Raw genomic sequence first — 68,058 nt, 5'->3', positions numbered from 1 at the left:
ATGATTTTTAATCTTTTGCTGTGATTATAGACTCATAAAAATATAAATCAACCTTACTACACTATCCAGAATTAACTATTAATATTTTGTTTTATTTTCCTCCAGTCCATATTGTTTTCTGGAAAGGTTTCCTAACTCAGACTTTCACTGGCAATAGTATAAGATAGTGCCTGGCTCACACTTATAAAAGAATTCTGAGGGGCGCCTGGGTGGCTCAGTGGGTTAAAGCCTCTTCCTTTGGCTCAGGTCATAATCTCAGGGTCCTGGAATCCAGTCCCCCATCAGGCTCTCTCCTCAGTAGGGAGCCTCTGCTTCCTTCTGCTTCCCCCCTCTCTCTCTGCCTGCCTTTCTGACAACTTGCGATCTCAGTCTGCCAAATAAATAAAATCTTAAAAAAAAAAAAAAAGAATGCTGTTAGCTTTTAGGCCTTTTAGCTAATGTCAAGTGTTATATCTATTCTTATCAGTTTAATATCTGACACGTCCTCTATCCTAGAACAATATATTAAATGGATTCTTGGAACTAGGAGCTAGAATAAGACCTTGCTCCATCCACTTCACTTCTATTTCTTTGATTAGCGAAGTTAAATATGATTTCCTCGAATGTCTATTTCTACTTTAGCGGACTGCCTGCTCCTATCCTTTGCTCGTTTTTCTGCAGGAGTATTAAGTGTTTTATCCATAGAATCTGCTTTTTGCAATACAAAAAAAAAAACCTTAAAAAAAAAATCTTGCTGGTTGTCCATGGCTTCTGAACTCTGGCGGAGGCCCACAAAGCCGCCGTAGCCCAGTAGTTAACTTTCACTGCCAGCGGGAGGCCTTTATTCTCCAAGGCGGAAGGAAGGCTTCCACGAATCACGAGGGCGCGAATTGCTGCAAAGGCGTTGGCTCTCCGGGCTTCGGGAGGAACTTCTCGCGGGATCTCAGCCGTCCTTGGGCCTCCGACCTGACTACAAATCCCGACACACAACGTGCCTGAAGGTCCAAGCGCCCGAATGAAGGCGTAGGTCCAAGGTCATGTGTCTGTGTGCGTAAGGCGTCTCGTCATCTCTCCCACGCCTTTTTCTGCAGCGTCCACCTTGGCAGCCATTTTGTGCGGCAGGTTCTGGAACCTCTGAGCCCCGCGGACTCTATGGTTGAGCATTTCAGGGACTGACCAATCGGAAGCCTAATCTCCGATGAAAACCCCGCCTTCACCCGCATGAAGGCGGGAACTGCCACGAAGCTCCTGTGGAGAGAGAGGAAGAAGCTGCGGAAAGCCAATAAGAAAGGAGGACTTGAGGATGTTAGCCAATGAGGATGCGGGAGGATTGCGACCAATGAGATTGGGGGGACACCGGGACACGTGGGTGGGGGAGCTGAGCGCTGAGACCTAGAGCTAAAGCCGGGAGGTGAGTCAGTCACCTTGAGCGGGGCAAACGCTGTGGTCGGTGTAGGGGCAGCGGGGCAGTGGGAGTGCAGGTGACTGGGGGCCGGAAGGCAGCAATGGGCAGGGGCGTGGGCTGGGCTGTGTGAAGGGGCATTTGTCCCCCGGGCCGGGAGAAGCGATGGTTGCCTATATCCTTAACAATTAATGTTAATTACCAACGGTAACGAGCGATTAACTATCCCCACCGAGGCGGGCCGAGAACAGCTGTAACATGGGCAGCACTCTGCCGGGCACCGACCCAGTATCTGCCGCCAAAAGTCTTCCCTGGAGACCACCCTCTTGAGCAACATTTTCTTACTGCGGTTTGGGCCCTCCTTCCTCTACTGAAGATCCCCGTGACCTTCCTTTGCAGACCCTTTCGCGCTGTCCCTCTGACCTCTAATGCCCTCCTCAGCTGGGGCACGGTGCAAGGAAGAACGTGGTGGTCCAGGGAGGGAGGACGGACGGGGTGAAGGGGACGACCGAAGGTCGCCGCTGTAAGCAGACGACTGGGCTGTGAATGAATCTTTATTTTTTCCTCTGCAGACTGAGAAAATGCAGACCACCGGGGCACTACTCATTTCTCCGGCTCTGGTAAGCTGCGGCTCCGGGGTGATCTGTAGTGCCAGATGTGGGACCTGTCGACATTTAATGAATGAACTGAGAGAAGCTTGGCATCCAGATGTTGTTGGCCTTTTGGGGGGGGTGTAGTGATGCAGTTAACCCCTGTTTATTTAGACCTGTAAACCAAGCTTTTTTGGCTTGGGAGCTTGGTCAGAGTCTGGAGATAATCTTTACACCGAGGCTGGCTTGGCGGTAGCCAGACAGCCCGCTGAAGCAGTCAGTCAAGCTTGGCCAGAACTCTGCAGGTGATTCCAGTGTTCAGCCATGTTTGAGAACCATTGCATTTTGTCGGCATGTTTCAAGAAAGCTCGGTTGCAGGGAGGCTTTGCTTAGCTGGTGGTTCGAGGAGCCTCACCAGGCTTCTTGACCCAGTCCATAACGGGGTGTGTAACAGTGAGTACACTCTAACAAAATAAGATTTCCCCCTTCTGATTCTTTGGGTGATCCGGGTGCAAACCCTCCCTGTCCCTAGTTTGATGTTAGTGTGGGTTCTTCCCTTCTGGGATAGTGATCAGGGCTGTGCCTGTAGAAATGAACTTTGGTACCTGGGTTTAAATGGGAAAGTTGCCACTGCTAACTGCACCTGGGTCTGGGACAGCTGTCTCTGGTGTAGGCCTGTCTGGTAGAAACAGGAATGCATTAATTGACCTTGAAACACATTGGGCGTTTTTTCTGTTTATAATCTTGCCATTTTTGACACAATTTCAGCATCTAGGTTTTCCTGTTTCCCTTGCTTGATTTGGAGGAATGTGTCTTTCTGATTTGACAGATTCGCTGTTGTACCAGGGATCTAATCAGGCCTGTGTCTGCCTCCCTCTTGAGTAGGCCAGAGATCCCAGCTAAACAGGTAAAGGACCGTGGGCCCTCCTGTAAATTTCCCCAGGGGCACCTGCCTGGCTTAGTCGGTAGAACGTGCAACTCTTGATCACGGAGTTGTAAGCTCGAGCCCTACATCGGGTGTAGAGATTACTTAAAAATAAAAATTTTAAAAATTAATTTCCCCAGCGAGGGGTTCTTCAAGATAGGGACCTGTAGTCCAGAGTGGGTGGACAATTAGAGAATCTGTGGTGCTTTAATAGCTCTAAGTACCCTAAGGTGAACGTTGTAGGTGAGAAGTTTGCAAAAATGAAGTTTCCCTAACCTACAAAATTTCCCTGGCCCTATCAGGAAATGGGCCTGAGGACTGATTCCCAGCATGCTCTGCAGTCTTGAGCATTCTCTTCCTACCAGGCAATTTGCCAACAGTTTCAGTGCCCAGGTGGGTCAAGTGAGGGTATGGGAGTCAGCAACCTGCCCTGTGCCTCACTACCTCTCCTTCCCTGCTTGCCTCCCAGCCATCCTATAGCAGCAACTCCCCGCTCCAGGTGGCCCGACGGGAGTTCCAGACCAGTGTTGTCTCCCGGGACATTGACACAGCAGCCAAGTTTATTGGCGCTGGGGCTGCCACAGTTGGTGTGGCTGGTTCAGGGGCTGGCATTGGAACAGTGTTTGGCAGCTTGATCATTGGCTATGCCAGGTAAGTTTGGGGGTGGCCTAGAGCATCTCCTACCATAAATTCCACCCCATTTGGGAGAAGCCTCAGCAGGAGCTCCCGCTAGCTCGGAGTTGATTCCATCAACCTCCGGTTTTCTCCAGTGATCTCTGAATCAGTATTTAGATATGTCTCCAACCTGGCTGTCTTAAACTTACCATGTTGGTACTCTGCTTACCTGTCTGAATCCCCGGGATATATATAGGTTAGGCCCTCTCCCAGTTTCAGCAGCCCACCTCACCCCACCCCACCCCCCTGGCCATTGGCCCTCTCTACCTGTGTCCTTCACCACCCATGCCCTCACCCCTTCCTCTCCCCTGGCTGGCATCGATCTCTGTCCCTGGCAGGAACCCGTCTCTCAAGCAGCAGCTCTTCTCCTATGCCATTCTGGGCTTTGCCCTGTCTGAGGCCATGGGGCTCTTCTGTTTGATGGTCGCCTTCCTCATCCTCTTCGCCATGTGAGGTTCCATGAGGGTCACCTACCCGCCCCTGCTGCTTCGACTTCAGGCCATGCCGGTGCTGGAGTGTGCTAAGCTTTACCATTAAACACAACGTTTCTCTAAACCCATATGCCTGTGCCTCTGTCCTTTGCCCCTGCGGAGGGTCTTGGTGGAGAGCTGGGACAAGGGAAGTGGGAATGGGTCATCCGTTTGTGGTTTGCAAATCTTCAGGGCTGAGAAGTGGCACTGCCATGACCTGAGAACATGGAGGGTTCCCTTTATTTCTCAGAGGGAGCATGGATTTGTCCAAGTAATGATAATTGGTGGTTTTTTTTCCGATTGAATTTAATAAAATAATAATGTGTCATTCTTGAGGGGCCTAATTTGTACCAAGCTCTGTTTTAATTAGTTATTTCAACAAACGGTTTATACCTGTTTTACAAATGAGGAGACCAAGCCTTGGGGCAGCAAAATAACTTGTCCAACATCACAGAGTTGGGCAGTGGAAGAACTGGGGATTCCACCTCAGGCCAGCCTAACCCGTTAACTGCTGTGCTGTCCCATCTGTTTTTGTGACGGCCCCACAAGCAGGGTGGCACCGATAGGGAAAGAGTCCCAAAGAAGTGATATAGCCAATTGGAAATGGAGGCGGGCCTCCATCTGCCTGCCTTTAGTCCCACCTGTAGGTTTCACTTTCATTCTTAGATGGAAGAATGAAAGACACTTTTTCTTAGAGTGTCTAAACCTTCTAGAATAAGCAGATGAGGTACAGTTCCTGTTCTTGGAGAATTTATAGTCTTAGCCTTGCTAGGGAAAAAAAGGGGTGAGGGGTTTTTTTTGGTTGAACCAACCAGTAAATTGTTTAGAGAGCCTTGCACAGCATCTTCCTTGTGGTTTCAGTCTTGGCCCAGCAGGCTTCCCCAGCTCGGCTAAAGCGCGACTGATAACCCAGGGAAGAGAGCGCTCAGCTGGTCTACGCACAACCACTGCTTCTCTAAGCCCCAGCATGAGCTAACTGAGACAAAATAAACACAGAGGTGCTGGTTAACAACGATCTGTCTCAAATTGGGTGGTCTCAAAAGGGGTAGAAGTGGGGACCCATTTTGTGAAAGCCTTATACCTCCCTTTCAAAACTTCTGCGAAGTGGCGAAACCAAGAATATTCCTATCCAGCTGAAGGTTAGCTAGCAAAGAGGGTTGAAACACCAAAAAATGTGAATTAAGAATGGATTCAATTTCCATGCAACTAAGGAAAGTCTGGTATTTAAGTGCTAAACATCCTCCTAATAGTCTTGGGGAAGGCAGGGAAATCTAAGATCCTGTCCTTAAGGAGTTGGGGGCATTAAGAGTGGAAACAGTGTCCCACACTGAATATGTGGATACAAAACTATGTGCTGTAGGTGAGGGAGAGCAAGGAAGCCAGTGGGGTAATAACCTCAGCTAACACAAGAGCTCTTGGGGGTTAGGTGCAGTGCAAAGCATTTTCTGTGAATGGCTTCCAACATCCCTATGAGGTCATTTTTATAGTCAAGGAAAAAAGCTCAGAGAGGTGAGGTGACCTATGAAGGTCACACAGCTGATTAGTAAAGCTGGAATTCAAGCTCCAGAACCTGTGTTCTTATCACTGTGCTGACTCACCTAAGCTTTACCCAAGTTCACTGACATGCCTAATAGCACACAGCACATCAGCATTTCCAGTCCCAAGTCCATCTGACATTCATTCAACAATCATGGTCTCATACCACAGGATTTTTCAGCCTTGGCACATCTGGGACCAGATAATCCATGGTCGTGGTAGGGTACCCTGTGCATTGTGTGGTGGTAGGCAGCATCCCTGGCCTCCACACCCCCAAGTTGTGACAACAGTTTAACACCCAAATGTCTCCTGATTGGGGGCAAAATCACTCCCAGTTTAGAACTACTCATCTCCCATAATCTGCTGCTTGTCCTCTTTAAGTAATTCTTAAGGTTGTCCCCAAAAAGCTAGTATTAGAAGCTGAAGCAGAGCCCAGGAATCATAAGGCCAAAGAGAAAGACTGGAACTCAGGTTGAACCGGCAGCTGAGGTATCCCCAAGGAAGCTAATGGATTAAACTGGTAATGTTACAAAAATGGAAGTAGTAACCCTTCGGGATGTCAGACCGGCATCCTTGCCAGGTCACTCTAATGGTAAATCAAGGAGCAGCCTCCAGGGAAGGTGATTCTCTTGACTTCCTGTGAAGCTCCAGGAACCTAGTTTTTGGCCAAGGGCCTGGCAAGGATTTCCCTTGATCGTGAGCTCCAAACAGCCTTGGAGTTGCTGGACTTACAAATCCAAATCAGCAAGGTTGGGAATGTAGTTGGGCCTAGAGAACCCTAGAGAGTCAGGGGAGAATGCTGCCCCACCCCAACAAGGCTAGTTAGTCAATTACCATTGCGATTCTTTAGGGTCTTTAGGGGGGAACCATCTTGCTTAATGCAAAATACTTACAGAGATGTATGATTCTTCAGTGAGGATCCGCTGTTTTCATTATACTTCAGAGGCAGTGACCAAAAACAGTACCTACTCCAGAAGAGCTCAGCGTGGTAGCAAAGAACATAGAGGGGAATGCAAACACCATCCCTGCCACTTCTCAACTGAGTAATTCCCCAGAGATTCAATTTCTCACCTCTAAAATGGGGATAAGAACAATTCACGGTGGTTGGGATAACAAAAAAAGATAATACAGGTAAATGTATGCAAATAATGGTAATGCATGTAACGTATGCATTGCAGTGTTAATGAGATACATGTAACATTCCATGTATTCAGAGAGATGTAATAACACCTGTATTCCTAAATTTTTTAAGAGGGTACCTGGTTGGGAGAGCATGCAACTTGATCTTGGGGTTGTGAGTTTTTTTTTTTTTTTTTTTTTTTAAGATTTTATTCATTCATTCTACAGACAGAGATCACAGGTAGGCAGAGAGGCAGGCAGTGTGTGTGGGGGAGTGGGAGGCAGGCTCCCCGCTGAGCAGAGAGCCTGATGCGAGGCTCGATCCCCGGACCCTGGGACCATGACCCAAGCCAAAGGCAGAGGCTTTAACCCACTGGTCCACCCAGGCACCCCTCGGGGTTGTGAGTTTGAGCCCCACGTTGGGTATGGAGATTACTTTAGAAAAATTGAATCTTTTTTAAAAAGTTCTTTAATATAAAAAAAAAGTTCTTTAATATAGCTATTAACACTTGTAATCAGAAGCTACAAACTCCCAGTCCAAGCTCTGATTTTTTTTTTTTTTTTAAAGATTTTATTTATTTATTTGACAGAGAGAAATCACAAGTAGGCAGAGAGGCAGGCAGAGAGAGAGAGGGGGAAGCAGGCTCCCTGCTGAGCAGATAGCCCGATGCGGGACTCGATCCCAGGACCCTGAGATCATGACCTGAGCCGAAGGCAGCGGCCTAACCCACTGAGCCACCCAGGCGCCCCAAGCTCTGATTTTTAATATTAGTTCAGGTTTTATGGGAATTCATCTATCCCTGGCATTGAGCCCAGGACAAAAGACTGGGCCTTATGTGGGGGAAGGACTCCTCCTGAGGGACATAGAACTTTGGGGAAGGGGAGAAAGATCTTCACGATTTCTCCTCTTAGAGTTGAGGCACATCAGTGGCCTGGACTCTGTGACACTTGCTGGCCTCTGTCCTTGGGGGAGGACATTTGTCTAGTTGCTATGAGCAAGGTGTTAACCAAACTTTATCGCAGTAAGAGACAGCTTGGCGCAGGGAAGTCCGACGCTGTGGAGGAGAGAGGCTTGGATCCAAATTCCCGTAGGAAGACAGCTTAGTTGTGTCATCCATCCCCAGAGGACATGGGAGAGGCTCCAGAAGGCACACTCTTGCCCTCTAGCCAAGCTGCCAGAAAAGCCGCCAGGTGTTGCTTTGAAAAAGTCAGTAAACACTGGACTGAGCAATACCAGCTTCTAACACTCTGCTGCTAGCCTCTCCTTGGCCTTTCCTCTTCCCTGGCTTAGAGGCTTCCTAGAGTTCCCTTGGAAGGTGGCGAGCTGGTCCTTTAAGCAGCTGCCATGCTCTAAGGCCCTTCGGGCCTTGACTTGCAGATTCCTCTTGCAAGCCAGGTTCAGCCTTTTGAAAAGAAAAACAGGCATATCTGAGCAGGAGGAGGGGCTGAAATTCTAGAGACCCATGGCCAGGGGAAGGGCAACTCGCTGCCCTGTTCTCATTTCCGCTCTGTTTGCCATGTCTGCAGCATTCACTGGATGTCAGTTCGTGGAGATACAAGATGGTGCTCCATGTTTTCTGCCCTAGAGTATGTCACATGTAGTAGCTAGACAGGGTAACCAAACCAGAAAAGTAAAAAGTAGTATGTGCTGCAATAAAGGTATGAATCACTGGAGGACAGAGTAATTCTAAATGACTAATAAATAGTAACAATAAGAATACACCCGGAGGTGCAAATCATGGGAGAGAAAGTGGTATTTCAGCCTGCATTAAAGATGAGTCAGAATAGTAAGAGTTAATAATTATTGAACATTTACTCTGAGCAGGTATTGTGCACATTAGTTATCACATTATCTCTCTCTTTTTTTTAAAGAGTCATTTATTTACTTTAGAGAGAGAGGGTGTGAGTTGCAGGGAAGGACAGAGAAGAGGGAGAGAGAATGCTGAAGCAGACTTCCCGCTGAGCATGGAACCTGACATGGGACTCGATCCCAGGACCCCAAGATTATTACCTGAGCTGAAATCAAGAGCTGGCCGCTTAACCAACTGAGCCACCCAGGCGCCCCATGTTCGCTCTTCTTTATAGCTACTATCATTTTACCAATATTACTGATGAGAAATAGAGGCTCAGTGTTTCAATAACTAGGATTTCCCCTGGCAGAGTAGAGGGAAAGAGTATTCCAGCGAGAAAAAGTTTGAGCAAAGGCCTGGAGGAGAGACCGTACATGGGCAAGTGGGATGCCCATGTTTAGACAGTGCTTGAAACTCTACAAAACGCTTGTAGAACTGTCGCACTTAATCCTCAGAAAAACACTAAGAGGTAAGAATTAGCACCATTTTGTGGATGCAGAAATAGTCTCAAACAGGCTATTTGTAAGCGGTGTAGAATAAAAGCTGGAAACTCTTCTGGATCCAAGATGTTTTCTGTCCACTGAAAACAATAGTCCTGTAGTAAGGAAAGAACCCCATGCAGGAATCCTCTTGCCCTCCGGGCCATTTCTGGGCCTCTTCAGACTAGAATCATGGAGGAGGGATGGAGTAGTATTTTTCTTTGTGAGTTTATCAGTGAGTTGACTTTGACCACCTTACTAAATGAATAATAACCAAACAAAATTCCAGAATCCTTTAAAAATGAATAAAAACCTAGTCTGAATTAAAAAGGTACCCATCCATACACATACCTTGGCCCACCTGTCAGTGATCAAACCATTTGGAGGCAACCACTGTTACCAGTTTTTTGTGTATCCTTTCATAGATATTCTGGTATCCTTATGACTATGGAGTGGTAAAATGCTAAACCAACAAAACATGAAATCTGTATAAAACATTGTGTTGGGGCGCCTGGGTGGCTCAGTGGGTTAAGCCGCTGCCTTCAGCTCGGGTCATGATCCCAGGGTCCTGGGATCGAGCCCCGCGTCGGGCTCTCTGCTCAGCCGGGAGCCTGCTTCCCTCTCTCTCTCTCTGCCTGCCTCTCTGCTGCTTGTGAGCTCTCTCTGTCAAATAAATAAATAAAATCTTGAAAAAAAAAAACAACCATTGTGTTGATTCATTTCATTTCATGTTAAGTACCTAAGCTGTACCAGGCCTCCTGCTGGGTTCACAGACAGTACATGCTTGTGAGCCCCAAGAGAGCAAGTGTGTGTGTGTGTGTGTGTGTGTGTGTGTGTTGTGGGATAGGGATTGGGAGCAACAGGTAACAAAGGACCACATGAAGTAAAATTCAGTCAATGTGGGAGAGGTCCAGGCTGTGACAGTATCACACAGCAGTTAAAACGTTTTCTCTGGAGTCAGACAGATTGGGTTTACAGCCCCAAATCTGTTGCTTGCTCTCAGTGTGACCCTGGTTAAGTGACCGAATCTCTGTAAGCCTCTGTTTTTCCATCTGTCAGAACGGACTAATAATAGTACTTACTTCATAGGGCTGTTGAAAGGAACAAATAAGACAAAGTATACAAAATGCTTGGCACATATTAAGCACTCAGTAAATGTCAGCTAGAGAAACAAAATTTTTATTTTTTATTTCTTTAAAGATTTTATTTATTTATTGGACAGACAGCAAGAGAGGGAACAGAAGTAGGGGAAGTGGGAAGGGAGAAGCAGGCTTCCCACTGAGCAGAGAGCCCGATGCTGGGCTCGATCCCAGGACCCCGGGATCACGACCTGAGCCAAAGGCAGATGCTCAATGAGTCACCCAGGCACCCCAGAAACAAATTTTTAGTCTCAATAAGTGCTGGCTATTATCCACTCAAGTCCACGGTCCCTTATTGGAAAATTCAGGAAACAGTGAAAAGTGTACTTTTTCCTAAAAACCAGTTTGGGCAGCCAAATAAAACACAGAGGGAGGTTATTTGTTTGATGTACTATGGATATTCACACGTGTACCCTAAATTAGTAAGAACATCCATACATTTTGCTGTCGAAATATCAATTTGGTTACTGGGAGGTGCCCCAGACCTTACTGGGAGTGTTACTTTCAATTCTGAAATGCATCTGGGCAAGAGTTTCCGGACAAGATTATGAGCCTGTGTTCTTGCTAAAAAGAAAAGAGAAAGTCTATTTTAGAAGGCTTCTGTGTTTCTTAGTCCATAGTACGCTATTTCACCTTACAAATCCCAGGAAAGCCCTGAGAAATCCTCCCAGGATTTAAACTCACAGCCCCTTGATTCCTGTATATTCCAGGACTTGTGGGAAGAAAAAAGACTGAGCTTGGAGTCAGGAGGCCTGATTTTCTTCCTTTTACCGAGCTTCTCTAGGTCTGTTTCATTATCCCTATGGCAACGCCTAGCAACAGTGCTTGGCATTTACTAGCCCCTTCATAAATGTATACTGAATAAACTCTAAAACGAGGTAATTTTTCGCTCGCCGGTTCTGATTCCTTCCTTTTGGTTCTGTTGCAGGAAGGGGGCAATGGCAGCCTGCCCTCCGTGGGTGACGGTGCGGGAAGCAAGGATAAATTACAGAGGTTTTCAGACAGGAAAGAGCGCTGAGCAAGTCGACTCATCTATTCAGAACCTTCCCCAAGGAAGCTCTATCCCCACTCCTGGCCCATGGACAGGACCGAGGAGGGTCTCTTTCGTTAAGGGTGGGGATACGATCCTTCCTTCCTCTCCCTGCCACACTTGAAAATTAAATATTGCACGTCACCGGGCTCTCAGCCGCACCTCGGCGACCCCGCACGCTTCAGAGCCTCCTCACGCAAAGCGAGGGCCAACGCGGGCCCTGGGCCCCGGCTCCAGTTCCCACCCCCTCTCGCCCTGGAGGACCGTGGGTGGACGCTCTTGCAGAACGCCTCTCGCTGGTCGGGCGGGGGTGGGCGGAGCCAGCGCCGCCCGGGCTGTGTAAGCGGAGGGTGGGGACACTCTGGCCCGGCTCTCGGTGGTGCGGGAGCGGGAGGGAGCAGCGGCCGCTCTGGTCGGCGGACGTGCTGCCGAGCAGTCCCGGAAGCGAAGCAGCGATGGCGGAGAGTCCAACTGAGGAGGCGGCGACGGCGACGGCGACGGCGGGCGCCGGGGCGGCGGGCCCCGGGGCGAGCGGCGTCGCCGGTGTTGTTGGCGTTAGCGGCAGCGGGTTCGGGCCGCCTTTCCTGCCGGATGTGTGGGCGGCGGCGGCGGCTGCGGGCGGGGCCGGGGGGCCGGGGAGCGGCCTGGCTCCGCTGCCCGGGCTCCCGCCCTCGGCCGCTGCCCACGGGGCCGCGCTGCTTAGCCACTGGGACCCCACACTCAGCTCCGACTGGGACGGCGAACGAACCGCGCCGCAGTGTCTACTTCGGATCAAGCGGTGAGCCGGGGTTTTTCCTCCCCCAGCCCCGAGCTCCGGGGCTCGACCTTCCCCGCCCCCCCTTTCCCACTACACCCCCCCTCCGCCCGCTGCCTCCGCGCTTCCCTCGCGGCGGCCCAGCTCCAAGGCCCACGTCTTGCCAACCCGAAGCGTCGCGATCCAAGTCCCCTCTCCCCCCACCCGCAGCTCCACACGCACCAAAGCCCTCCTCGCGTGCCCAGGTCCGACCCCGCCCCTCGGCTACCTCCCTTGAGCCCTCCGTCTCGGTGCCGGACACCCTCCCCCATACCTCCCGCCCGAAACCCGACCCTTTCGCGCTTCAGCAACACCCCCTCCCGCCTTCCGCGCCGCCTCTCTCCCCCCTTCCCCACCCCAGCCCTGCTAGATGCTGCCCGGAGGCCCCACCCATCGCCCCCCCTCCAGCCCCGCGTCGTAGCCTCCCGAGCCCCGTTTGTAACACACGTAGAGCTTGGTTTTCGTGGCTTCACAGTCGAGACCAACCTTTCTTTTTATTCCCCATGTCCTCAAACCGACTCCCCAAGTCTATATCGTTTCCCTCACATACCCGCAGTCTCCCCTTGAACCACTTCTCCAGAACCCCAACGCTCGCCACTCTCACACCTGTTCCGGGAATGCAGGCTTGTATTATCCCACTCAGGACTTGCTTGTATTTTTTCTTCTCCGTCGTCTGGTTTACTTTTCTGAAGCAAATATACCTAATTCAGATATAGGAACAAAGGCCCAAGTCCTTTCTGTGCTTATTTCTTGGGTGACTGATCTTAGATCCTATGATTTAATAGATAATGTTTCTGTAAAAATGCTTAGCGTAGTACCTATTGCATAGGGAAAAAGTAATGCTTTTTGACCGCTATTAATTCTGAAACCTGTTTCTGATGACCGGTCTCTACCTCTCCCTGTGCCCCTCCACTGCAGCCATACTCATCTAGGTAATCTCACCGCCGCCCCCCCACCACCACGCTCCAAGTCCCTTCAGATGTCTCTGCTTATCTTTCAAGGTTGTAATAACCATTAAACAGCACATTGTGTGTAAAGTACCTGGCCCAGTGCCTGACACAGACACCAGCTCTATTAGGGTCCAACAGGGTCGCCACCTCTAACTTCAGAATCTCAGCACTCCCTTCTACTCCAGTCCTCCATCCCCTTCAGTCCGTCCGTCCTGACTTTTACCTTTGAGTTCTGCCAGTACTTCTTTCCTCTGCTCTCTCACTTGTTTGCACTTTACATCCCTATGTACCCTACCAAGCATCTTCCCACCTAGAATGTCCCTTAGACCCCCGCTCACAACGGATGCATTCTAGATTGTGCACGACAACCTACAGATCCTCTCTCTGTAGTAGCCAGTGCATGTCATCTTTCAGATGTGAATCCCAGCGATTTGAGAGGGTACCCTCTGCAGTCTGAAGAGATCTCTACCCTGTTGGTACCCTGGGCAGGAAGACCATGATTGCTCCTTGCTAGCTCACTTGTTTAATAGAAGCCCTGTGCCAACAACGGTCCACTGTCTACGGGATTCGCTTTTTTGATGGAGTTGATTATGTTTTCCCGGTTACTGAACAGTCTTCGTTTAGCATTCATTCGTAGTACCTGGGAGTCTCGGAGGTGGGGAGTGAATGAATTGCCTGTGGGAGGAAGAGAGAGTAAATGGGATGTGGCTTTTCCAGGGTGACATCTGATGCCATTGGGATCTCTGATTTTTCCCCCTCCCCCTGAGGAAACAATGCCCTTTTGATAATAATTTGCTCTCTGCTTGCCTGACAAGTACTCAGCTGAGATTTTTCAGCCAACAAGACAGTGCGCACATTTGTGGTACCAAGCACCACTTTCTCAAACCCTGGCCTCATTGAGGTGCCACCAGCTGTCCTGCTCAAGGGATTCCCCTTTTTCCTCCTCTCCCTCACTCCCTTCCCCACCTCCTCTTGGTGTTATACAGGGATATCATGTCCATTTATAAGGAGCCTCCTCCAGGAATGTTCGTCGTACCTGATACTGTTGACATGACTAAGGTATGTAACTTGGAGGGGGTTGGGGGCTGTTGGGAAGTTGGGCCCAGAAAGTTGGAAGAGCCTAAAAGATTATCCAGCTCACATCTCTGACTACATAAATGAATAAATCAAGATCCCAAGAGAATAAGTGGTTTTCCCAAGGTCACACAGTGAGGTGGAGCAGAGCCTTGATCAGGTGTCTTTTACTCAGGTGTCAGTAGTTCCGGTTGACTTGGAAAATCCCAGTTTACGCCACTTGTCCCAGCTTAACTATTATTAGGGTACTCTTTCACTCTCAGAAATGCACCAGTTGGGCTGATAGATGGCATAGTCATTCGTTTCATCCCAATTTTTCCTCCATCCTGTCACTCTTGACTCTTAAGTATGATGCTGTAAATCACATGCAGAGAAGATTGGGGATGGGGCAGACCTGAATGAACAGAGTTTATACTCAAATGGGCTTGTCTAGGCTCCTATCCTCACTGGTTGCTTTTGAATATCCTTTCCACCCCAGAGACCATTCCTGTCTTGTCCTCACCACACAAACACAGAGAGGCTGAAATTCCCCTGACTTAGATACTTAGGCCTCTCTGTCATTGAGCGCTCTACCCTCATTTAAACGCTCTACCTTCGCTTAAACTGATGTTGGGAAGAAACCAGATTTCCTAAATCTAGTATTGTTTAAATGAAACCTCTCCATAGTTTCAAATTTCTTACAGTAAAAGTTCAGACATTGTGTTGTTGGTATTTCTGTTTTGTTTCAAATAGGTTTCCCTGTAAATTGATTTTTTTTCTTTTTATGTGGTTGGAAATGTTTTTCCTGGGACATCTTGTCCTCAGTCAAGTATCAGTGTTAATAATGCTAGTTCCCTGGGGTCCCAGAATTGATGTCCTATTGATGCCATTTGAGCTTGCTATTCCAAATGACTGAGGGCTAGAAGATAATCCGCGGTGTCACCAGGGCAAAGTAGGGCCTGAGGCATTGCATTGCAGGTCCTTTTTCGTCTTGCTGTTTAAATTCTGAGCAGACCTTAAGTGCCTAGCAGCCTTTGTAGGAGAAGAAATATAACAGAGTTTGTTCAGGTTTTCCTCCTTTGAGGAAGGGAAAGTTTGTTCAGTAATCGTGGCTGGAGAAAAGAGTTTAGCATTCTGTTCTAAATGCTACTGATCTGTTTTCTTCTTAAATTAACCAACAGTATTGGGGAAATTTCTGAGGTTGGTTGAAGGGCTCCAAATGGACCCTGAGTTTTCCCCGTTTTTCTTTCCATCTTTGGCACAAGTTGGATACAGCCTGAGCCGTATCATCCACAGTAGGTTTGATCCTCTTTGGAGGCAGCAGACCCCCTAGGCCTCCATCACAACCTCAGCTCTGCGCCCTTACTGGCCCCGGTGCTGTGGCCGCCAGTCCCTGGGCTCTTTTCCATTCAACTTAACCTCCCCTTTCAGCCACATTAAGTGAAGGGTGGGGTCGCATCACATGCGTGTTTTACCCATTTCCTCGGTAAAAATAGATACTCGTTTCTGAAATTTAAACGTGCTAGGATAATATTTTACAGGTGAATATTTTAATGTGTGCAGTGGTGTGCCGTCTAGACTTGTCACATACAGCACTGATGAGGGAAGTCTAAACCAAAACCCTGCTGCCGGGGAGTTTTAAGGGACACTCAAGGGTGATCTTGGACCGGATTCACTTTTCACCTTGGGCTCGAACTGTAGAATGTAGCCCCCGAGTCAGATGCCACTCCACCAGAATGGGGTTCTTAAAGTTCCAAACCTGTGTATCAGTGCGAGTGAGTCCCGGCTGCTCCTCCTGCACCGTGAGGGCGTGGAATACGGATGCCAGCCGAAGGGCCTGCTTCTGGTGTGGGGAGCACGTGGAAGCCAGGCGGGGTTGGGATGGGACATCACCTCACAATTTTGAGATGGGGTTTTATTTTGCAGATTCATGCATTGATCACAGGCCCATTTGACACCCCTTATGAAGGGGGTTTCTTCCTGTTCGTGTTTCGGTGTCCGCCCGACTATCCCATCCACCCGCCTCGGGTCAAACTGATGACAACGGGCAATAACACAGTGAGGTTTAACCCCAACTTCTACCGCAATGGGAAAGTCTGCTTGAGTATTCTAGGGTAAGAGGAGACTCTTCTAAGTGGCCAAGTTCGTTGTTAGCAAATAATTGCTCTAGGCCAGCCTTTATCAACTGGGGTTCCTCATCTGAACCACAGAACACAGAAAATGATTGGAGGGACTGTCACCTCAATTCTCCTCAGGATGGTACACGACAAGTATCATTCTAGGCGCCAAAGAGAGAAGTTCATTTATGACCTACGATGGCTGCCTTACCGAAGTGCTTCTCCCCAAGCTGCACCAGCACCCGGGCGCTTGCAGCCCTGCGGACTCTGGGGTTCCAATCCCGGCCTCCTGTGTCAGAAACTCCAGGGGTCGGGTTCCGCAGTCTGTGTCCTTCAGGCCCTCCGGGTGATTGGGGCACACGCTCCAGCTTGAGAACCACTTCCTTAGGGCATCGGGGCTTGATTCTCTCCCGAACGGGTTGAGAAAGGCTGCAGATCTGTGCCATGTACGATTGTGGGTGTCTTGTTTCTGAGTCTCTCAATGAGTGGCTTTGGAGGCGGTGGTGGTGATGAGGATGATATGATATTCTAACAACTGAATGAAAAATGTCTAAGGTTGGAAATCACATCAGATGAGAAACACGAGTTTCAAGTGCATTTTGTTTTCTGGGCACTGCTGAGATTTTTGCTTAATGTGGTTCTCATTGGTTCCCTTTTAATTGCCTAGGGGGGTTACAAATTCAGAATGGAACCGTCTGCTGATGTTTTCTGGGTCTGTCTTGTTTGTGTGATCTGAATTTCCCCTGGGGCAGAGAATAAGTGCAGGGTGAAGTTGGGAAAGTCGCCCGAACTGGGGGTGCGTTTTCTTTCTTGTCTAGTGTGTTTCCCAAGTGTGGGGTCGTGGGGGAGGGGGAAGGCAGCTGACCCAACCTGAGGCGCAGCTTCTTTTATTGATTCTTTTAATCTCTCTGATCCAGGGGTATGTTCTGTGATGGTGGCAGTGAGGAAGTCCTTCACAGGAGGTTGTCCTTCAAGAGGTCCTTTATGTTGTTAGGGTATCTGACTCTGCGGGTAGGACAGGGGTATACATAGCCCAAGGTGGTGAGGATACTCAGTGGTTGTTTCTGTATGACATCTGTTCGATACAGGGTTTTTGTTCAGGTTCCCCATTAGGCCAGTAGGAAACAACTCTGAACGAACCTCAGCTCACAGTGGAACCAGGGGAAGTAAGATGGTGGGGTACAAATGGCCGAAGCCTGTTGGGTAGAAAAGGAGAAGCTACCCCGAACTTGAATCTTGACCACGAGGAATCACAGGGTAGAAAATTCCCATGTGTTCTTAGTCGACTGTTCCCTCTGTCAGCCTCAGTGCTTTCCTCCCTACGTAGAAGAAAAGATTGGGACTGCCTTACGGACGAAAGAAACGTAACGAAAATTTACCCTATTGGCTTGCCTCTCAAATAGGTGAAGTCTTAGCGGAAGTCTTAGCGCAGGGTCTGGCTTTCCTGGAGGAGTAGAGCTGAGGGGAGCAGGCTGAGAGGCTCGGAAGAGCGAGCCTTGACGATGATGATGATGATGATGATGAGCTTGCTTAACTGGGCTTTCCTCGAGCGTAGCAGGGAAAGGGAATTGGCCAGTGAACTTCAGCAAGCCAGTCCTGGCTTAGGTTGTGTTCAGCTTCCAGATCAGGTGCCACCTCTTCAGTGAATTGAGCTAAAAAGAAATGTCATTGTTGTCCAAGTTGCGCTCCTCCTCCCAGGATCTGGTCAGGTTGATGGAAGAGAGGAGCAATTCTGGTGCTTCTGTTTTATTCAGGATGGCTTCCATATATTATTTCAGACCCTCCTTGCGCCTGACCCTACTCCCTTCCTGTCCTTTGGCAGAGTCCTGTAGTCTTCAGAGAGTCTGACACTCTGCGTGCTGATACAGGGCAGGATCCCTGGTCATCAGCCCTGCTACATGGCCTTGAACCAGATGGCTGTATTCAGGCCCCCTGCCCCTCTGTGCTCAGCTTCTGTCTCCTCACTAACTCCTTCACCACCTTCCGGATTTAGGATTTACAGAGGTTAACACTTAGGCTGCGTTTGGTACTGTTTTCATACCTTTTCTCTTCCATTTTGATGATTGGAACCTTCCCTGGCTACTGTTTATTTCCTAGTCGGATGAAAATCACTTCAAAGTTACAGGGCTTGCTTTACCCTCTTTTCTTTTGTCCCACTTGATAAGAGGATTAGGCAGTTGATTGATTTCTGGTGAATGAGGGTGAGACAGGCTGGGGAATTCCAGAGCATTAATAGTGAAAGAGAAACGTTTGGTTTAACTCACTGACGCGGGTGCTGCCAGGCTCCAGGGTGCTGGGGCACTAGTGTTTCTGTGGTGGCCCTCACCATCGCTCTCGGCCTCACCCTCTTCCCTCTGTCTGCTGTGTTTTCCAGTACGTGGACTGGCCCCGCCTGGAGCCCAGCCCAGAGCATCTCCTCCGTGCTGATCTCCATCCAGTCCCTAATGACTGAGAACCCCTATCACAATGAGCCTGGCTTTGAGCAGGTAAGGCGGTGGGGGGAGAGGGGCAGCTGGGAAAGGGAGTACTGAGTTTGAAGAGCTCTGAGAGGTGTGCTTAAGGGTCTTGTTTGTTTGTTTAATGTCACCATAGGAGAAAAAAGGAGCTGGTATGTGTGCTCCTTAAAAATGTCTTTTTTTCCTTGTAACTTACAATACTGTTCGGTTATTTCCATTTGACTTGGATTAATCTACAAGGTGGGAATCCGTGGAGTCCTCTGGAAATTAATTCTAAGCCTGCTTTTGGGGGCTTTTGCAACTGGTGGGTTCTTCTCTATATGTCCATTCTCCCAAAGTCCCCTTAAGGTACTTCCTGGAGTGACTCCTGTTCAGCTGGGTGTTTTTCCGGAGTTACAGAATCCTGTTACCTGAAGAGCCAGAGGACCTGGTCATTTATTAGCTAGTGGGGCAAGAACATTGCAGTCAGCGCTGCCAGAGAGAAGGGAGAGGAAAATTGCGTTTTCCAGGGGTATGCTATGTGCCAGCCGCTGCCAAATTTTTGTGTATATATATTATCTCATTTAACTTTCACACTAATTTGAGGTAGGGGCGCCTGGCCAGTTTAGTCAGAAGAGCAGGCAGCTCTTGACCTTGGGGTCGTGAGTTTGAGCCCCACTTTGGTTGCAGAGAATACTCACTTGGGGTAAATGTTATCCCCATTTTCAAATGAGGTATTGGTGACACGGACAGGTTAATAACTTTCACAAAGATACAAAGATAATGGTAGAACCCAATATTTGCCCTGGAGCCAAGAGTTTTTCCACTGTTCCAGAATGCCTTCCAGGATTACTCTGAAGTACAGGGAAAGAGTTCCAATCATAATCTCCAAAGATAATAATTCTATTTAGGTGACTAAAACAGTTTAACTAATTTTTAAAATATTTGAGGTAATGCTAACATTGACGGTTCATTTATAGACCTGAACAATAGGAAATACTCTTCAAGAGGGAATAGAAGTTATTCCCAAAATCTCCTTTCCAAACAAATAGTGTATTTGATTTTAGGATTAGGTAGAAATGGAAAAGGGCCTCATTGGCCAACCAAGGAGCTGATTTGAAGGTCTCTCCTTTGTTTGGAAATTCAGGAGCTCTGACTTTTATTCTCTCAAACGTTACTGGTCCACAGCCGCAGGTCCTGGGGGCCCTTTTTCATAGCCCCCCAGGAGAAGGAAGTGGCCAGCTGTTTGTTTCTTAGCGGTTAACATCCAGACAACTCACTTCTTTCTTAAATAACTGAAATGGCTTAATGTCAGGAAGGGTACACTTGTTGGGCACCACACAACTTTGAAGGTCGTGGAGCCTGGTCGAATCACCACCCTCATTTCTCTTCCCCGCTGTTTTCATATAATGCTTGCTGTTTACCAAAGTAGTGATTGACAGTCCAGCTTCACAGACATCACGTGTCATCGAAAGGAAAATAATGCAGTTTCATGTCCAGCCTGATCCACTGAGCTCAACCTAGTAGTTGGCGTGCTGACTGACAGGTGGTGAATACTATGGTTTTCCTAAAAAAGTTGAACGTATCCCATGGCACCCCTGTGAGCCCGCTGTGGTGCATTTTGGAAACCATGGTAGGAGAGTAAGGGTATATATATATGTCTTTCCTGCTCATGATGTGTTTTAATCAGAGGCCAAGGTTCTGGTTGTCAGGTTGGTGGTAGGGGGACCATTGCGGAGTAGAAGAGGAGTTAAAAGGATGGGAGACTGTGCTCCCTTCCGTCTCTACCCACACATTTATATCGGCTTTCTCAGTCAGTATTGGAGTTTTCTTTTGGAAACTTCAGGTTCTACTTCCAATAGGTTCGTAGTAGTTGATTTCAGTGATGGTGGAATCCTGCAGACATAAAAAGGAGTTAGCCGGGAAGCATCCAGATATTTACAGGGTTTTTTACTGAAACTCTTGATGTCACGTTTACCCTTTGGTCCCATCACCATTCTTAACATTTGGTTCTTTCCCATTCAGTCTTTACCTCAGAGGCCTCTCATTTCATTCAGCCTTAGGAATCTGATGGGTCTAGTTTGCTGCCTACAGGCTGGGTGACCTGTAACAGAGGATGGGTGTTGGCACGCATGGGGGGAGGTGAATGATCTCAGAAAGAGAAACTCAGTTGCTTTTCATGGATCTGCTGTAGTTGGAAAGGTATCTTCTAGGTTTGTTTACTTGGTTCATGCGCCCCACCCCACGTTAATCCTGATGTCTCCTCCTGTTGACTTTTCATTTTGCCTAAATTTGTACTTGGGCACTCCGGTGTCTGTTACATTACAGGAGAGACATCCAGGAGACAGCAAAAATTACAATGAATGTATCCGGCATGAGACCATCAGAGTGGCAGTCTGTGACATGATGGAAGGAAAGTGTCCCTGTCCTGAGCCCTTACGGTAGGTGTGTGCCAAGAGCGCCCACTTGGCACTTTGGTATTGCTGTCGGGAGGCTTAGCTCTGAGAACCTTTGGGGCAAAATCCACTATTGGGCACCAGGGGAGATACAGAAAAACATAAAGCTTTGGTTCCCATTTTCAAAGAGTACTGGCTAAGGGTCACTCAAGAGAAAGTTCAGCAAGCTGCTCTGTTCTAGGAGAGTGCCAAGACCAATGGGAACAACATAGCCCGTAGCCTCCAGTTTGCTGAGGGCCAGGACCTAGTGAAGAGCCTTACTTGTTCTATAACCAAATGAGTGTAGAGCCCTTCATAATGAATCCACTTCTCAATGTTGGAGTTTACTCATAAATGTTCAACTAGATGAATAAGGTTGGAGTTACTGAAACAAACTTCTGGAAGAATTTTGAGTAAGAGTTGGGATAAGGGATGGCCTATGGAAAACACAAGATTGAGGCATGAGTTGAAGTTGGGAGTCAAATGATCAATATTAACAGTCACCCTCCTTTAATAATCCCTGAGGTATAAGAGCAGTCTTGGGTTGTCAGCTTTCTTTTTCCATTGAAAGATCTTTGTGAGGGGGCACCTGAGTGGCCCAGTCAGTAGAGCATCTGACTCTTGGTTTCAGCTCAGGTCGTAAGATCGAGCCTTGCGTCGGGCTCTGCACTCAGCACAGAGTCTGCTTGAGATCCTGTCTCCCTCTGGCCCTCATGTTCTCTCTCTCTCTCTCTCTCTGAAATCTTTTTTTTTTTTTTTTTTTTTTTTAAAGGAAGGTCTTTGTGATATGCCAAATCTGGGCTTGAGAACTAATTGGCAGTAAGGTTAGATGGTGAAGGGATGATCCCTTCCCCACCACGTTCCTAGCTCAGGCTTCTCTGCTTGTTTTCCAGAGGGGTGATGGAGAAGTCCTTCCTGGAGTATTACGACTTCTATGAGGTGGCTTGCAAAGATCGCCTGCACCTTCAAGGCCAGACAATGCAGGTAACGCAGCCCCTGCCACGGACTCCAGAGGCCGCACGGCAGACCCCATAAAATCCCTCCCCAAGGATAGCATCTGCAGCTCTCAGAGAAGTCAGAGCCGACAGGAACTTGTCATTTAAGTTGCTGTGGCCCAGGGAGCAGACCGCCTTGCCTGATTCCTGTGGAGTTGCCTGTCAGTCTTGCCATCAACTAGATGCTCATGGGTAGAGTCTGAACCATCCTGCTTTCTAGCCTGGAATGCTTTCCCTTCTTAACAGTCTTTTCAAACCATGAACGTTCAGCCCTCTCAGACTCCTAGTGATGATAAGGGTGAGTTCTCTACTGAGTCCAGTCCCTGGCTCAGAGGGGTGCTCAGAGATCGAGGCTAGGGAGATGTTGAGTATGTGCTCTTACATGTTGAAAGACTCCTGTTATGAAGACAGTAAGCATTTGTTTACTTTTGGCCTCCATTGGAGAATTGTGCTTCCACTTGAGTTGGAATGCAGGATTTAAGCTTCCTCTAAAGAGGAGATTCTTGGGGCATCTGGCTGGCTCAGTCAGTAGAGCGTGTGACTCTTGATCTCAAGGTCGTGAGTTCGAGCCCCATGTTGGGCATGGAGCCTACTTAAAACAAAACAAAAAAAGATTCTTATGAAGCCAAATTGTAAACATGCTCCAATATAAAAGACCTGGTTGGTAAGAGGGTGAGATAACCCCCCCCTCCGTCCTGAAGGACTGGTTCTTTTGTCTTTTGGATCATTACCTGTGGTCTTGCTTAGGTTTGTGCTGACTTGGATGAATGACTGAGGCCACTGAAAGTTCTCTCCAGCTCTTCCTGAGCTGTTTCCCCCACCCAGGCCGCACCAGCAGCAGTAGGAGTAAATGTCTTCCTTCCTCAGCTGCTGCTCAGAAATGGTAGTTGCCCTGTTTTTTCCTTCAAGGGTTTCCCACCCATCTGCCCAGTTAAAACTCAAAGGGCAGGGGTGCCTGGCTGGCTCCGTCGGGAAAGCCAGTGTAACTGTTGATCCCAGGGTTGGAAGTTTGAGTCCCATGTTGGGTGTAGAGATTACTTTTTAAAAATAAATAATTAAAATATAAAACAAAAAAGGGCAAGGCCAGATCAGCATTAACTTGTTCCCGACCCCTTTTTCAGAGTCCATTGTAGGTGATGCCTGCCATGCTTTGTGCCCCATCAGGAATTCTCACTGCTGGTATTCAAAAGCATTTCCAATATTCACTCTGTGGAGGAAAAATAACTCGTGATGAGAGAAGGAAAGGGAAGAGCAGCGTCTGGGGAGGAGGGAAGTGGGTGGAAATGGAGCCAAGGATGAAAAAAGGAAGATTTGAAAAATGACGGTTCCAGAGTAAGTGTGGAGTTCAGCCTGGGGGGAACGTAACCCTGAGAAGCAGAAAGTGTGGGCTACAGTCACAGTGACTGTGACTTCTGTTCACTGGTCCCCGATCGTGAGGGTGATGTGTGGGCAAAAGTGTGGAAGGAGTCTATGTGGGAGAAGCAGAATGTGGGAGGGAAAAATCACGTACCGTTTTGTGACTCAAGAGGTCTCCACTTGTCTAAACCCTGGCCGTGCACTACTTCGCTGCCATATTCTCTGTGTAGCATTTACGTTCCTTGTGTTTAGACTCTCTGCTCCCACCCTGGTTATTTTTGAGATTTTAAGGACACTTAACCCCTTTCTAGAAAACTTTCGGAGGTGTTCGGTGTAGAATGACAGGGACTGAGACCAGGGCTGGGCAGCCCTGGAGTGATGTGTACAAAGTGGACAGGGAGGTGTTGACAGGTCTCACCGGAAGAGTGGACGGGTGCTTATCTGGAAGTCCGAACTCCTGAGTTCCAGACTTGCCTGTGATGTTGAAAAAGCAGATTTCCCCTTTCGAATTATAGGAAAAGAAAGATGATACTTCCCTCTGTATGGTTTTTATGAAGTTAATTGCGAACACAGGCACACATAATGGTCACAGTTCTGGTCTTGAATTTCTGTTTCTTGCCTGTCTCCCCTTTACTGTAACCCTCTTCTGCATAGTGGCTTGCTTTCAGGGAACAAAAACGTTTGAATGTTGTCCCAAGCCAGACCTGTCTGGGTGGCGGTTAGTGTACCGTAGTATGTCTAAGCAGAGGGCGCACTGTCTGCTGTTGGGATTGAGCGCTCTACCCTCTGCCCCCGTGACTCAGAAGTTGACCATGCGTCCAACATGGGCCCGAAGCTGCTCTTTCTAGGGTGAGCCCTCCAGACTCGAATCTTCCATCCTGCTTGTCTCCTTTCCCCCACAGGACCCTTTTGGAGAGAAGCGTGGCCACTTTGACTACCAGTCCCTCTTGATGCGCCTGGGACTGATTCGTCAGAAAGTGCTGGAGAGGCTCCATAATGAGAACGCCGAAATGGACTCTGATAGCAGTTCGTCTGGGACAGAGACAGACCTGCACGGGAGCCTGAGGGTTTAGACCCTGCTCCCTTCTCCCCTCCCCCCACTCAAGGGTCCCAGCAACGTCCCTTCCCCCCCACCCCAGGGATGGAGAGGCACTGTGTATCTCCCTCCAAACGTGACGTCATCCTGCAAGATGGCAAGAACCAAGCCAGCTCGGATCCCAGGGTGTGGGAGTGGGGAGGCTGTTCCTGACCTGACCTCCCTGGCTCTCGAGCATCCGGGGCTGTGTTCATCCCATAGCAGGGGCCAAGGTACCGACGCAGGAGCACCCAGGGTGAGGGCCTCTGGCAAACACAAGCGGCCGACACACCTCTCCGCAGGGCCAGCTCCTCAGGGGGAGGCGGGAGACAGAAACTGTAATTCCAAGAGGGAGCGTGCCCACATGATTGAGGGGGATATCTGGAAGGGAGCTTTGGGTGGGGGCTGTCTGTGACACTTAAGCAGTCTGGGTGGTTGTCTGTCTGTCTGCAGTCTTGAAGCAGGGCTTCCCGATGCCCTTTTCCTCCCTGCCTCTCTTTCCCAATACTTCCCATGGGCCAGCATAATTTTGTTTTTCCTAATTTATAGTCACTGTTCTAGACAGACCAAAGAGAAGGAACAGTGGTGGAGTCTAGGCTGCTGATCAGTGAGCTTTACCTAGCACCTGAGCACCTTTCTCCTCTGCCCGCCCCCATTCCCTCGCCCATTTCCAGATTTAAGACAGAAGGTAAATGTGACTGGGATGGAACCGAGGTCCTGGTAGAGCCTGCACAGGCACCATGAGAAGCTGATTTTGTTCCCGCAATCACTGATTTGAAAAGTTCCCAACGCAGCCAGCTGCTGTGTGTGGGGTATGAGAGCCACTACATAGAATAGTCTTTTACAGATGTTCCTAAATGCTACCCACGATGAGGGTATTTCCCCTGGGGGTGGGGTGCAGTGGGGAGACTGATGCTAGTCCTCTTGTGTTCTGTTTGGCTGTCCTTGTGTATTTTCACCCTGGCCTCTAGTTACCCCCCCAACCTCCCTCCCACTTCAATGCCCAGGGACTTGTGGGGAGCAAGGGTCGCCAATGGCAGAGGGGCTGGGGCTGGGACTGTGGGCCCCGCTGCTTCTCTTGCCTCTCCGCCTCCCGTCCTTCCCAGCTGCTCTGTCACTGGCTCTGATGGCTGTTTGCCTGGCTGTGTTGCTTCTCTGTCTGTATCTAGCTGCAGTGATCCTTTAGCTGGTTGGCTCAGAAGAATGTGTGTTAGGCGCCCTGTGGTACTGGGCACTGAGAAACTCCAGCCTTCCCCTTTTTGGTGTGTTCTCCCCATACTTTCCAGAATCTTACTGTTAGGGCTCCCAGTGGGGTGTTGGTGATCCGTATGACGCAGGGCCTCAGTCAGTATCCAGCCGCGTATACGGGAGAGGATGACTTGGGCCTGCCCTGCCCGCTGCTGTGGAGGCTTCTGCCTGCAGGTCATGGGACTTCCGGGGAGTTCGGAAGGGGTTGGGCACAAAGGAGAATGTCCAACTTGGGAGGGCAGGAAGCAAAGAAACTGGACAGGAAGTGGGCTTGGGGAACGGAAGTTTATCTCGGATACCTAAGGCTGGGTCTCTTAACAAGGAGACTTAAAGGGGGACCCTGCTGCCAATTTCCCTCTTCCATTCCCAGAGCAAGTACAGGGCTTAGCAGAAGGCCCTTGGCCTGTTGGTCCAGTGGTTGTCTGTCATCCATTTAAGTGTTCCCACTTTCAAGTGACAATCCTCTCCTTGGCCCTGCCGTGGGCAGAGCATGTCTGGCATACCAGCCTGACTTTTATGCCCTAATCTTGAGTTGAGGAAATATATGCACAGGAGTCAAAAGAGATGTCTTTATATCTGACTGTACATAAATGAAGTTTTTTTTTTTTCTTTTTGGTGCAATAAAGTTTGTTTTGGCAGAAGGAGGAAGCGCCTGTGGGTGTGGGAGGGTGTGTGTCAAGGGAGACTGGGATCCTCCAACAACCACACCTCTCACCCAGGTCTGAAACTGCCAGGGAGAAAGTGCTCGATGTATTGTCTGGAGGCTGGAAACTCCGGTTACAGGGCGTGGGTGGAAGCAGGGCGGCCAGGGATGGGTCTCCGGCCTACCAGAAGTAGCAGGGCCTTTTCTGAGACCACATCTGGCCATCAAGGAGAGGAATGCCATCTTGGCCTCAATTGCTTCAAAGGAGCTCCTTCACAAACTGGGAAGGGAGTATGTCCTCCAAGGACAGGCAGATCTAGACTGTATCCCTGGGTAAGGAAAGGGCATCTTAAGTTCTGGATAATCCAGACCTCACTTGATTTTCGGGTATCTGGTACGAAACGAGCCCTTAGGAATTCTGCATGAAGACTGATTCATGCAGCCACCTTCCTTCTCTACTTGATATAGAAAGGCTCTAGCGTTCTGGCGCAAAGGCTTTCCCTCTTGGCTGACCCCGCGGCAAGGAAGACATTCCATGGGACACAGCCAGCTGTTGCTGGGCAAAGCCACGATGCGGGAAGGCGAAGGCACGCATGCCAGTGCACTTAGGCTCTGGCTCCTCACTTTGCCTTTTAAGCTGGTGGCCCGCGCCCAGTGAGTTAATTCAGAAGGAGACCTACTCACTGAGCTGATGAAAGTGGCCGTGAGGATTTAAATGTGTTTAGAAGGCGGCACAGGGTAGGTGTTCAGTAAATGATGCCCTTCCCACTGCTAAGGCGAGAGGGACCTAGTGATCACGGGAGGGAGAGCTGGTATGAAACTCAAGGACTAGACTATGTCCACTGTTGGTCCATTCCCCTAGGTTCTGTTGTTTCTTTCCTCTAACCACCATTTTACTTTGACCTCTACTTTTTTCACACTCAGCCAAGTCTGTCAGAACCTGGACGCTCCAGAGGAAACTGGAGGAGACTGAACGAGTGGCTATTACTGGTCCATTAGATCTGCTCCCTTGAGATAAACATTTTTATAAAGACAAGGTTTAAATTAACAGGCTGTAATTTATGTCCCAGGACTACCAATAGCCAAGAGACTGTCTAGCCAGGAGATGGACTGCCTTCATTCTAGACCCATCCCTACCGTGAACTTGGTGGTGACCCATGCAGGTCATTTCGTACGTGCTCGCTATTCTCTGTGCTACTCAGGTTAGCCTTACTGGATAAATGAGTTTTTCTCCAATAAAAGATGCAATGTGAAGGCACTTTAAATAAAATAAAATAAAATAATGGGTGAAGAATATTGAGGAAAGAAAAAACTTGAAACTCTTTTCTTTAAAAAAAAAGTTATTCAGGCTTTATTCACACCAGCAGCTCTGCCCTCCTCTTCCTGCCTGTTGCTGGGGCTCCTTCCACACTGCCGGAGTCAGGGGAGGGCTTCTCTGGCCTCCTCGGCTGTAATCTCCTGGGCGTAGAGGTCAGTGAAGAGAGCCGGCAGCCAGTAGCGGGCCTCCCCTGGGGCCTGTAGGTCCAGCCAGGCCAGCCCTTCCTTCAGCAGGTGTTCCTGGAGGGAAAAGGTAGGAAGAGTCGGAGTTCCTGTCAGGTGGACAAACGACCCACAGACCTGTTTTGGCATCAGTGGGGTTTTCAGACTAAATCTACACGAGTGCCTTCACACCTTTACATAAACAGACTGGAATTCCAGGTTCTGTTTGGCCCTGACCTTTGCCTGAGGTGCAAGAGATGCAACCAGATCACTTAACCCGTGCTGGGAAGGAGGGTAAAGACAAGTAGTGTGGGATGCTGGAGAAGGACTCTGGGGCTGCAGAGACGTCTGCCCTGTGGCCTGAAGCAAATCCCTGATCCCAGTTCCCTGAAGCAAAATGGACACCACTGTTGTAATTATGTTTCCGTTAACTTGTGGGTGAACCTTCATGGACAAGTTATTGGAGGGACTCTCTTAGTTTAGAATGGACTGGCAATTCTTATAGCCAGAAATAGGCTCAAGATGGGCCCGGTTGTCCCCAGCAGCAGTAAACAGATGTTTCTGTTACCCTGCTTCCCAGAAAAAATTAAGTCTACAGTTTAATTGCCTGGATAAGGAAGAAGGTATGAAAAGCCAAGATTACATTCTCCTGCTACTACTCCTCATCAGCCTCTCACTAGCATCACGAGATCTGTCTATAGAGAACACTAACTATATAATACACAGTGTAATAGTATGCCATTATGGGTATGTAATTAAGTAGGTAACAATTCCCTTCACTCTATATTGACAGTGTTACTTCCAGTACAAACCGTATGAATTGTCTGACCAGGCTCGACAGGCTGGGGGAGAGAGGAGGTACTGGTGACTGGCCTACGCAGTTAGAAGCCTGCCTCTAAGTCGGACCTCAGGGGCACCTTCAGAGGAATGCGGGGGTTGCCTTGCTTCTCTGTGGTAACAGCAGCCTTCAAGGCGAGAGGCCAGCAGAGCAAGGCTAAAGTTTCTGCCGGTGTGCTGTCTATCCACCCATCTGGGGCCCGTCTCTCTGGCCCATTCCAGAATTCACATACCAGCACTTGCCGCGCTCGCTCGGTCTCCCATTTAAGACTGGCTTTGATATCACTGACAGTCACGTAGCCGTTTTTCTGGAGGAAGGAGGAACGAGGGAGTCCGTTAACGGTGGACTTTCCCTAAGAACCCAGCGTCTGCCCGGCAACAACAGACCGACCCAGACAGGAGGAAGACCTGCCCTTGAAGTCTAAGAAAAGACTGTTTAGAAGCCCCAGCAAAGAGAGAGAAGCGACTTTCAGGGTGACAGGTTCAGTCTTAAAAAGTGGGGTCCCTGGTACTAAAATACTAATTTAGACTTTCTCCAAGAACTTCAGAGTATGATAAGATTCAGAATAATTCACTGAAAGCAAGAAATGGTGACAATTCCCAGCCTCACCTTACCCGTTCCCCAGTAAGAAAAGCTCTTCCTTATTTAGTTTTGTTTTCCATTATCGGATTAAGAAAACTGAACGTGTCTTCCCTCAATCTGGGGTAAGGAATGGGGAAGGAGGGGGTACGCTGAAGGCATGCCAAGGGACAGGGGACTGGCAAATGAGAGGAAACGTTTGTTTGGAAGAACCCATTCAGAGTGTAGTACTCTGAAGACCTCAGAGAATCGGTCTACCCAAGCAAATCCAGCCTGCTGTCTGCATGTCTGTCTGCTCCACTAGACTGTACGCTCCCTGAGAGCAGGACCTCTGGTGCCCGCCGTTCTGCCCCTGACAGCCTGGCCCGGTGCTTTGCGCTGTAGCTGCTCAATAAATGTCTTCTAAATAAGCACCGGTCTGAGTCGTGCGTCCACTGGACAGTCTCAGCGGAAGACCTGAGTCTGTGCTACTCCCAAAGTCTGTAACCCCCGCCCAGGCCGCGCCCCCGCCCCTGCGGGCCCCCAGAAGGCAGCAGGTACCTCAGCCAGCTGCAGCACCACGGTGTGGTCCATGTTGAGCTCAGCCGGGACGGACTGAATGAGGTAGGTGCCGCCCACGGGGATGATGCCGAAGCCAGTGCCCAGCGCCTTCAGTTTCTTGATGGCCCTGATCAGGTCATCTCTGAGGGAAGAAAAAGCCACTTAAAGACCCCTGGCACAGCAGACCCAGCTGCGACGCAGTTTCAGCTCTGGCCTAGCAGGGACCCCCTGACAAGACTCAAACGGCTGCATGATGGTCAGTGACCTCAGTAAGAAGGCAGGGCCAAGGGGCACCAGACGGCGCTGGGACACTACTGGGAGATGGTACAGGAATGGAGCAAAAACCCGCCCACAGGAGCCCACCAGGGAATGGGAACAAAGGAGCTCCATGGAACAGACGACAGGGAGCAGCACAGACTGCGGTAAAAAGGAAACCGGAAACCACACATGAATTTTATAGACAGCGATCCAGCTGACGATCGCCATTGGGAAATTCAGGCCCACTCCTGCCAGATTATCTGGTTTCCCGTTAACAACTGAACTCGAATTAGGGAAAAAGAAAACCCACAAGACCATGTGTAGAACCTATATGCAGCCCACATACCGACAGCCTTTTTTTTAACCTTTTCTCAAACTGAAGTTCTGCATGGAGGCTGCTAAACCAGATCAACATGTACCCCACCTTCTGACCCCCACTCCGTTCCCCAGCCTTCCCGGGTGTGTGCACTAGTCTCCTTCACCACAAATAGCTCAATATTAAGCCCTAAGTATGTTAAAAAAAAAAAAATAGTAACAATACATGCATACATGTGGGGAAGAAAATGCTTAGAAGAAACTACACGAAAATGTCAATAATTGTAATCTTAGTTGAGAAGTAACAGGTTGTTTTTGGTTCTTTAGGTCTATATTTCCCATTTTCTAAAACGCAGGTTTTCTAATCATAAAGAAGAACAAAATGATCCTGAAAGCAGCCTAGACATGTGAGCAGTAAAGAGAAATGATTTTCATATGATTTTTAAAGACCTTTCCATACTCCAAGGGGTTGGGAGGCAAGACCTACTGGCTGACGTCCTGCGCGAACTTGCCCCTTCCTTTCAACACCTGCTGGTGCAGCTCCTCGAGGGTTATCAGGCCTGTGCGAGCGGTGAGGAAAGCAGGGGGAGGGTGAGCTTTGTGGCTGAGCCAAACCAAACCAAACCCAAAATACAAATTATTAAGATGGGGGCGCCTGGGTGGCTCAGTGGGTTAAGCCGCTGCCTTCGGCTCGGGTCATGATCTCAGGGTCCTGGGATCGAGTCCCACATCGAGCTCTCTGTTCAGCGGGGAGCCTGCTTCCTCCTCTCTCTCTCTCTCTGCCTGCCTCTCTGCCTACTTGTGATTTCTCTCTGTCAAATAAATAAACAAAATCTTTAAAAAAAGGCGCCTGGGTGGCTCAGTGGGTTAAGCCGCTGCCTGCGGCTCAGGTCATGATCTCAGGGTCCTGGGATCGAGTCCCACATCGGGCTCTCTGCTCAGCAGGGAGCCTGCTTCCTTTCCTCTCTCTCTGCCTGCCTCTCTGTCTACTTGTGATCTCTCTGTGTCAAATAAATAAATAAAAATCTTTAAAAAAAAAAATCTTAAAAAAAAAAAAATTATTAAGATGACCCAACTGGATGACCATTTTTAGGTCACGTTTTGGGGAGCCAAGAAAGTGGGCATCACCCCACCCTGGAACACCAGGACACATAGTTACTAATCTTAAAATCATAACCTGGGTATGTTGTGTATCGAGGAAAAAGCCTATTTCCTACCTCCCTATAATTTTCTATAATCACCAAGGTCTAAGAACCTGCTAGGTGAAGCCCTCTAGGGAACAGAGACCATCATTCAGGCAGTTCCATTTTTCAACCACATGAAGCCGCTAAGATGCTTCTGAAGACCTAAGAGCTTCTCAAGATCTTACTGGCCTGCAGTCTGCAGGATGGAAAAGATCCCCTTTCAAGGTCTTCTCCCTCCGAGAAGTCCAAGGCCCAGCACTCCGGACTCAGCCAGCCTCACCTCCATTCCGGTGCTTCAAGGCCAGGCACACCTCGATAATTTGGACCCCCAGCTCATAATAGAAATCCCCCACGCCTAGCATCTCAGACCAAAATCCTTTTCCAGCTGAAAGAAAGAAAGAAAAACAAAAGCCAGGTTATGGGTTGGTTTCTATCCTTTCTTTTCTCTCCAAGCTAGATTAAAACATCTACCCCATGGGAAACGTTCCCTGCCTAGCCTAAGTCCTGGGGCTCCATTTACTAGTCAGGATCCTCAAGACAGTCGAACTCTTGGGAAGTCCTCCTAAAAACCAGCTCGGACAGTTGGCAAGGGTGGGCAATCTAAAAGGCATTTCTGGGGGCGCCTGGGTGGCTCAGTGGGTTAAACCACTGCCTTCGGCTCAGGTCATGATCTCAGGGTCCTGAGATCGAGCCCCGTATCGGGCTCTCTGCTCAGCGGGGAGCCTGCTTCCTCCTCTCTCTCTGCCTGCCTCTCTGCCTGCTTGTGATCTCCGTCTGTCAAATGAATAAATAAAATCTTTAAAAAAATAAAATAAAATAAAATAAAAGGCATTTCTGTTTCGCTAATTCTGGCTCAGAACACTATAAAAATGCAAATTATACAATGAAATACAATGGGACAGAGGGTCTAGACAAGGCTGAGAGAAACCATCCGCAGACCTGGCCTTCAAAAATCCACCAGAGACAACAATTCACTGGGGAAAAAATGCAGGTTACAGAGTAGTAATGACAGCATAATCTGATACGTTAGAAGAAATTTATAAATGGGATGCAGGCACCCAGAAAGCTACCTCAGACCGTTAATGTTTATCTCTGCAACTACGGAACAGGATCCGGAGACTCGTACTTTCTCTTTTTCTTTTTTCTCATCTATTGACTAACTCCAGGATGACATGCTACTTTCATGAAAACTCAATTATCTTTTTAATAAAGGGAAGAAAGTCCACTGTAGGTCACGACTCACGGGAAGGCCCGTACCCTGGCTACGAGCCCGAAGGCAACGTCTCCAGCTTCCCCCGCACGCTGCGCACTCAGTCATCCTGCTGGGCACTCCCTGGAGACAACAGCCTCTGGCTCTTCCTGCAGGCCCTTTTCGAAGGGCCTTCTGGAAGATGGCCTAGCCACAGGGCTGACAGCCAGCAGAACTGCTGGCCCTCTGGAGCCCCAGGAGAACACCGCAGCCCCGCACACAGCTCCTTACAGGCCAGTGGGTCCACCCCGATGGTGGCGCACATGTCCTGGAACTGCACCCGGAACTCGGGATTCTTGCGGATCTCCTGCTTGTGCTTGCTGGCGAATTCCTCCAGGTTGCTCTTGAACATGTCCAACTGCTTCGACATCTGTAAGGTGGGCCAGAGGGAGGTCAGGGGCAGCCTAATCAAGTGATAACCCGATGCCAAAAGTAAGTTCCCGGCCCGGTGTTAGGGCAAAGGCTGAAATAACCTACCTCCTCCAGGCCTGCCATGACGCTATTTCTTGTTCCCTTTCTTGCTCTGCGGGGAGCCTGCTTCTCCCTCTGCCACTGCTCCCTCAGCTTGTGCATTCTCTTTCTCTCTCTCAAATAATAAAATCTTTAAAAAGATTGATGTATCTTAACTTGAGAGAGTGAGAACATGCACAGGCACACACATGAGCAGGAGGAAGGGCAGAGGGAGAGATCGTCAAGCGAACTCTCCACTGAGCATGCAGCCGCACTGGGGGCTCAATGAGATCACGAGCAAAGCCAAAACCATGAGTCAGACGCCCAACCGACTGAGCCACCCAGGTGCCCCTATTGTTCCCTCTGTTTATCCCTAACTTTCCTTCGTGTTTCTGTTGTCAGCTGGATTGGGATGCCATAATGTTTCCTCAATTCTGTAACATACATTTTTGGGGGCACCTGGCTGGTTCAGTTGGTAGTAGAGCACGCAACTCTTGATCTTAGGGTTTTGAGTTTGAGCCCCAAGATGGGTAGAGAGATTACTTAAAAATCTTTGGGGGTGCCTGGGTGGCTCAGTAGGTTAAGTGGTCTACTCTTGGTTTCAGCTCAGGTCATCCCCTCAGGGTCATGAGACTGAGCCCTACCTGTCTCTGCACTCTCCTTGGAGTCCAGTTAAGACTCTCTCCCTCTGCCTCTTCCCACCTGCACGCTCTATCTCTAAAATTAATAAATAAATCTTTTTTTTTTTTTTTAAGATTTTTATTTATTTATTTATTTGACAGAGAGAAATCACAAGTAGACGGAGAGGCAGGCAGAGAGAGAGGGAGAAGCAGGCTCCCTGCTGAGCAGAGAGTCCGATGCGGGACTCGATCCCAGGACCGTGAGATCATGACCTGAGCCGAAGGCAGCAGCTTAACCCACTGAGCCACCCAGGCGCCCCAATAAATAAATCTTTAAAGTATAAATAAAATAAAACACTTTAAAGATAAAAAAAATAAAACACACATTTTCCCCCCACATGTTCCTGTTCTAAAGTTGGGATGCATCTAACAATTTTAACTAATGTGATACTTTTTTATTTTCCCAGAGAAACTGCTACTAGATTGAAGGTGCACCCCAGAATCCATTTTGTCTTAAAAATCAGAGAGGGCACCTGGGTGGCTCAGTGGGTTAAGCCTCTGCCTTCGGCTCAGGTCATGATCCCCAGGGTCTTGGGATGGAGCCCCACATCAAGCTCTCTGCTCAACAGGGAGCCTGCTTCCTCCTCTCTCTCTCTCTGCCTGCCTCTCTGCCTACTTGTGATCTCTCTCTGTCAAATAAACAAATAAAATCTTTAAAAAAAAAAAAAAATGAGAGAATGTGGAGGCGTCTGGGTGGGTCAGTTGTTAAGCATCTGCCTTCGGCTCAGGTCATGATACCCAGGGTCTTGGGATTGAGCCCCACATCAAGCTCCCTGCTCGGTGGGAGGCCTGCTTCTCCCTTTCCCACTCCCCCTGCTTCTGTCCCCTTTCTCTCTGTCTCTCTCTCTCTCTGTCAAATAAATAAATAAAATCTTTTTTAAAAATTGAGAGAATTCAGCATTCAGAAAGAAAGAAATCTTCAGCCACTGACAGGTTACACAGGAGAGAAAGGAAGCCTGGTATGAATTAGGTTTGCAGTGATTGTTGACTCTTTCAGTCATGGACCTTCTTGGGAATCAACTCTAAGTAAAGAATCCCAAAGGGAGGGGTGGGTCTACCAGATTATATTCCAAAGCTAAATACAAATGGTTTGGGGATTTTCTGACTTATTTGTAGTATTCCTTCTCTTTCCCTAATTAACAAAGCCTATGTTCCACCCACCAAGAGTAATCACTCCTGGCTCAACATCTCCGCGTTTGCTACATTTTATATCTCCCCTATGAGTAGGAGGTTTTGTTTCTTTTTTTTAATTTATTTATTTGACAGACAGAGATCACAAGCAGGCAGAGAGGCAGGCAGAGAGAGAGGGAAGCAGGCTCCTCGCTGAGCAAAGCCCGATGTGGGACTCGATCCCAGGACCCTGAGATCATGACCTGAGCCGAAGGCAGCGGCTTAACCCACTGAGCCACCCAGGCGCTCCAGTTTCTTTCTTTCTTTTTTTTAATAAATAAGTATGTATTTATTTTAGGGGTAGAGAGAGAGAGCACAAGTGAGAAGGGCACAGAGAGGAGAGAGAATCTCAAGCACACCTGCCATTGAGTGAGAAGCCCAACACCAGGCTTGATCCCACCACCATGAGATCATGACCTGAGCAGAAACCAAGACTTGGACACTTAACCAACTGAGCGACCCAGGGACCCCTGAGGTGGGAGATTTTGAAGAGCACAGCCCGTGTCTACTCTCTTTCCTCAGTACAAGGATCCATTTCCTTGCTTAACTGTTTTTGCCTCTTCTTTACCAGTCCCAGTAACTGCGTGAACTCAGGGCATGAAAAGGGAATCACAGGCACGGCACCCCATCACTGACACACACTTTTGGTACGCACCTAGATGTGACGGTGGTGGTGATAGGCCACACAGGTTTACGCCATATTTTCATGCTATTCTTAGGCACTTGAGGTGAAAGTCCCCAAAGACCTAATTCAAACAGCTCTACCACCTACTACCCATGTAATCTTGGATAAATCACCTGAATGTCCTCAATTCTAAACTGGGAAGAATAGAGTTCCCTCCTGGTAGGATCGTCAGGATGAACAAGATAGTGCATGTAAAAAAAAAAAAAAAAAAAAAAAGGACACGTGCCTGGGACGATATAAGCATGCAACGACTCAAAGATGTTAGCTATCACTCTTATTAGCAAGTCCCATAAAAGATCTGAGCAGCCCAGAAGCCGAGATTTGCCAAATACCCTATTTTTAGTTCAATCCAAACAATCTAGTTTACATCAGAGGTGCCCTTCCAGCCTCGTCCGGTCTCCCTTCCTGCCTGGAGCCCTCCAACCGACTCACCTGGGCCAGCTGGTCTTCCGCCAAGACAGTGCCTCGCTCCTTATACTTGGCCTGTCAGACAAAGAGACCAATGTGAGTTGAGAGTGGGCGCTGGGGGCTCCCACCTGAAATGCCTCCGATGAAGTATGAGAAGAGGAGGGTCTCTCTTAAATGGTTTTTCTTAGGGTGAGGGATGAGAAAGTAAAACAGACGGCTAGTCTGTAGTCATATTTGGGGACGCGGGGGAAAGGGCTGGTGGATCTGCGAATGCTGACATTCCAATCAACTGGAAACTGAAGAAAGTCAGTTTCCTGAGACGCGAAGAGCCCGTGTCAGATTCTGATCGGGGGCGATTTGAGGGTACAGAGCTCTCTCCGAGACTTCCAGTCTCTCTCCGGTCGGGGATGGCTGTAGGTCGGCCTTCTTCTCCTCACCTCGGCAAGCTTCTTCTTGGCGATGGCGCCCGCTCCCACCCCGCGGCGATGCATCCCCACCCTGGGCCCGGGGGCCGCCCCGCTGCCGGGACCCCGGGTCTCCGCGTCCCGGGATCCGCCGCCGGCTCCCAACGCGGAAGCGCGGGGCACGCGTCATCTCCGCGCGCCGGAAGCTACGCGCCGACTTCCTGCCGCGGGGCAGAGCGGCCCCGCCTTCCTCTGGTGGCCAGGACAGGAGTAGCCAGCCCGGCGAAGCCCCGCGGCGGGGAGGACAGGCGAGTGCAGACGCTGAGCCGCGGCGTCTTTGTCGGAGGCTTGCTCCCCACCCACGTGGGCGCCTCGGAGCCCCGAGTGGTAGCACGACTGACGCTCGCCGCCCCCCGGGCTCCGGCTCCCAGCCGCCTACTATGGGCCAGGCGTTGAGTCGGCCCCGAAGCTTCCAAATGGAGCATGAAGCACAACCCGTCAGCTCTAGTGGAGCCTACCTGTTGGAGTCACACGCAGAAACTCTAAGACCTTACAGTTAAGAACTTGGACTGTGGAATTAGATAGCCGGCTCCATAGCTCACTTCCACTGCAGTGGGTCCAGTCACTTTAGCCATAGTCCTGAATCTCTTGTGTTCTAGTGTCCACAGTATATAGAGTAATACCAACTCATGAAGTTGTGAGGATGAAGTGAGAAAATTATGACAAAGCGTTTAGGGCGATGCCTGACATATAAGTAAACATCAGTTATGATTGTTACTCAGCAGATTTGGAGTGGAATCAGCCATCTGTGTGTTTAGAAAGCTCCATAGCTGGTTTCTACAGCGTCGAGCCCAACAAAGCAGCTAACGAAGGATTCTTAAGCCAGGAAGCTGTTACTTGACTTGTTAGATCAAATTCTTGTTTTAGAAGAATTAGTCACAAATGGGGCGCCCCAGGTCATGATCCCAGCGTCCGTTCTGGGATAGAGCCCCACATCTGGATCTCTGCTCAGTAGGGAGCCTGCTTCCTCCTCTCTGCCTGCCTCTCTGCCTACTTGTGATCTCTGTCAAATAAATAAAATATCTTAAAAAAAAAAAAAAGATCTTGGGGTCCTTGAATTGAGCCCCGCATGGGGCTCTCTGCTCAGCAGGGAGGGTGCTTCTCCCTCTACCCCTTCCCCGACTTGTGCTCTCTTTCTCTCTCCCTCTCTGTCAAATAAATAAAATCTTAAAAAAAAAAAGTGACAACCTAGACTTAAGTCAGCCATAGCAATGCAACCTAGAAACGATGCAAGCTAGCACTAAGATATTGGCCATGAGGTAGAGAGAATGCAATGGTTTCAGGAGATATTTGGAGGGCAGAATGGTAAAACTGGTAAGATGGAGACAGAGTGGGTAGGGAAAAATGCTCTTTTCTGTCTTGGGCAGCAGGGTGGTGCCATTCAGAGAAGGGGGTGTGGGAACAGGGACTGAGACCACAGGATGAAGCTGGGGAAATAATTAAAAGTGGTTTTGAACAAGTTGAAATTGAGGTCTCTGTGACATCACAAGAGAGACAACCAGTGGTCATTTAGATGTATTAACATAAAGGTCTACAGAAAGCGCTGGACAGAGCTACAGATCCAGAATCATCAGCAAGGTGAAATCACAAATGTGAATAAGGTTACCAGAAGTTTCAAGTAAAAGGGTTAGAAGAGGACGTGAGCAGAGATTGATGACAGGATATGTAGCCACCACTTTGGACCCTGAGGGATTACGGAACCATGGCTCAGGTCCCTGACCTGAGGATTTCATGGAGCAGAGCAATCACACCAGCCTTGAGCTGCCTGCTTCTGGATGCTTACAAGAAAGAGAAACAATGTTCTGTCTTACCAAAGCCACTGTTGGTTACCCAAACCCAGGTGTTTTTCTGTTATTTTCCAGCAGAATCTAGTATTAGTGGGTGTAAGGACCAAATTTCAGGTTCATCCTCAGACATACACTTAGACACTGAGTCTATAGATAGTCCAAGTCCCCTTAGAAACAAACTTCCCTAGACACAGATTTGCTCTTCCAACACGTACTAGCCATCTCCTAAAACACTGACCTTCAATAAACCCACCCATGCCTTTCTGCAAAACAACATGTAGCCCCTTAGGTACACACATTTACCTCCTCGTGTTCTTACTACACTGCTCCCTAACACAAAAATTTGATCTTTTCCTGATTCACTGACACACACAGACACACCTGCCTCATTTCTCACTCTTTGACTCACACGGTATAACCCCTTAAGATAACATGCACTGATCCCTCACTCACACTCCTTTCTTAAAATTTATTCATACCCTCAAATGCACACACACTCACTCTTGTAGGTGCAAACGTTGGCCAGAGACACACCTGGTTACCACACTCAAGCAGACATACTCCTTCCCTTATTCAGACACATTTGTTCTCTTTCATGATTTTAGAGAAAGTATGTTGATCAGTAATGTGCTGGTAAATGTTTAACAACAACCTCTCCAAGCTGAGAAGGAGGAGCTCTGATTTACAGCATTTGTCAATTTTCACGGTGTACTCTGGCCATGGCCGATTTCAAGCTAACAATGATTTTACAACCTGCTCACAAAATGCCTGACAATTGCACAATGGCTCTCAGAAGCGCTCTGCTCCAGTATACTCTGAATGCCGACCATCGCACATGCTGCCACTTGCTTTAAGTGACTCACTGGCCTTAGCCACAGGGTGGCTGAGAGCAAGGGACTTTAATTCTCTACCTCATGGAGGCAGTGTAGTGCATGGTTAACAGCTAGTATGTTACTATCTTAAAAGCGCTGTGATGAGGCTTTAAATGAGGTTTATAGAGAGCTGAGCATAATGCCTGGCCCGTAATAAGGACATTGTACAAATTTATTCTAAACCTTTCTGATTCGCTCACCCCCAAAGACACCCAAGGCTCCAGAAATAGAGATCCAACTTCTCCCCCAGACAACTTGGGGTTATCATTATTATTTTTTTTAAAGACAGCTGATTCTACAATAGAGATTCCCTAAACTATATCTTCTGAGCAAAGGCCTAAATTGTGTGGTACACACTCTCCAAATTCAAGGAGTTTAGAGGAAAGAAAACCTAAAATGTCAGAGCTGGAGGAGACTGCACACCGGCAGCCCTTGGGCAAATTCAGTTCTCAAAAGTGTTTTGTTTGGTCAGCAGAAAGCGTGTCTCTTCCATTTTCACAGTCCCCATCCTTCTCATTGTCTTACCCCCTCCCCACTCTGCTCAATTATGCCACAGGCCCAGCCCTTCAGCCAATCCAGCTTGCTACTCCCTGATTGAAAACAAATATCCTTGTATTTTTAAATTGAGGTTTAGGTGGGTAAATGATAATCAAAGTTAACTTACTGACCATTTACTCTGTGTCAGGCACTATCTTAATTAATACTTCAACCCTAGGAGTCAGGTACTTCCAAATCTTTTTTTCACAGACAGGAAACAGGCTCAGAGAGAGGAACTAACTTGCCAAGTCACAGACCTAATAAGCAATTTGAGTCTTTGAATCAAGGTGTGTTTGACTCGTGTCTACTAAAATGTGACAAGATCAAGGGAGAGAGGACATTCTAGGTGAGATAGCCCAAATGAAGGGGGGAGGAGACAGGACTGCCTTCCGTGGATACCAGGCATTGGTTTGAACACTGGCAGATAAAGGTATTGATTTTTGGACAAACTGAGTTGGGCTCTTTCCCTTCACTCCCCCTCCCACCACCCCAGGATAAGCCTGGAATCCTGCAAAAGAGGGTTCTCTTAACTGGTCTTTGTTTCTCACTGCCATCCTAGTTCATCTCCGTATGTACTCCTCACTCATGACGGTTTGGGAACGAAAATAACTCTTCAAACCTGCCCCTGCTCAAAATCCTTCAGGACCTGCCCCTGCTCTGAGGATAAAATCTGAAAAGTTTTAACATGGCCTTTAAGACCCTTTCTCTGCCCTCCCGTCCAGCCTGATTATGCTAATCTCCGCATTGTCGAAGGGGGGCGGGGGGCGGGGGGTCCCTTTGTACAAATAACATTGAGGTAATGTTTATTAAGGCTCTCCTCATCCTTTGGCCATCTTGTCCTCACCATCGAACTCAGCTTGAATGTCACTCTCTCAAAGAGGCCCTGAGACTCCCTACTCCATTTAGGGGAGGCTGCTCTGTTCTCATAGCACCCTAGTCTTTCTTCACATAGCTTTGCATGTGGTGCAATTATTATTATTATTATTTTTTTTTTTAGAAAGGGAGGGAGGGAGGAGTCGAGGGAGGAGAGAGAGACTCTTAAGCAGGCTCCAAGCCCAATGCAGAGCTGGAGGCAGGGCTTGATCTCATGACCCTGAGATCTTGACCTGAGCCAAAATCAAGATTTGAAGGCTTGGGGCGCCTGGGTGGCTCAGTAGGTTAAAGCGTCTGCCTTTGGCTCAGGTCATGATCTCAGAGTCCTGGGATCGAGCCCCACATTGGGCTCTCTGCTTAGCAGGAAGCCTGCTTCCTCCTCTCTCTCTGCCTGCCTCTCTGCCTACTTGTAATCTCTGTCTGTCGGGTAAATAAATAAAATCTTAAAAAAAAAAAAATTAAAAAAAAAAAAGATTTGAAGGCTTAACCGACGGAGCCACCCAGGCGCCCCTGCATGTTACATGATTATTAATGTGTGTGTGTGTGTGTGTGTGTGTGTGTGTTTAAGGTCTGTATCCATCACAGGTCTATAAATTCCTCGGGGACAGGGACTGTGCCCATTTCCATGATTGCTGTGTTCCCAGCAGTTAGCACAGTCCCTACCTGTACTGGTATTTGGAGAGTAAACAGACGAATTACAGATGCAGGTGGGAACCATATCTCCTTTTCATTGGGTGACACATGCCCATAGACAGACAAACGTTGACAGTGCTCAAGCAGACATTTGAGTAAGTTTTGACAATGAGGACAAAGATTTATTTCAGCTTAAACTTTATTTGTTTGGCTTCTCTTGGGTACCCTGGAGTGGAGCTGAGTCCTGAGTGAGCGAAGGGCAGAGTCCGGGCCGGAGCTGGGTTTGGTCTGAGTCACTGAAATCTGGGGAGAGTGGAAGGAAGAGGGGAAGTGGTTGGAGAGGAGGGTCACTATCTACTCGGAGTCAGCAAATTAATTCATCCTAGTCCCCAGCCAAGGTTCAATGACCTTTTTAATTATAAGTAATCAAAATATTTCCAAAAAGCAACCACCTCCCTTTGGAGAATTTCTCATACTCTCCTCCATTGCTCCTTTCCTACCCTCTACCAGAAGCCATCAGATCTACTCCCTCCATGCCTCCCTAGCTCGCCAGCATCAAAGCCTGAAATGTATTCTGGTTTCCAAGCCTCAGCGTCTGCATCTTGAATGAGGGTCCCGTCTCATCCCTTAGGTAGATGGGCTCCTTCGTGGCATCTGGCCACCCCTCGCTTCTGGGACATAACAGATTAAAGGACCTCCTAGCTGGCAAGATGGGTTCCAGAGCCAATGAGCCCAACAATGGCTACAGACAGGGGCAGCATGACTCCAGCTCCAGGGGCCATGGGACAAGGGTACAGAAGGAGAGCTGAGAACAGTTGGGCAGCTTGGCTCAGGTGTGCAGGGGAGGGGAGCGCAGCCTCTCACCCAGCTAAGGTGGACACCCAGAAGTAACATCAGCTGCCAACATCACTGAACTCTTCCTCCCGCCATGTTGCTCTCCGCTCTTTCCTCCGAAGATCTTATTTAAACCTGACAACAATCCCACAGAAGTGGTCTGAATAAGCCTTGTTTTCTTGAGAACACTGAGGTTCAGGGAGCCTTGTTGGTGTGCTAGCATGTCCTGGGGGGCCGATCCGAACCCATGTCTGGCCCCAAAGTTCAAGTTGTAAGCGCGACACGAGATGCCCGAAGCCACCAGACAGCCCACCTGCGCCTGCAGACTTCCATCTGATCCACCATCCACGCCAGCAGCTCTCGAATCAGTAAATCCCTGAGCAAGTCTTCGTCACTGAGGTTCCTGGGGAGGGAGCTGCCAAGGAGAAAGCCTCAGCTGGGCTGGGCTGGTTGAGCCTGGGCCCCACCCAGAGTGAGTAAATACAGGGCTTGGGGCTCCCAGGGGCAGCTGGGGTCCGGGAAGGGAGTCAACACAGCTGCCTCTCCTTATCTCAGCTTGCAAAGCTCCACCCTGACCTGTGGGCCCGGGAATAGGGGTTCTTCAGTGTAGGAGGCACCCCACTCACCCACCTCTGAGAGCATCCCCAAATGCATCCCCAAAACCCAGGAGATTACTTTGGGGACAGTCACTCTTTAGAATGTCCACAGATTGCTCAGCTTCCTCAGAGAGGGGATCACTGATGTCAAGGGACTGGCCTTGAAAGGGTCCCTGTTCCTCAGACAGCCTTCCTGAGGTCTGTCGGGGAGAATTAGAGAAGCCAGTTCCTGACGTCGTCCCCCTGAGGTCTCTTTTGCTGCCCTCCTCCTTGACTCTGTGATTCTGCACACCAAGTCATCAATCTTAGGGACTCTGACCCCAAACCCGTCCTAGGACTCCAGCCCCTATTCCTCCTCTGCTTCTCCCTTAAGCTCAGGCTGGCCTCCAGGAGTTTTTCCAAGACCCCTTTCTGAACCAGAAGTGGAAGGGGATGCTTATCTGGGGCCCTGACCCACTCTGGGGTCTGGGAGAGGGAACAACGAGGCCCTGCCCCCCCTTCCCCTGTGGCAGACTCACCCCTGCTGCTCCCTCTCCTCCTCCTTCTTGTCAGATTGATGGGCCAACTCCAGGGCCCCGGCCTCCCTCTGGGTGATGTTGTGTTTCCAGCTGGTAGGGTAAAGATGCCAGAGTGGGTGGGGCTGGGAGGCTCCGATGTTCCCCAGTCCAAAGCCTCCAATGTTTTGGGACCTTAACCCAAGTTGCCAAGCAAACCTCCTTCTCGGCTCAGCTGTCTACCAGGCCAACCAAGCAGCCGGGACGAGGTAAGAGACTTGGCCAAGAGAAGGAAGAAGGACCAAGTCCCAGGTGGCCACCACTGCCAGCAGCTCTGCTCCCTCTGCTTTCGTCTGCAACCCCGTGGGGATCCTCCGGGAGCCCCTACCTCTTCCCTGATCCCTCTCCTTAGAAGGAAAGGAGTGGAAAATTGCCTGGGTCCCCCCCCCCAAACTGGGCAGGTCAGGGCCACCATGTCACCCAGCTCCCCGTTGGTGCCTCAGTGAAAGGCACCACATGGAGTCGTGAGTCACCGGCCCATGTGGCCCATGTGGCACCCTCAAAGGAAGGTGCGGACAGCCCCAGGCACAGGAAGGAGCGTGTGCTTCGACTCACTCGTTCTTTTTCCCCTTCTGCGCTAGCAGCCAGTTCACAAAGTCTTGCTGGCGGATCTTGTCCATGGCTATACTGTAGTCGCTGATGAAAGTCCCCTCGGCATACCTGGGGCCTCGAGGTCGGGAGCCACTGACCTTCGCGTGGACTCTGAGGGGCAGAGGGAGGAGAGAGCTAGAAGCCTGGACACCGCAGGAGGGGCAGGAGGTGGGGAAATCAGGAGGCAGGGCCAGGCGATCCTCACTCACAGGAGGCCTGTGTTTGAGAACAAACCCTCCGTTTCCTGGGAGTCCATTTTTATGGAGATCCCTGCTTTTTTTTTTTTTAAGATTTTTTTTTTTTTTTTTTTGGACAGAGATCACAAGTAGGCAGAGAGGCAGGCAGAGGGAGAGGAGGAAGCAGGCTTCCTGCTGAGCAGAGAGCCCCATGGGGGGCTCAATCCCAGGACCCTGGGACCATGACCTGAGCCAAAGGCAGAGGCTTTAACCCACTGAGCCACCCAGGCACCCCTGGAGATCCCCTCTTGTCTAGGCATCAGGCCCCTGGGACTTCATCCTCAAGCTCAAGAACCCACTTCCCACAGCCTCAGTGTGTGCGACTCGGGCTTGGGGCAAAGAGGCATCAGGGAAGAGGACTGACCTCAGTTCTTCCTTCACTCTTCTTGCCTGCTCCCCTCCCCACCCCACCCAACCCCACCCCCTCCCATTCAAGGCTTTGTTCCCAGTTGCTAGGAACAAGAGTGAGCTCTTCCTTTACAGCCCTCGCTGTGGGGCCGGTCCTCTGGAAGGCCTTTACTACACAGACTCATTTGATCCTCATCTCCTCTATGAAGTGGACACTATTTCTATGACCTTTTTGGGAATGAGGAAACCAAAGGGCAGAGAGATTTTCTGGCACATCTCTTAGGGGGCAGATCCAGGATTTAGCCTCAGGCGGGCTGGGTCCAGGTCTAAGTTCACAAGCTCGATGCCATGTTGTCCCTCCTTGCACCTGTCCGATGGCCGTGCCTCCCATCTACACGTCTGCCTGGACGGGCCCTGTGGCCAGCCCTTGCATCTGACAAGGCACAGCTCTCCACTCAGACACGTCTCTCTCCGTCCTCCAGAGCACACAGCCCCCTGCTCCATGGGCTTGTGACACTCTGCTCTCCTCCCCACCACCGGAAGTGCTCAGGACAGTTGACAACTCCCCTAGGTGGTTCCCAGGAGGCATTTGGGGACCCCTCAGCCCTAATATATATTCTTTTTTTTTTAAAGATTTTATTTATTTATTTGACAGGGAGAAATCACAAGTAGATGGAGAGGCTGGTAGAGAGAGAGAGAGAGAGAGAGAGAAGCAGGCTCCCTGCTGAGCAGAGAGCCCGATGCGGGACTCGATCCCAGGACCCTGAGATCATGACCTGAGCCGAAGGCAGCGACTTAACCCACTGAGCCACCCAGGCGCCCCTAATATATATTCTGTGGCTGATGTGCAGGGGGCCGCTGCACAATTTGATCAAATGCACATGTAAGTGAATGGTCAAGGCTTCCATTAGGAAGGGAGACGCTGTCATCTCCTTCACACCTTTAACCACCGAGAAGTCCTTCCAGAGATCTAACCACGGTCTTTTCTGTGGCAACAGTAGCTCATTATAAAAACTCCCGGGTTCTGTGCGCACTCTCCACCCGGACTGCTGGCAGGGTTTCCCCTCTGGCTTCTTTCCTCTTGGCTTGGGGATTCTTCCCTTTTCCACCTCCCCCCATCCCCGAAAACCAGAACTGGGTCATTCTCCCCAGCCTCCTCCTCTGCGCCGGACCCCTCCCCTGCAGTCCTACCTGGAGTGACCATCTGCCTTCTCTCCGAGCACCATTGCCAGGAGCAGGGACCCCAGCAGCAGACTGAAGACCTTTACAGCCACCATCTTCCAAGGGTGATTTCCTGAGCAAAGAGAGAAGGACCAGGATGAGGGCAGGACCTGCTCAGGATAGTCAGCAGGGCGGACTGTGTCCTGTTGATGCGTCAGGGCCTGTGTGGGTTCTGCAAGCGAGGGACACTGAGCTCTGGATGAGGGCATGGGGGGCAAGGCCCAGGCAGAAGCAAGCAGCCCAGACCCATGTGCCTGACAGCCCCCTGCCCAGCTCTGGCGGCTGGACCTCACATGTATGTGGTTTGGGGGGGTCTCCCCTTACAGCCTCCAGAGTCCATAGCAGCCCGTCTTCTAGCTGTCGGACTGGGCTGTCACCTAAACCATCACAGCCCTCTTGCCCCAAGTGAAAGCCACAAGTAGGACCATTCTATCCTCTCCTTCTCAGGCTTCACTCTCTCTACTCCGGGAAGCTCTTCCCGGGGTGCCCAAACATGTCTGGGTCTAGCTTTGGTTTTCAGGGCTTGGGAGGAAGGCTCTTTACTGCTCTTCACCCTTACTGAACACCCCTGGGAGGAAAAGGGGCCAGATCTCGCTCGTCGTCCTGCCTTCGTCACCTGGGTCTTACAGGAATCCTGAGAGCCGCCTTCTTATTTCTCAGGTAGAGGAAGAGAAAGTGAGAGGCAGGGATGGCGAGCATCTCTGGGTGCTAAGACCTGCTGCCTGTCCAGTATCCCGTCCACCCACCCTCCATCACGGCTGCTCGCTCACCTGGCTTTCTTCCTGACTCTTCCAGAAGGACAAGGCAAGGGTTTCTTCCTCCTACCTTCTGGTCCTTTGGAGCCTGTCTCAAGAAAGTCTCCCGCATCTCCTTTATATCCAGGCATCACAGACCTGCTGATTAGCCTAAAAGCGTCTTATCTCAAGAAATTAGGTCCACAGCTCCTGCCACATTAAGTCCATTTTACGCGTAATAAAGTTGCCCTTTCCACCTGAACTGGGCTAATCGATGATTAACATTTGGGTATCTCCAGTTGCCGGGAGTAAGGGGCAGGCCACCTTAACATCCCCTTCCTTCTCCCCCATCCTCGCTTCTCAGCACAGGACCCCCAAATTCTTCTAACCCCACCTCCTTTCCAGGTGTCCTCAGAAAGGGTGCCTTGGGTGAAGGGAGACTTCAGGTGGCACTAGCTGGGGTAGGACCGCTCCCACAGGCAATAGGCTACCCTGCCTGGGTCCGAGACAGGGGGGCACAGTCATTGGAACCCCAGTTTTGGATAGTGACCCACAGCTCTGGCAGTGAAGCAATGTCCCTGCTATGAAGTCTAAGGGAGTGTCCCCGCCGGCTACAGAAAGGACTGGAGAGTGAGAGGGTTGAGGGACCATGAAGGATGGGGACTTCCCGGGGTAGCTGGGAACTGGAAACTTGCAGTCAAGCTGCCTTTCGGCACAGGGGCAGGACAGAGTGGGGGAAAGAGGTATACTCACCCCTTGGGAACTTGAAGGAAGGTGGGCAGCTGCAATTCTATCTGTAAAGATTTATGACACCCAGTGTGGACCTGTCTCTGCCATCAGACTGGGGTACCGTGAGGTCATGCTGTGCCTTTCGGACTGGGGGCTCTCCAGTGCTGGGGCTTTGTCTCCCCCATCAGACTGGGGGCTCTCTGAGATCAGGAGTGTGAACCAGCCAGGGCTATCTGTTCCCCATCCTATGAAACTTCCTGAAGCTATGGCCCATGTCTGCCCCTTAGAAGGGAAACTCCTCCAGGGGCACCTGGGTGGCTCAGTGGGTTAAAGCCTCTGCCTTTGGCTCGGGTCATGATCCCAGGGTCCTGGGATTGAGCCCCGCATTGGGCTCTCTGCTCAGCAGAGAGCCTGCTTCCTTCTCTCTCTGCCTGCCTCTCTGCCTACTTGTGATTTCTATCTGTCAAATAAATAAATAAATCTTAAAAAAAAAAAAAAAAAAAAGGAAGGGAAACTCCTCCAAATACTGCCTCTGCCTTTCTCCAAGTGCTTAGTACATGCCTCTGTACTCAGAGCGGGGTTTAGAAGGAGCAGGGGAGACCTCCAAGACCTCGAAGGCCCTCAAGGCCTCCTTCCTGGGCCCTTTCTTCTCCACTCACTGTAGTACTTTGAACCATCAACAACCAAGCTCATGCTCTGCTTATGAGCTCCAGGATCTAATAAAGGCCACTTTCCTTTCCAGGTAAACTGTGGCCAGGAAGCAGCTCCAGCATGAAATTAAGTGCTTGTGTGGGATGAGAGGTTACTGGACCGGGGGGGCAATTCACTTCTGCTTCCTAGAAACCTTGCCCACCCACCACCCATTTTATACAATCTAGAAAAACTCTCTGGGCAAGCTCTCCAAATTCCATCTCCCGGCTATCCACAGGCAGTGATTACATGTCATTTCAGATTTGGTCTCCGAATGGGATGTGGGGGCGCTTGGGATCCTGCTTCCTGTTGAGCCACAGTTAATGGGCTCAAAAGGGTTTGTGTCAAAACCTGGGCACCCCAAGCAGGGTGGACACCATTCCCTGGAACCCCTAAGTCTAATGCCAAACCAGAGTCAAGGAAGGTTCTAGAATGGGTCCCTGCATCTCTGAGTGCCTGCCTTATGCCCTGGGGATTTGTCTTGGGGGCAGGCTGCTCTGAAGGCCAGTTGTGCCTCAAATTCTCACACACAGGTCCCCTTGGAGGGGACCTCTCCCCAGCCCTCAACCTGTGTCCCTTTGATCTTTGGCTCTCACACCCTGCAGTGGACACACTAGGGAGAATGTAGCCTGGGCCCTGGAGGAGGAAGGACTCTGGGGAGAATCTGGGGAGGGGATCAAAGAAATTGCCAGAAGCCCAGGGGAGCCCACAGCCTCCACCCCTAGAGCATATTGGGAAGCTGGGGAATGGAAAAGATGGCCTTCTGGAAGTTTCTAGGGAATGGAAGGGCCTGCTGCCCTTGATCAAAATAGTTCAATAGGGCGCCTGGGTGGCTCAGTGGGTTAAGCCTCTGCCTTCCGCTCAGGTCATGATCCCGGGGTCCTAGGATCGAGTTCCGCTTTAGGCTCTCTGCTCAGCAGAGGGCCTGGTTCCCTCTTTTTCCCTCTCTCTCTGTCTGCCTCTCTGCCTCCTTGTGATCTCTCTCTGTCAAATAAATAAATAAAATCTTTAAAAAAAAAATAGTTCAATACTCTACGGGCAATTCCACCAGCCTGTCCGAGCACCACGAGAACTGCCCTGGTGTGCAGGGGAGGGAACAGGAAGGGGGCTTGGGCAGACCCTCAGCCCACTGGGGAGAATTTCCAGGATGTGAGGGGTCAGGGAGGTCAAAGGGGATGGGAAAGCAAGAGGAAGCCTGGATACAAACAGGCCCAGACAGGTGGAGAGAGCTGGGGTGCGCGAGGGGTGTCTAGGATACATAGAAGCTAGGCCATCAGTGCAGGATAGGGCGATAGCCATATACTTGCCAGACACCCCAGGGTCCTGCTTTCCAGACCCTCCTGACTTCTGGGCCCAGGCCCCAGGATGAGAACTGGAACCGCAGAAAAGCCGTGGAGCTTGCTGGCTCTACCCTCTCCCCATGGTGACTCACCACCCCCTCCGCAGCCCCAGGGCCCCGCAGACATTCCAGACCAAGCTCCCCAGCCAGGCCAGGGTGACTCAGAGGGCTGACTGCAGCCTCCCTACTGGGGACTCTGCTTCAGACGTTCTCTTGGTCTTCAAGCTCCCCGGCTGACTCAGAAGGCAGACATCCCTCTCCCAGCTCTCCTACACCAGGTGGCAGATTTATACTTCTTCTCCTGCAGAGGAGACAAAGGGACAAACTTTGCTGAGTCATCGGGTCTGTCCTGATTCCTAGAAGGGTCACCTCCAGCTAACCCAGTCCTGGTCTCAAACATTTTTGCCCACATCCAGCCTCAGTACCCCTCAGGCCAAGATAAACACTCTTCAGGGGGATCTTCAAGAAAGAATATATTTAGTTAGGAGGATTGTGCTAACTTCTTAGGTGACGGGATGGTAACTACATGTATGGTGGTCTGCATTTTGTAATGTATACAGTTGTCAAATCACAATGCTACATCCCTCCAGCAAATATAATACATCAATTAAAATAAAGAATTAAGGGCGCCTGGGTGGCTCAGTGGGTTAGGCCACTGCCTTCGGCTCAGGTCATGATCTCAGGGTCCTGGGATCGAGTCCCGCATCGGGCTCTCTGCTCAGCAGGGAGCCTGCTTCCCCCTCTCTCTCTCTGCCTGCCTCTCCGTCTACTTGTGATTTCTCTCTGTCAAATAAATAAATAAAATCTTTAAATAAATAAATAAATAAATAAAATAAAGAATTAAAATAAAGAAATAGGGGCACTTGGGTTGCTCAGTGGGTTAAAGCCTCTGCCTTCGGCTCAGGTGATGATCCTGGGGTCTGGGAATCAAGCCCCGCATCCATCGGGCTTTCTGCTCAGTGCCGAACCTGTTTCCTCTCTCTCTCTGCCTGCCTCTCTGCCTATGTATGATCTCTGTCTGTCAAATAATAAATAAAATCTTAAAAAAATAAAATAAATAAAACTCCCCATTAAAAACACGGAAGATACTATTTACAACTTCTCTTGGCCATCTGCTATACGGAATCAGTTTGGAAGTCCCCTCTCAGCTCTAACCCCAATCCTTCTTGCTGTTTTCAAAGACCGTATTTTGTCTGCTTTGGTTCGTCAAGAAAAGAGCTCAGCCCTTAGGAATCGTGACCTAATCCATGGGAAGAGAACTGTGGAACCGTGTTAGAACGGGGAGCAGTGGCCGCAGGGGCTCTCACTTCCAGAGAGGCAAGAGCTCATGGAGCATTTAGGGTGAAAGGCCAAAGGGCAGGGCCTCCCAGGGAAAACGGCCTTCCTGACCCCTTCTCTGTCCCCTAGCAGTGTCTCCTAGGGGACAGAGGTGGGGAGTGCCAAGGGAGGGCTTCCCCTTCACTTTCCCTGCAGGGAGACAGCTTCCAGGGTCCCCAGTGAGGCCCCCCACCACATACTCAGGCCTGCGGTGGGTGGGGGAGGGTCTCCTGCAACCTCAGCAACCACACTTTTCTTTAAGGAGATTAGCCTCTGGGGCGGAAGAGGAGGATTCAAACCCCCAGCTCCGCCCACCAGCCTCTCCCGGGTGAGGTTTGGACTTGGGCAGAACCCTGATCCACTCTGAGCTTGTAGTTTGCCCATCTCAGAATTGGAGATAAGAAAACACAATCTGGGGGCGCCTGGGTGGCTCAGTGGATTGAGCCTCTGCCTTCGGCTCGGGTCATGATCTCGGGGTCCTGGGATCGAGCCCCGCAAGCCCCGCAAGCCCCCCGCATCGGGCTCTCTGCTCAGCGGGGAGCCTGCTTCCTCCTCTCTCTCTGCCTGCCTCTCTGCCTACTTGTGATCTCTGTCAAATAAATAAATAAAAATTTTAAAAAATATATTAAAAAAAAAAAAAAGAAAACACAATCTGGGGAAAGCCCTGCCATGCTTGATCTCAGGGTAGTAAGTTCAAGCCCCACATTGGTATGGAGCCCACTTAAAGAACAAAGAAAGAACTTCCTCTTCCCCCTCCCACCCCCCACAAAAGAAAACCAGAATCAGTCCTCCTTACCTCATAGGTAAGTGTGGTATTAATATCTTGTTAACATGAAGGCATCCTGCCAGTGTTGGCGGGTGGTTTTCTCTAGAATGATCTCCTCCATCTTACTCTATGGTGAGCAGGCAGACGAAAAAACAAAGCCAGGCCAGGAGACTCGGTGGCTTTTAGTTAAGCAGCTAAGTGTCTGCCCTAGGTTCAGGTCCTGATCTCTGGGTCCTGGCACAGAACCCCAAGGGCCAAGCTACCTGCTTACCAGGGAGTCTGCTTCTCCCTTGCCTCTGCCCCTCCCCCTACTCCCGCTTGGCTCAGGCCCATGCACTCTCTCAAATTAAAACCAACCAAACAAAACAACAACAACCCAGGCTGACTCTGCCCCTCACCTAGCAAGGGGAAGGCTTATGAAATTCCCTGTCGGGGTGAGGGCCCTGTAGACTGACCCGCTGATGCTACTAGCTGGGTGGGTGATTTAGAGCAACCCGCTCTTCCCCTGCTGTGGTTCCCATTGCTGTAAAACGGGAGTATAAAGTTCCTACCTCAAATAATTGACTTGGGGGGGGGGTGCCTGTGTGCTCAGTCGGTTAATCTGCTGCCTTTGGCTCAGGTCATGATCTCAGGGTCCTAGGATAGAGCCCTGAATCAGGGTCCCTGGTCAGCGTGGACTCTGCTTCCCCCTCTCCTTATCCTTCTGCCCCTCGCCATGTTTGTGGTCAGGCTTTCTCTCTCTCTCTCTCTCTCTCTCTGTCTCAGATAAAGACAGAATTGGTTTGGGAAACAAGTACATTGAGCAGATACATTGTGTTTCGTCATATCTTGATACATTACTGTCCTCTAGGTGGGTAAGAAATCACTCGGAACTTCAGCAGTGCAAAGCAACAGAACATTCCCTATCTCACACCGTTTTCTAAGTCTGGGAATCTGGCAGGGGCTTAGCGGGGTGCTTCTAGCTCAGGGTCTTCAGGAAGCTGAAGTCAGCTGTCAGTGGAGTTGCAATCTCAGAAGCCTGGGGCTGTAGATCACCATCTTCGAAGCTCTTTCCCACCGACTATAGGCTGAAGGCTTCAGTTCCTCACCATGTGGATCTCTCCACGCTTCTTCCCTTGGAGCAAAGTCATGCACCTAAGACGAGTCTAAGTGAGGGGTGCGTGGGTGACTCAGTGACTGGGCGTCTGCCTTCAGCAACGGTCATGATCTCAAAGTCCTAAGATGGAGCCCCTGCTCAGTGGGAAGCCTGGTTTTCCCTCTCCTGCTCCCTCCGCTTGTGTTCCCTCTGTCACTGTATCTCTCTCTGTCAAGAAAGAAGAAAGAAAGAAAGAAAGAAAGAAGAGAAAGAAAGAAGAGAGAAAGAAAAGAAAGTCTAAGTGAAATTCACAAATGACATACAATCCTTCAGCTTTATGCTACTGGTCACATAGACCAGCCCTGGTATGATGTGGGAGGGAGTGTGTAAGGCTGTGAATACCAGGAAGCAGTGATCATGGGGGGCACCCATAGAGGTTGGCTCGAATATACCTAATATACCCTAAAAAATATTAACTATTATTGTTATTATTACAGAAGGTCCTAGATTCATGAAACATTTCTGTTCATAGCCATGAACTCTAGCCATTTAATGCCTACTTATATTTATCTCAGTCCCCTTCTCTCTGCCAGAGTAAGAACTGAGATGATTTTGTACACAGAAGACAGATAAACAAGATATTTCTCCAATATTCCACAAAGACCAGCAGAATACAGATATCAAAATGAGTTGTATTCCAGGACAGACCTTGCTAGTCAGGCAGAAAATACTGCATGGTATATACTAAATGTTTTTAGGGGCATCTGGGTGGCTCAGTCAGTTAAGAATCTGACTCAAGTCATGATCTGGACCCAGTCCTCCACTCCTGTTGTCAGACTCCAAGCTCAGCAAAGTCTGCTTGTCCCCCTCCCTTACCCCTCCCCTGCCTTGCCCCTCCTTCTCTCATTCTCTCTTTCTCATAAATAAAACCTATTTATTTATTTATTTGTCAGAGAGATCCAGAGCACACAAGCAAGCAGAGTGGCAGGCAGAGGCAGAGAGAGAAGCAGGCTCCCCACTGAGCAGGGAGCCTGATGTGGGACTCTATCCCAGGAGACTGGGATCATGACCAGAGCCGAAGGCAGCAGCTTAACCAACTGAGCCATCCAGGAGTCCCCATAAATAAAATCTTTAATTTTTAACCTGTTGTTTATCTGAAATTCAAATTTAACTGCACATATTGTACTGTTATTCGCCAAATATGGCACCCTGGCCCTAAAAGTTTTGTAAAATCCCATGGCATGGGACGCCTGGGTGGCTCAGTGGGTTAAAGCCTCTGCCTTCGGCTCAGGTCATGACCCCAGGGTCCTCAGATTGAGCCGGGCATTGGGCTCTCTGCTCAGCGGGGAGCCTGCTTCCTCCTCTCTCTCTGCCTGCCTTTCTGCTGCTTGTGATCTCTGTCTGTCAAATAAATGAATAAAATCTTTTAAAAAATTAATTAATTTAAAAAATAAATAAATGAAATTCCATGGCTTGGGGCACCTGGTTGGCTCAGTCGGTAGGGCATGTGACTCTTGATCTCAGGGCTGTGGGTTTGAACCCCACATTGGGTGTGGTACAAATAAAATCCCAGTGCCTCAGTGATATTCCCAGAGACTCTGATGTCATTAGCCTGGAGATTTTTTAAAGCTTTCATTTAAAATAATTTAAACTTACAGAGAACTGGGGCACCTGGGTGGCTCAGTGGGTTAAGCCTTTGTCTTCAGCTCGGGTCGTGATCCTGCGGTCCTGGGATTGAGTCCCCGCATCGGGCTCTCTGCTCAGCAGGGAGCCCACTTCCTCCTCTCTTTCTGCCTGCCTCTCTGCCTACTTGTGATCTCTCTCTGTCAAATAAATAAATAAAAATCTTTAAAAAATAAATAAATAAATGAACTTACAGAGAACTTACAAAAATAATACAAAGAACTCCAATATACCCACAGAGACACCAACTTTTAGCATTTTGCCACTTTGTTCTATCATTCCATTATTTATCTTATAAACATATGAAAGTCAATTACATACATTATGTTCCTTTACCACTTCACATTTCCATGCATATTTCTCTCTCTGTGTGTGTGTGTGTGTGTGCAGAAAGGTGGTTTTTTTTTTTAAAGATTTTATTTATTTATTTGACAGAGAGAGATCACAAGTAGGCAGAGAGGAAGGCAGAGAGAGAGAGGAGGAAGCAGGCTCCCTGCTGAGCAGAGAGCCCGATGCGGGGCTCAATCCCAGGACCCTGAGATCATGACCTGAGCCGAAGGCAGCGGCTCAACCCACTGAGCCACCCAGGCGCCCTGAAAGATGGTTTTATTAAAGCACAGGGACAGGACCAATGGGCAGAAAGAGCTGCTGCCCCATGTATATTTCCTAAGAACAGGGATATTCACACACATAACCACTATTAGTACAATGATGAAATTCAAGAAGTTTAACATTAATATAAAGCATATAGTCCATATTACAAGTTTTTCAATTGTCCAATTGTCCCAATAATGTCTTTTGGGGTTTTTCCCTTACTTTATCAGATTCAGTCCAGGATCGTGTATTTTGTTTGTCATGTCTCCTATTTTCCTTTAACAGTTTCTCTCTTAGCCTTCCTTTGTCTTTCATAATACTGACATTTTTTTAAAAAAGAGATTTTGTGGGGTGTCTGGGTGGCTCAGTGGGTTAAAACCTCTGCTTTCGGCTCGGGTCGTGTGGGATAGAGCCCCATATCGGGTTCTCTGCTCAGCGGGGAGCCTGCTTCCTCCTCCTCTCTCTCTGCCTGCCTCTCTGCCTACTTGTGGTCTCTGTCTGTCAAATAAATAAATAAAATCTTTAAAAAAGAGAGAGAGAGAGATTTTGTTTATTTATCTGAGGGGGGGGGCATGGGGGAGGTGGGGGGAGAACAGAGGAAGAGAAAGATGCAGACTCCCTGCTTAACAAGGAGCCCACCTATGAGGCTCAATCCCAGGATCCTGATCATGACCTGAGCCCAAGGCAGATGTAAGCCGACCGAGTTACCCAAGTGCCCCTACACTGACATTTCTGAGGGTCCAGGCCAGTTATGTTACAAATGTTTCTTAATTTGGCTTTGTCTGCTTTTTCTTCCATCTTTTTTTTTTTTTAAGATTTTATTTATTTATTTGACAGAGAGAAATCACAAGTAGATGGAGAGGCAGGCAGAGAGAGAGAGAGAGAGGGAAGCAGGCTCCCTGCTGAGCAGAGAGCCTGATGTGGGGCTCGATCCCAGGACCCTGAGATCATGACCTGAGCCGAAGGCAGCGGCTTAACCCACTGAGCCACCCAGGCGCCCCTTTTTCTTCCATCTTAAATCAGGTTATACATGGTGGCCAGAAAACTATAAAAATTACTCTGTCCTCTTCAAGGTATTGCATTTAGAGGAACAAGATGTCTACCTGTCCATGACTGATGATAATTTTGACCACCCAAAATTTTGTTCAATTTTCCCACTGTATAGTTACTATTTTTCTCCTTATAATTAATAAGCAACTGACAGGGAGACACTTTAAGATAATGTAAATATGGGACGCCTGGGTGGCTCATTGGGTTAAAGCCTCTGCCTTCAGCTCAGATCATGATCCCAGGGTCCTGGGATTGAGCCCCGCATCCAGCTCCCTGCTGAGCAAGGAGCCTGCTTCCCCTCCTCCTCTCTCTGCCTGCCTCTCTGCCTACTTGTGATCTCTGTCTGTCAAATAAATAAATAAAATCTTTAAAAAAAAAAGATAATGTAAATATCCCTTTCCTCATCAGACTTCCCCCACCCTCAGATTTAACAACTATTCGTCCTTTTTTTTTTTTTTTTAAGATTTTATTTATTTATTTGAGAGAGAGAGGGTTTGGGGAGAGAGAGCATGAGCAGGAGAATAGGGGGAGAGGCAGAGGGAGAGGGAGAAGCAGACTCCTGGCAGATCAGGGACCCCAACATGGGGCTCAATCCCAGGACCCTGAGATCACGGCCTGAGCCACCCAGGCGCCTCACAACTATTGATTCTTGCTTGAACCCATCTTTACTACAATGATGGAAAATGGTTATTTTCCAATTCACCACTCCCTCCACAGTATTGGGGTTTCTAAAGCAGCATTATCAAGGTATAACTGACACATAATTAATGGCACATATTGAATGTAAAGTGTACAGTTTCATGTTTTAATATATGTCTTCTCCCATTAAACCATCAATACTGTCAAAGGAGTGAATATTGGGGCACTTGGCCAGCTCAGTTGATAGAATATGCAACTCTTGATCTTGGGGCAGAGTGTTTGAGCCCCATGTTGGGCATAGAGCTTACTTTAAAAATATTGGGGCACCTGGGTGGCTCAGTAGATTGAACAACTGACTTTTTTTTAAAAATAATGTTTTTATTTATTTACTTGACAGACAGAGATTACAAACAGGCAGAGAGAGGGGAGGGAAGCAGGCTCCCTGCTGAGCAGAGAGCCCGATGCCGGACTCCATCCCAGGACTCTGGGATCATGACCAGAGCCAAAGGAAGAGACTTTAACGCACTGAGCCACCCAGGCACCCCTGAATGACTGACTCTTGATCTCCACTCAGGTCTTGATCTCAGGGTCATCATTTTAAGCTCCATGCCTACTTAAAAATTTTTTTAAAAATAAAGTAGTGAACATATCCACCATCCCCTGGTATTTCCTGAGCCCTTTCTCTCCTAATCACCTCTTCCAACTGCTGACTTGCTTTCTATTACTATAGATTAGTTTGTATTTTCTAAACTTTTATGTAAATAGAATCATATAGTATGTATTCTTTTCTGTCTGGTTTCTTTCATTCAGCATTCTGATTTTGAGTTTCAGTTGTAAAGTGATCAATAGTGTACTCTTTTTCATTGCTGAGTAATATTCTTCATCTTATGGATATGTTACACTTGGTTTATCATCTACCTGTTGATGGACATTTAGGTCCTTTCAGGTTTGGGGCTATTACAAATAAAGCCGCTGTGAATGTTTGTGGAGAAGTTATTTTATGTACATATGCTTTCCTTTTTCTTGGGTAAATACCAGGGATTGGGATATGTTTAACTTTTTTTTTTTAAGATTTTATTTATTTTTTTGACAGAGAGATCACAAGTAGGCAGAGAGGCAGGCAGAAAGAGGGGGGTAGCAGGCTTCCTGCTGCACAGAGAGACAAATGTAGCGCCAGCCAGGCACCCCTAAACAGACATTTCACAGGTCAAATGTTAAAACCACTTCAGAAAACGGCTTGGCAGTGCTTGCGTCAGCTGCACATGTATTAAAATTGGAATGATACAGAAGAGATTAGCAAGGTTCCCAAATGAAGGTGAGACACAAATTCGTGAAACGTTCTGTATTTTTTATGTAATTGACATTTGATAAAGTGGACTCGTGAACATGAACAGTGGACGTTCACTCTTGCACTGAACAAAGTCTCTGACGTATAATTAAAAGTTTTTATTGAGCTCCAGGGGAAAAAAAAGAAAACAGTTTGGCAGCTTCTTAAAAAGTTAAACATAGGGGCGCCTGGGTGACTCAGTGGGTTAAAGCCTCTGCCTTCGGCTCAGGTCATGATCCCAGGGTCCTGGGATGGAGCCCCACATCAGGCTCTCTGCTCAGTGGGGAGCCTGTTTCCCTCTCTCTTTGCCTGCCTCTCTGCCTACTTGTGATCTCTGTCAAATAAATAAATAATATCTTTAAATGTCTGTTTACATTTTTTTACCCATTTTGGGGGGAGAGGGTTATTTGTGCTCTTGATACTGAGTTTTGAGAGTTCTTTACGTATTTTGGATACAAGTCCGTAATGAGATGCATGATATACAAAATGTTTTTCTCCCGGTCTGTGGCTCATCTTTTCATTCCTTTAACGGTTACCTCCTAGAGGCAGAGGAGTTTTTGTTTTTTTGTTTGTTTTTTTAAAAAATTCCAATTGATCAATTTGGCTTTTTGAATTTTGCTTTTGGTGGCGTATCTAAGAGAACTTTGCATAACTCAGGGTCACAAAGGTGACCCTCTCTCTCTCTCTGTGTTCTCCTAGGAGCCTTGTAGTTTTTGTCTTTACAGTTAGTTATATGACCTAAATGGTTAAATTACATGATTGAGTTCATTTTTATATACAGGATGGGATGTGGAAGGGAATGTATTTTTGCCTACGAATATCCAGTTGTTTCAGCACTATTTGTTGGAAAGATTATCCTTTCTCAGCTGAGTTGTCTTTACATCTCTGCATAAAATAAATTGTGATAGTGGTGCCTGGGTGGCTCAGTTCGTTGAGCATCTAACTCTTGATTTTGGCTCAGATTATGATTTCAGGGTCCCGGGATTGAGCCTTGTGCTGGGCTCTGCACTGAGCAAGGAGTCTGATTGAAGATTCTCTCTCTCCCTCCCCCTCTGCCCGTCCCCTGCTCTCACTCAAGTAAATAAGTAAATAAATGAATCTTAAAGAAAAAATTGTGGGGGGACGCCTGGGTGGCTCAGTTGGTTAAGCAGCTGCCTTCGGCTCGGGTCATGATCCCAGTGTCCTGGGATCGAGTCCCACATCGGGCTCCTTGCTCGGCAGGGAGCCTTCGTCTCCTTCTGCCTCTGCCTACCTCTCTGTCTGCCTGTGCTCGCTCTCTCTCCCTCTCTCTGACAAATAAATAAAATATTAAAAAAAAAAGAAAAAAAAAAAAAAGAAAAAATTGTGGGGTGGCTCAGTTGGTTAAGCATCTGCCTTCAGCTGGGGTCATGATCCCAAGGGTCCTGGGATTGAGCCCCACATCTGTCTACTTGCTTGGCCAGGGAGCCTGCTTCTTCCTCTCCCTCTGCTTGCCACTCCCCCTGCTTGTGCTCTCTCTCTGTCAAATCATAAATAAATAAAATATTTTTTAAAAAGTTTTAAAAAGTAAAAAAACAAATTGTGATATACATATGGGTACACTAGGATTTTTTTTTTTTAAGATGATTTTATTTATTTATTTGACAGAGAGAGAGAACACAGCAGGGGGAACAGCTGAGAGAGAAGAAGAGGCAGGCTCTCTCCACCAAGGATCCCAGGATCATGACTTAAGCCATAGGCAGATGCTTAAAAGACTGAGCCACCCTGGTGCCCCTAGGATTTGTATTTATTTTTTTAATTAAAAAATTTTTTAAAAAAGATTTTATTGTAGGGGTGCCTGGGTAGCTCAGTTGTTAGGCATCTGCTTTTGGCTGGGTTCATGATGCCAATGGATTTCTGGGTTGGGCTCCCTGCTCAGTGGGGAGCCTACTTCTCCCTCTCCCTCTGCCTGCTGTTTCCCCTGCTTGCGCTCTCTCTCTCTGTGTCAAATAAATACAATAAAATCTCTTTTAAAAAGTACTTATTGGGGCATCTGGGTGGCTCAGTGGGTTAAGCCTCTGCCTTCGGCTCAGGTCATGATCTCAGGATCCTGGGATGGGGCTCTCTACTCAGCGGGGAGCCAACTTCCCCACCCCCTCTCTGTCTGCCTCTCTGCCTACTTGTGATCTCTGTCTGTCAAATAAATAAATAAAATCTTTTTTAAAAAAAAAGTATTTTACTGTAATTTTTTTTTAGGTTTTTTTTTTTTAAAGATTTTATTTATTTATTTGACAGAGAGAGATCACAAGTAGGCAGAGAGGCAGGCAGAGAGAGAGAGGAGGAAGCAGGCTCCCTGCTGAGCAGAGAGCCCAATGTGGGACTCAATCCCAGGATCCTGAGATCATGACCTGAGCCGAAGGCAGCGGCTTAACCCACTGAGCCACCCAGGCGCCCAGGATTTTGTTTTTAAGTAATCTCTACACCTAACATAGGGCTTGCAACCCTGAGATCAAGAGTCAACATGCTCTGACTGAGCTAGCTAGATGTCCCCAAAATATTTCATTTTGTTATTTTTTAAAATTGTTATCTATTTATTTGATAGAGAGAGAGACAGAGAGAGAGGGAACACAAGCGGGGGTGGGGGTGGGGGAGGGAAGAAGCAGGCTTCCACTGAGCAGGGAGCCTGATGCTGGGCTGGATCCCAGGAACCTGGAAACATGACCTGAGCCAAAGGCAGATGCTTAACAACTGAGTCACCGAAGTGCCCCAATATTTCCTTTTATTTTTATTTTTTTAAAGATCCTATTTATTTATTAGAGAGTGAGCGAGAGTGCACGTGTGAGCTGGGGCAGGGAGTGGGGGAGGGGAGGAGAAGCAGAAGGAGAGGGACAAGCAGGACAAGCACACTTCCTGCTAAGCATAGAGCCTGACACGGGGCTCAATCCCACACCCTTGAGATCATCACCGGAGCCAAAACCAAGAGTCTGATGCCCAACTGACTGAGCCACCCGGGTTCCCCTAAAATATTTTATTTTATTTTTAAAGATTTTATTTATTTATTTTTTGACAGACAGAGATCAAAAGTAGGCAGAGAGGCAGGCAGAGAGAGAGAGGAGGAGGAAGCAGGCTCCCTGCTGAGCAGAGAGCCCCACTAGGGGCTGGATCCCAGGATCCTAGGATCATGACCTGAGCTGAAGGCAGAGGCTCTAACCCACTGAGCCACCCAGGTGCCCCTAGAATATTTTACTTAAGTAATCTCTACACCTAACAAGGGACTTGAACTTACAACCCCAAGATAAAGAGCTGGACGCTCCTGGACCGAGCCAGGCGCTCCATGCGCGAGGATTTTTAAAGGCACTCATGTAAAGGCAAGAGCAAGGACACGGGATCCAGGACAACTAGGCTGGAACCCTGGTTTTGTTGCCTATCTGTAGCAGAGTTGAACCTACAAAGTAGAAACCATGAAGCCACCCTGTTGGGGGTTTACCTCATTTTACAACATCCTCTCTCTCTTCTTTTCCCTTTAGCTCTTCTCCCGGGCACAGACCAGGAACTGGGAAAGCTGGTCCTAAGGAATGTTTCTCTAACCCTAGGCTCGCCAGACACAGGATCTAAGAAGGAAGGAAAGAAGGTGTAACAGCACAGTGGTATCCTTAAACTGTTTTCAGTCAGTTAGGATATCTCATGCAAATCAGACATTTGCTTCAGGCAAGTCTGTGTGGACAAATTCCAGTTCCAAGTCCCTTTACTTTCGGTGGAAATAGTTTAACTTCTTGCCACTTGTGTAGAGAAGCTCTGCTTAGCCGCTCAATCTATAAACAATTTATTACCTGGTCGCTGGAATTTTTTGATAGACAATATTTTTCAAAACATTGGGCTCATGGAAAAGTAATAAATGAGATCTTAGTTGATGGACATAATGGAAACCGCTCACTTAGAGAAAGGAAACAACATGGGTCCTGCCCTGAGGTTTCTAGTGTGCTGAGAGGCGTGATTTCACAAGAAACTCCCAGACGGATGAGGCAGAAATGGGCTTCAGCCTCAGAGGTTTCCAGTGAATGAAACAAACATGTTCGTGCATTGGGAGTTGAAAGGAACAGTGTATCCTCAAAAGGTCCAGGACAGACTGGGCAGGTGTGAATCTGGGTGCTTGGTTCCTGTTTACCATGCCGGTCCTGAGTTTCAGTACGCACCATCTCAGTTTATTATGAATACATGTATAATTAATCAGACCTTTAGCTAAAGTCAAGCCACATCCGTGATTGATCAGGGTGAGTTTCAGTTAACCCTCAACCTTGGCTGCTAATGGAAGGAGATTTCTGGCTGCATCAAGAAGAGTGGATGATCCAAAACTATTCCCTGTTTGGTTTGTGAAAGTATTCTGGGGTGATTCGTTTGAATATCCATTTGACTTTTTTTTTTTTAACTTTGTTATAAAAACGTAATAGTCTTAGAAATCCTGAAAAAATACAGCAGTCAAGAGAGAGAAACAGGGGGAGAGAAAAGACAGAGAGAGAGAAACAGACAGGAATAGAGAGAAATCCACTCATCCTAAAACCAGAGTTACTATTAACAGTGTTTTTCAGACTTTTTAGTATTTCAATTAATTTTTATTATGAAATATTTATATTTAACAAAGTAGCGTAAACTGTACATGTACAGCTTCAAAGAATGATAAAGGACTTGTGTAACTATCACTCAGTTTGAGAACTAGAACATTCATCCCCAGTATCTTTGAAGTGCCCTGTGAGCTCCTCCTCTATCATCCCCTATGCTACTTCCCAGAATTAACACATTCTGGAATTTTGTTTATCATGTTCGTTCTTTTCCTTTTTCCTTTCCTTTCTTTTCTTTTCTTTTCACTTTGCTTTTCTCTTTTCTCTGCTTTCTTTTTTTCCTGCAAAAAACGTTATTGTTTCCATTTGGTCCACAGCTTTAACCACGGCTCCCAAGTGGTTAAAAAGCTGCCCAGCAGTTAGTTGCAGAGCTCTTCATTTTCTTTAAAGTTCAACCTTTTCTGGATGCATCCCTAAACAACACAGTGTTAGTTTTGGATATTCTAGAACTAATGTGAATGGAATCATTATGTGCATATTCTTCAGTCTCTGGGTCTTTGTTTTTGTTTATTGATCAGAGTTGTGAAAATCACTCACATTGATAAACATTGCAGAAGTTCCTTTATTATGATTACCCCCAAATTCTATCGTATGACTATACTCAGCTTTTTATTTATCTATTTATTTTTAGTTAACTACTTTATTTATTTATTTGACAGACAGAGATCACAAATAGGCAGAGAAGCAGGCAGAGAGAGAGAGAGGGAGAAGCAGGCTCCCCGCCGAGCAGAGAGCCCCATGTGGGAGCTCGATCCTAGGACTCTGAGATCATGACCCCAGCTGAAGGCAGAGGCTTAACCCACTGAGCCACCCAGGTGCCCGTATACTCAGCTTTGTTTATCCATTCTTCTTGGAGATGGACATTTGTAGGGTTTCTAAGTTTTGTTATTGTAAGCAATGCTGCTATGAAATGTTCTTGTGCACATTCTAGGTATCCATATGCAAGAGTTTTTCTAAGGTAATTTCTAGTCTTTAATGTACACGTAGCTTTTGTCATTGTGGCTAAGATGGTTCCAATCACACAGACTATATGAGCACAAATACGAAATTTTGTGTTGTGATATGCATTTTTTACATAAACTTCCCTTAAGTTTTTCTAAACCTCTTTCAAACATAATGTTTTAAAAAGATCTTTACCTGGGGCACCTGGGTGGCTCAGTGGGTTAAAGCCTCTGCCTTTGGCTCAGGTCATAATCCCGGGGTCCTGGGATCGAGCCATCGGGCTCTCTGCTCAGCGGGAAGCCTGCTTCCCTTCCTCTCTCTCTGCCTGCCTCTCTGCCTGCTTGTGATCTCTGTCAAATAAATAAATAAAATCCTAAAAAAGGAGAGATCTTTACCGGGGCGCCTGGGTGGCTCAGTGGGTTAAGCCGCTGCCTTCGGCTCAGGTCATGATCTCAGGGTCCTGGGATCGAGTCCTGCATCGGGCTCTCTGCTCAGCAGGGAGCCTGCTTCCCTCTCTCTCTCTGCCTGCCTCTCCGTCTACTTGTGATTTCTCTCTGTCAAATAAATAAATAAAATTAAAAAAAAAGAGGTCTTTACCTATTTACTTACTTTTGAGAGAGAGAGAGAGCACGTACATGCGTATGCACAAGCAGGGTGGGGATGCAGGAGAAGGAGAAGTGGGGAGCCTGATGTGGGGCTCTTTCCCAGGACCCCGTGATCATGACCTGAGCCAAAGGCAGACACGTAACCAACTAAACCTTGGACATAATTTTTAATGGCTGCATAATATTTTACCAACTGGCTATGTTTGAAGTTATCTGAAGACTTCCCTAATGGTAAGCATTTCTATTGCTGACAGTTTTTTTCCTTAACAGTGATAAATACTATCTTTGTTTGTTTTTTTGTTGTTCTTGGTATTTTGAAAAGGCTAAAATTTTTGTCTTTAAAAATCATGGTATTAAAAAAAAAAATCATGGTAAGGGTCAGGCTCCCTGCTCAGGGAGGAGTTCTGCTTTTCCCTCTGCCCCTCCCCCTCACTTGCCAGCGTGCTTTCTTTCTTTCTTTTTTTTAAGATTTTATTTATTTATTTGACAGAGATCATAAGTAGGCAGAGAGGCAGGCAGAGAGAGGAGGAAGCAGGCTCTCCACTGAGCAGAGAGCCCGATTCGGGGCTTGATCCGAACTCTGGGATCATGACCTGAGCCAAAGGCAGAGGCTTTAACCCACTGAGCCACCCAGGTGCCCCTCTCTCTTTCTTTCTAATAAATAAGTTCTTTTTTTTTTTTTTTAAAGATTTTATTCATTTATTTGACAGAGATCACAAGTAGGCAGAGAGGCAGGCAGAGAGAGACTGGGAAGCAGGCTCCCCGCTCAGCAGAGAGCCCTATGTGGGGCTCAATCCCAGGACCCCAGGATCATGACCTAAGCCAAAGGCAGAGGCTTTAACCCACTGAGCCATGCAGGTGCCCCTAAATAAGATCTTTCAAAATAAAAAAAAAAAAAAGGTAAAATATACATAACATAGGCGTACCTGGGTGGCTTGGTTGGTTGACCCACTAAATCTTTGATTTTGTTCTCTTTCTCCTTCTCCCTCTGCCCCTCCCGTTTGTTCTCTCTCTCTCTCAGATAAATAAATGTTTAAAAATACATACATAAAATTGTTAATTTTAGCCATTTTTAAGTGTCTTAAGATTCAGTAGCGTAACAGTGTAAATGTTGTATAACCATCCCAGTCCCATCTCCAGAACTTTCCTCATCTCAAGTTGAAACTCCATACACTAACTCTCCACCTCACACATTCCTCCCAAGCCCTGGTAACCATTATTCTACTTTCTGCCTCTATGAATCTGACTATTCTAGGTACCTCATACATATTTATCCTTTGTGCCCGGCTTATTTTACTTAGCCTCATGTTTTCAAGGTTAATCTATATTGTAGCAGGTATCAGAATTTCCTTCTTTTTAAAGGCTGAATAAAATGTTCTATATACCGGATTTTAGTTAGAAAAATTACTCAAAAGTGCAACTTCTGAGTCGAACAATATGAATTTTTAAAGAGTTTTCTTGCCTTAAAATTGTTCTTCCACACAGGCACATGGAATGTTTTATTTCACTATATTCTTGCTAGTAATGAGTATTATAAATTAAAAACAAAACAAAGCACTTTGCTATTTTCATGACCTGCTTAAATTTGGCTTTAATTTAGACTGCTATAAAAATTGGTTTGCCTTCTCCTTAGTGTTCAGAGCTGTATTGATAGGTAGATATCCAATAAACATCTTATGGGAAGCGGCTGTAGCAGACATCCTGGGAATCACTGAGATGGAGGGCTGTCTAGGGGTGACACTTGTGCTTTGGATGACATGCAAAATAATAAATCTTTACATGGTTAATGAGGTGCTGGCTATATTCCCAGAAAGAAGACCCTAAGAGACCTGTTGGCAGGAAACGCGTGTGGACTGTCCCTTGAGATTGTCATCCTGGTTGGATGGCATCAAGGGAGATAAGGATGGCAAAAGGTTGTACCAACTAACACTGATGGTTGACATTGACTGTCTGAAGCCTTGAGTTGAGAACTTCAAGGCTACTTAACCAGACACAAGGTGAAGAGATTGCTCATCCACAGACATCTGGAATAGGACAGTCATGGGTACAAGACTAGGGAGACACAAGCTGAAAGATATCCTTTGTTTGCTGTTCTTGATGTAGACCTATCAACCTTCAGAATGACAGAATTTATGTGTATTTAATCTGATGATTGTAGAGTATAATATTTACAAAAATAGAAATGGGGAAAAAGAAGAAAGAGAAAGAAAAAGAAAGAGAGAGGAAGGAAGGAAGGAAGGAAGGAAGGAAGGAAGCAAAAGCATCGCAGGCTGAACACAGCATTTTATTTGATCACACTGACCATGTCTTTCCAGACAGTGTCAAAAGATACTTACTATATATTTTTGGACACCTGTCAGCACTGTGTTGGGACTCCTTGGGTGATAAACAGGCTGTGCCCTCAAGGATTTGATACACAAAATTCTAATAACACAGTCTGTTATAAGCAATGTAAGACATAGAAAAATGATACAAAGAAGTAAAAGTGTCTAGTGAATGTTCAGACAATAAATGCTGGGAGAGCAGGGAGCTTTGTCCTCTGAATGACATGGATGTTCACCTAAAAGATGTAACAAGCTTTTTATTTTGGTGTACAAAATTACTCAAGCATCTTCCACTTCACCAGAAATAACAGTCTGAATGATAGCAAGTTAGTGATAGAGGGACAGGAAAAAGGAAAAGGGAAGGAATGAAGAAAAGTATAGAAAGTTGGGATAGGTTTATTGATTAAAAAGAGGAAAGACACGGGTTGAGGGGCAGAGGAGCCAGGGAATAATAAAAAGGGGAAGAGAAGTAACAAAGAAAAAAGAAAAATTAAAAAGAGGGTAAAGGTAAAGGGGGAGGAGGAGAGGAATTGACAGTGTCGGGAGTAGCAAGAAAAATGGAGGAACAAAGGGGGGGAGAGAGGGGAGGGGCGGGGGAGGGGCCGGGAGGAAGAGGAAGATAGGGAAGGACTTCATGACCCTCATTTCAAAGCAGTTTAGAGATAACTCTAATATTTGTTTTCTACACACTTTGTGTAGAAACACATTTTAGAAGTGAAAAGAAAAACATAAAAATATATTCAACAATTTAGCATATAAATGCTTACCAAATACTTTTAGGTTATGTTTAAGAATGGAAGTTAAGTTGTGTAGATAATTCTTAAAAACTTGAGAGTGTTTCTGGGAGAGGTGTGTGGACCAAAACTCTTTCTATATCGTTAACCCATGAAAATCAGAAATCATTTTAAAACTATATCTCAATTTAGTCAAACAACCAAAATAACATACTATTAGGCTGGGTCCCTTTTCTTTGTAAAACTTGTTTGTTTCACGAAGACAGAGGAAGTGTTTTTAATGAGTATTTTGATAATGAGATATTAGTGAAATAGTATGTGCATACAATTTTTAAACCTAAATATAAAAAATCATAGCAGCATTCCCTCTTAAGCACTTTGAAATATTTGAGAGAGCTGGGTGGGGGGGTGTGTGGAATCCTAACTAGCAACAGGAGTAACAGCAATTAATCTTATCATCAGGAATAAAATTTTAAACAAGCACACAAAAACAACTTGCTTTCTAGATAGAAACATTCTTTTAGTCTTAAAAAGCATAGATGTTTTGTAGCTAAAACTGAATGAACTCCCTGCAGTTTGCTATTGTAACTGATGCATTTTGAATTAAAATCATTTGCATACTTAGAAGCTATGTGGATGTCAAGTATCAAATTGTTTTATTACTATTTCCACTTTAAATAATACTGAGGTGTGGGTTCTCTCTCTTTTGTTGCTTTTTACAATTTGTTTTATTTTGAAAAATAACATTTCCTTTTCTTGAATTCTAGTCTTCCCTCAAATTAACCTGGGACTTATTTTGCATTTTGTGCCAAGTAGGGACTACACAAAATTGTTCATTATCTTTTAACCAAATGATTTTAGAGTCAAAAAAAATGCAAAAAGGCAGTAGTCGTGTAGTGTGAGGAATGTTACTGACCATTTATTGTACATGTGTCCATAGGGCTACTATGGTGTGGTTTAATTTACTCAAACTGAATTTGGAAACATCCATTTTTTAAAAGTTAACAAAATAAACGATTCCCTTCCTTATCTAAAGGTTTCTACATTGCCAACCTGAGCCAAAACAAAACACTGAGCAATTTTGTCACACAAGCTGTGTGACCCATAGAAAAACAGATGATTGTTCTTAAAGTTCTTTTTTTCTCTTTGAATCTTTTCTATCTCTGGAATAAACACATTTCTTTTTTAAGGTCTTAAACATGGAACACTTTTCCATAATAATCTGAACAAGGAAATTTTCCTTTTCTGCTTACAGTTCCCT

The 68,058-nt window shown here is 47.9% G+C and overlaps 4 protein-coding genes and 3 non-coding genes across 10 annotated transcripts; 5 read left to right on the top strand and 2 right to left on the bottom strand.

Annotated features, from left to right (window-relative positions):
• The first annotated feature begins 414 nt into the window (after nt 1-414).
• LOC122907933 lies at nt 415-600 on the top strand. Its single transcript, XR_006384801.1, has one exon. It is a non-coding gene; the product is annotated as a U2 spliceosomal RNA (small nuclear RNA).
• Nucleotides 601-1,289: 689 nt separating this feature from the next.
• On the top strand, nt 1,290-4,126 carry ATP5MC1 (ATP synthase membrane subunit c locus 1). 2 transcript variants are annotated; one of them, XM_044248769.1, is made up of 5 exons: nt 1,290-1,390; nt 1,954-2,001; nt 2,801-2,878; nt 3,366-3,547; nt 3,910-4,126. In XM_044248769.1, exons 2-5 carry the CDS (start codon nt 1,963-1,965, stop codon nt 4,022-4,024), a joined length of 414 nt encoding a protein of 137 aa, XP_044104704.1. In that variant the 5' UTR covers nt 1,290-1,390; nt 1,954-1,962; the 3' UTR covers nt 4,025-4,126. The 2 variants fall into 2 exon arrangements, with proteins under 2 accessions (XP_044104704.1, XP_044104703.1); XM_044248768.1 differs by having other exon boundaries at nt 1,387-1,460.
• A 7,456-nt stretch (nt 4,127-11,582) lies between these two features.
• Nucleotides 11,583-26,295, top strand: UBE2Z (ubiquitin conjugating enzyme E2 Z). Its single transcript, XM_044248765.1, has 7 exons — nt 11,583-11,972; nt 13,924-13,996; nt 15,917-16,104; nt 18,482-18,593; nt 20,871-20,983; nt 21,871-21,961; nt 24,231-26,295. Exons 1-7 carry the CDS (start codon nt 11,650-11,652, stop codon nt 24,399-24,401), a joined length of 1,071 nt encoding a protein of 356 aa, XP_044104700.1. The 5' UTR covers nt 11,583-11,649; the 3' UTR covers nt 24,402-26,295.
• A 1,321-nt stretch (nt 26,296-27,616) lies between these two features.
• On the bottom strand, nt 27,617-36,704 carry SNF8 (SNF8 subunit of ESCRT-II). 2 transcript variants are annotated; one of them, XM_044248767.1, is made up of 8 exons: nt 36,567-36,704; nt 36,154-36,204; nt 32,968-33,106; nt 31,768-31,872; nt 30,791-30,863; nt 29,731-29,872; nt 28,844-28,918; nt 27,617-27,851 (listed from the first exon to the last, which is right to left on the bottom strand). In XM_044248767.1, exons 1-8 carry the CDS (start codon nt 36,618-36,620, stop codon nt 27,714-27,716), a joined length of 777 nt encoding a protein of 258 aa, XP_044104702.1. In that variant the 5' UTR covers nt 36,621-36,704; the 3' UTR covers nt 27,617-27,713. The 2 variants fall into 2 exon arrangements, with proteins under 2 accessions (XP_044104702.1, XP_044104701.1); XM_044248766.1 differs by lacking the exon at nt 27,617-27,851 and having other exon boundaries at nt 27,880-28,918.
• A 4,747-nt stretch (nt 36,705-41,451) lies between these two features.
• LOC122907729 (gastric inhibitory polypeptide) lies at nt 41,452-47,457 on the bottom strand. 2 transcript variants are annotated; one of them, XM_044250538.1, is made up of 7 exons: nt 47,163-47,457; nt 46,446-46,580; nt 45,646-45,748; nt 43,835-43,981; nt 43,244-43,333; nt 42,443-42,544; nt 41,452-41,598 (listed from the first exon to the last, which is right to left on the bottom strand). In XM_044250538.1, exons 2-7 carry the CDS (start codon nt 46,540-46,542, stop codon nt 41,589-41,591), a joined length of 549 nt encoding a protein of 182 aa, XP_044106473.1. In that variant the 5' UTR covers nt 46,543-46,580; nt 47,163-47,457; the 3' UTR covers nt 41,452-41,588. The 2 variants fall into 2 exon arrangements, with proteins under 2 accessions (XP_044106473.1, XP_044106472.1); XM_044250537.1 differs by lacking the exon at nt 47,163-47,457 and having other exon boundaries at nt 46,446-46,756.
• A 6,348-nt stretch (nt 47,458-53,805) lies between these two features.
• TRNAK-CUU lies at nt 53,806-53,878 on the top strand. Its single transcript has one exon. It is a non-coding gene; the product is annotated as a tRNA-Lys (tRNA).
• A 3,656-nt stretch (nt 53,879-57,534) lies between these two features.
• LOC122908075 lies at nt 57,535-57,641 on the top strand. Its single transcript, XR_006384867.1, has one exon. It is a non-coding gene; the product is annotated as a U6 spliceosomal RNA (small nuclear RNA).
• Nucleotides 57,642-68,058: the final 10,417 nt, after the last annotated feature.

This window comes from Neovison vison, chromosome 5 (assembly GCF_020171115.1).
Source record: "Neovison vison isolate M4711 chromosome 5, ASM_NN_V1, whole genome shotgun sequence".
Lineage (NCBI taxonomy): Eukaryota > Metazoa > Chordata > Mammalia > Carnivora > Mustelidae > Neogale > Neogale vison.
Note: the sequence above shows the minus strand (reverse complement) of the source record. Positions and strands in the feature narration are given on the sequence as shown.

What these genes read in the sequence shown, in the direction of transcription:
- ATP5MC1 (XM_044248769.1), top strand. Translation starts at nt 1,963, where the DNA reads ATGCAGACCACCGGGGCACTACTCATTTCTCCGGCTCTG. An exon ending in TACTCATTTCTCCGGCTCTG is followed by an intron (nt 2,002 to 2,800) that starts GTAAGCTGCGGC and finishes CTGATTTGACAG; the next exon opens with ATTCGCTGTTGTACCAGGGA. An exon ending in TTGATCATTGGCTATGCCAG is followed by an intron (nt 3,548 to 3,909) that starts GTAAGTTTGGGG and finishes TGTCCCTGGCAG; the next exon opens with GAACCCGTCTCTCAAGCAGC.
- UBE2Z (XM_044248765.1), top strand. Translation starts at nt 11,650, where the DNA reads ATGGCGGAGAGTCCAACTGAGGAGGCGGCGACGGCGACGGCGACGGCG. An exon ending in TGTCTACTTCGGATCAAGCG is followed by an intron (nt 11,973 to 13,923) that starts GTGAGCCGGGGT and finishes GGTGTTATACAG; the next exon opens with GGATATCATGTCCATTTATA. An exon ending in ATGAGCCTGGCTTTGAGCAG is followed by an intron (nt 18,594 to 20,870) that starts GTAAGGCGGTGG and finishes GTTACATTACAG; the next exon opens with GAGAGACATCCAGGAGACAG.
- SNF8 (XM_044248766.1), bottom strand. Translation starts at nt 36,620, where the DNA reads ATGCATCGCCGCGGGGTGGGAGCGGGCGCCATCGCCAAGAAGAAGCTT. An exon ending in CGGAAGACCAGCTGGCCCAG is followed by an intron (nt 33,107 to 36,153) that starts GTGAGTCGGTTG and finishes CCCACCTTACAG; the next exon opens with ATGTCGAAGCAGTTGGACAT. An exon ending in TGGTGCTGCAGCTGGCTGAG is followed by an intron (nt 28,919 to 29,730) that starts GTACCTGCTGCC and finishes TCCTTCCTCCAG; the next exon opens with AAAAACGGCTACGTGACTGT.
- LOC122907729 (XM_044250538.1), bottom strand. Translation starts at nt 46,542, where the DNA reads ATGCGGGAGACTTTCTTGAGACAGGCTCCAAAGGACCAGAAGGTAGGA. An exon ending in CAGAAGGGGAAAAAGAACGA is followed by an intron (nt 43,334 to 43,834) that starts GTGAGTCGAAGC and finishes TTACCCTACCAG; the next exon opens with CTGGAAACACAACATCACCC. An exon ending in GAGGAGAGGGAGCAGCAGGG is followed by an intron (nt 42,545 to 43,243) that starts GTGAGTCTGCCA and finishes TCTCCTTGGCAG; the next exon opens with CTCCCTCCCCAGGAACCTCA.